Source organism: Salmo salar, chromosome 05, assembly GCF_965601325.2.
Source record: "Salmo salar chromosome 05, fSalSal1, whole genome shotgun sequence".
NCBI classification, from domain to species: domain Eukaryota; kingdom Metazoa; phylum Chordata; class Actinopteri; order Salmoniformes; family Salmonidae; genus Salmo; species Salmo salar.
In genome coordinates, this window is record NC_138295.1 from 43,627,047 (window position 1) to 43,699,135 (window position 72,089).

Here is a 72,089-nt window from a genome sequence, read left to right on the forward strand (position 1 = left end):
TATTTCACCATTACCTTATGGGATACAATTATTTCAAGAGTTGTAATTCTAATTTGATTTATTCTAATTTGTTAATTTTTTTATTTAACAGGCAGTGTTGTTGTTTTCTTGGATGCATGAATCACGATGTGAGTAATGTGTCCAAAGGGGGAATTACCAGTCCCCTGGGGCTCTGGCCCTTTGGTAAATATGCAAAGTGTGTTGTTATTCTCTTTGACATTTTGTTTTATAAATATTTATTAAGAATATTGGTAGTAGTAATCATTTGTCACAGTAAATAATTTGTCTGGATTTCCTGAATCAGATACTAGTAATAATTTACCATACAGTAAATAATTTGTCTGGATTTCTTGAATCAGATAGTAGTAATAATTTGTCAAACAGTAAATCATTTGTCTGGATTTCCTGAATTAGAAATGCCCTAAACTAAACTGTTGTTCTGGTTATGGCAAAGGTGACCACAGATGGTGTCTAGATGGGTGGAAAGGATAATTCGACCAAGAACAGTGTGAACCTCACACAACGGGTGTTGAGCGTTCATGAATTAATCAGTTATTCTGTGCTGTGGCACACTCAGACGGGTGCTCTGAAATCGGAGTAGATAGCCAGAGCGAATTTACCAGCTACATCTATCGACAGTTGTCGAAGTGACATCATGATTATTCTATTGAAATGGTTACTTGCATAGTGGATATTTTGTTTAGACATGTAGCTAGCTAGCTATCTAAACAATGAACCATAATCCTAACTCATAACGTTACTACCAACTAGGTTCAATGTTAGCTAGCTAGCTAACATTAGGCTATAACTAGCAATGCAAATGATTCTGAGATACGAATAATATTACTACACAGATCATACACGTAACGTTAGCTAGCGAGTCAGCCAGTGCACTTTAAATTGAAATTAAAACAACTTTCTGACAAAATTAGAAAGTATAATATCTGAAAATATATCTAGCTAGACTATCTTACCCGTATACATGGATGGACACAATTCTCTCTCTGTCACGGATGCCATGGTTGCCTTAGTTTCCAAATGTAATCCGGAGACAGCTGTTTTATACAACAGCCTTCTGTGTTTTCTCCTTTCGACTCCGTCTGCATATTAGCAATCAAACGCCAGAATTTCTCCATTTCCGAAGCTATCATTCTCTAATTCCAATGTGCATTCCACTGATTTCAAAACTCGGTCCTTCAGAAAGTGGAGAGCAACATCTTTGCAGTTCTCCTATGTAATATCTTTCAAAAAAGCCATGTTAGAAAGGATTACCTACACATACTGACCAGCTCATGTTATAGACAGAAGCGTGATACATGACAGACCAATGCGAACTCATCTCTCGACATGTCCAGCCCACTCATTTTCTCAGCCAATCATGGCTAGCGGGAAGGTTTGTGTCTTTTTCTGTGGCTAAAGCAACTAGGCTTGTAATTTAACCATTTTATTTGTATTTACAGATGGAATACAAGTTTGTTATTAAGGCACATGAAAGGTCACATGTTTCAGAACGCATTTCTGGAAAACAAACGCCCAGTTCCCTGAAATGAGTCACATTTTAGAATAAAGCTGTAATATAACAAAACGTGGAAAAAGTCAAGGGGTCTGAATACTTTCCGAATGCACAGTGCATTTTATGAGCCCTACATTAAAGACATTTAATGAACCTAAGCCCAAAAAAGACGAAATGATTGTGCCATTATCCAATACATGATAGCCTATAGGCTACTGGACATTAATCATGACAGAAAAACATAAAAGCCCATAGATATGCTCTCATGGGTAAATAATTGAAACTAGCTCCAGTAGGCTAATCTTTTTTTAGTGTAAAGGCTGGCTGACACATACAGTTGAAGTTGGAAGTTTACATACACCTTAGCCAAATACATTTAAACTCAGTTTTTCACAATTCATGACATTTATTCTAGTAAACATTCCCTGTCTTAGGTCAGTTAGGATCACCACTTTATTTTAAGAATGTGAGATGTCAGAATAATAGTAGAGAGAATGATTTATTTCAGATTTTATTTCTTTCATCACATTCCCAGTGATGAAGAAGTTTACATACACTCAATTAGTATTGGTAGCATTGCCTTTAAATTCTATAACTTGGGTCAAACATTTCGGGTAGCCTTTCACAAGCTTCCCTACCATAAGTTGGGTGAATTTTGGCCCATTCCTCCTGACATAGCTGGTGTAACTGAGTCAGGTTTGTGGGCCTCCTTGCTTGCAAATGCTTTTTCAGTTCTGCTCACACATTTTCTATAGTATTGAGGTCAGGGCTTTGTGATGGCCACTCCAATACCTTGACTTGTTGTCCTAAAGCCATTTTGCCACAACTTTGGAAGTATGCTTGGGGTCATTGTCCATTTGGAAGACCCACTTGCGACCAAGCTTTAACTTCCTGACTGATGTCTTGAGATGTTGCTTCAATATATCCACATAATTTTCCTCCTCATGATGCCATCTATTTTGTGAAGTGCACCAGGCCCTCCTGCAGCAAAGCACCCCCACAACATGATGTTGCAACCCCCGTGCTTCATGGTTGGGATGGTGTTCTTCGGCTTGCAAGCCTCCTCCTTTTTCCTCCAAACATAACGATGGTCATTATGGCCAACAGTTCTATTTTTGTGTCATCAGACCAGAGGACATTTCTCCAAAAAGTACGATCTTTGTCCCCATGTGCAGTTGCAAACCGTAGTCTGGCTTTTTTATGGTGGTTTTAAAGCAGTGGCTTCTTCCTTGCTGAGCGGCCTTTCAGGTTATGTCGATATCGGACTTGTTTTACTGTGGATATAGAGCACGTCTCCTTCCTGAGTGGTATGACGGCTGCGTGGTCCCATGGTGTTTATATTTCAGTACTATTATTTGTACAGATAAACGTGGTACCTTCAGCCGTTTTGAAATTGCTCCCAATGATGAACCAGACTTGTGGAGGTCTACAATTGTTTTTCTGAGATCTTGGCTTATTTCTTTTGATTTTCCCATGATGTCAAGCAAAGAGGCACTGAGTTTGAAGGTAGGCCTTGAAATACATCCACAGGTACACCTCCAATTGACTCAAATTATGTCAATTTGCCTATCAGATGCTTCTAAAGCCATGACATCATTTTCTGGAATTTGCCAAGCTGTTTTAAGGCACAGTCAATTTAGTGTATGTAAACTTCTGACCCACTGGAATTGTGATACAGTGAATTCTAAGTGAAATATTTTGTCTGTAAACAATTGTTGGAAAAATGTACTTGTGTCATGCACAAAGTAGATGTCCTAATCGACTTGCCAAAACTATAGTTTGTTAACAAGAAATTTGTGGAGTGGTTGAAAAACGAGTTTTAATGACTCCAACTTAAGCGTATATAAACTTCCGACTTCAACGGTTTTTAACTTTCATAATATTTCCCTTAATGTTATTAGCCTACCTCCTCTTTCTCTCTCTATTGTTGCTTCATTCCTTCCTCACGTTCAATAGTTAAATGAAATAAGTTTCGTTGTCCTTATCTTCATCATTCTAATGACATCCTTGAATAATATTGGACTAGAATAAGTTGCAGAAGGCTTTCACTTTTCTTCACAAAGATTGAATGGTTATGGGTCTGAATAAATAACTGCTATAGCCTAACGTCATCACGTGTTCCCTCTTCTATCAAGCTGTCCTTGACTTCTTTTGGCTGCTGTATTAAGATTCAGCAAACAAGATCTTGCGTCCCTCTTCAAATAGTCAGTCTATTGGCATCATTAATTAGCAAATTATAAGGCTAATAATGAATTTCATTTATTTGCTGAAAGCGGTAGGCTAGGCCATAAACCAACCTTGAACAGGATGATCTATTTTGGATGCAATTTGAATGGAGTTGGAGACGATATTCGTGTGAAAGGCTGTTTTAAAACTCTGCAGCTCCAATTAAAAAATATATATCTTTATAATAAAAAAATAAGGTGACCCCGAAAGCCAGATGGAGATGGATAAATTAGACGCGCACTCGGTCTTTATATGACTGTAGCACACACTATGCTGCAGCAAATGCAGCCCTGCCTAGAGTACCTGTCACAAGAAAAAAGTTACCATGATGAGATAGGTCTAAATGCATTGTGAACTGCGTTCCATACTGAGATGGGCTGTCTGTCCCCAGCCTGACCATTGATGATTCATCATCCAGAGGCCATAGAGAAGTCAGATATAGACATCTCATATAATTTAACAGTTCCCTTTCCACCATGCTGTTCATATAAATAATAAGCTCAGTAACTGGGTTCGCGCCTTTCAACCCTAGTACAAAACGTTATGTTTGGGGCAAATTCATCACATCACTGAGTACCACTCTTCATATTTTGAAGTATGGTGGTGGCTGCATCATGTTATGGGTATGTTTGTCATCGGCAAGGAATAGAACTAAGCACAAGAAAAATCCTAGAGGAAAACCTGGTTCAGTCTGCTTTCCAACAGACACTGGGAGACAAATTCACCTTTTAGCAGGACAATAACCTAAAAAACATGGCCAAATATACACTGAAGTTGCTTACCAAGACAACATTGAATGTTCCTGAGGGGCCTAGTTACAATTTTTACTTAAATTGGCTTGAAAATCTATAGCAAGACTTGGAAATGGCTGACTAGCAATGTTCAACAACCAACTTCAAAGAGCTTGAAGAATTAAAAAAAATAATAATTGCCAAATATTGAACAATCCAGGTGTAGGAGCCATTTTGGCGTGTTTATGAGTTGTGTATATGTTGTCTGTCAAGGGTTATTTTTTACATTAGAGGACACGATATGTTGGGGTCATGGGTCACTGGTCTTGTGTGCATATAGGTAGCACAGGTGACCAGGAAGGGTTAGCACAGGTGAGAGGAGAGCACATACAGTTCTTACCGTATCACATATATAGCTCATAGAATACATCTCTCTGCACCTTTTGTATAGGAATATGTGTTTTGGAGCTATTGATATACGCAATAAAATAGAACTTCACCCCAAAAGAGTAATGTTTGGAAAGATGATTTTTGTGGACGCGTAATGGACAGCTCTCTCCTGTTCCAGTGGCAGTTCATAGGGAATCGCCACTACAAAAGTAAAAACTAACTCTCGTTGGAAATTGGAGTAATGGATCATTGCATGCAGATGTCGGATTATTGGAAACATTCATGCTATGACTATGACAACGAACAAGGATTGTGGCAAACATTTCCCAGAGAAATGTAGCCACTACATTTAGTCAAAATACTCTGTTGGAAAAGACTTTGTTGGAATTGGAATACTGGATTGTCTGGAAAGACGCATAAGCAAGGAACAAAGGACTCGCACGGCCTCAAGACAACGGCGTAGAAAAGACGCACTTGGGTATGTAAAGTAGCCTAACAAGCGCACACACTTTGGATTGATTAATGGGTGCATTTGAGTGTATGGCTATACTTATTTGCACAAAGGGATAGAATCCGATTTCCAATCTCCGCTGCCTAATTCATTGAAGTGTGACGATTAATGATATAGTGACACTGTTAATGGAGCACAGTTTATCGGAGCAATTATTGATCTATGTTCATGGTTGCATATCGAAATATATATTATTGTGATAGCCTATTGAAGGAATATGGCCGAAAATGATTTTACCACTGCAGATAGCTTTGTGTATTGGTGCAACATGGCGCAAGTGGAGGATCTTTTATCAGAAAAGGCCTTGAAGGAGAAAGTATCCCAAAAGCGCAAATCCAGAAGGGGTAAACTGGGGAAGCTGACTTGCAAAATGAACATTGTTACTGATCTAATTACTAACAATAACAATATTGAAGTTGTAAAAAAAAAACGTGCTCCAGTTCAATGAAATGTTGAATGGATTCAAAGAATTGATTGATTCCTATCGTCACATGATACCCGAGGATGAAAGAAAAAATGATATGTTAAATTGGTATGAACCCAAATGGCAGCATATTAAGGCATTTCTTCTTACTGTGTCCCAATGGATCTCAGGTGCAGCCCCAGCACCAGAGAAAGATAATGTTAAACCTAACGACAGAGTGTCCCAAACCTCCAGCCGCAGGTCTAACAGGAGTTCTCACTCAGGTGTATCCTCCACATCCTCAGCCTACATTCATTCGAGCAAAGGCTGAAAGAGCAGCATTAATAACAAAGGCTGCTGCTCTCAAATTCAAACACCGGGATGAGGAGGAGGAATTAAACCAACAAAAGATGGAACTGAGGAAAAGAATGGAGACGCTAGAGCTGCAAACTGAAATAGCAGCTGCCTCAGTAAAACTCACGGTTTTGACATCTGCAGGGGAAGAAATAAAGGCGAACTCAACAACAATGGATGGTATGAATGACTATTTTGAGCAAATGGCAGAGAGATACAGGATCTCAGACCTTGAATTCCACACAGGGCAGGGGACACTTCAGCCAGACATCCGCCAAGTGTGCATCCTAAAGAAGGACCCCAATTCATTGAGCACATTGACATTCAATCAGGCCAGGCTCACAGTGTTTCAGCTCAATCACAACAGTTAGGATACAGTGTGATTCAGACAGCAGATCACGGAGATCATACTGCTGCACAAGACTCTAACCCAAGTCTGCAGGCCTATACAGGACAGGGCCCATTTGTGTTGACCAACTCACGTAGAGGGCCACGGGGAGAACAGGCAAGACTTTAAAATTCACAAGACGGTGCTCAGGACATTTCACAGGAAAACCCTCTCATCACCATTCTTCAAAGACAGAATGAAGTTACTGCTATGTTAGTCAAACAGCAACATCATTCCTTTCTGCCACCCAGAGACATTACTGTTTTTGACGGTGACATTTTACAGTACAGGTCCTTCCTTCAGTCATTTGAACAAGGTGTAGAGAATAGAGCCCAAACTAGCCAAGACAAACTGCACTTCCTCAAACAATACACCAGAGGGCAGGCTGGAGAGCTAGTTAGGAGCTGCCAACATATGGCTCTAGATAGAGGCTATCAGAAAGCCAAGAGCTTATTAAAGGAGAACTACAGTAACGAATACAAGATTGCCAATGCATACATGGAGAAGGCTTTTAGCTGGCCTAGCATCAAATCCGAAGACCCCAAGGCATTACAGGCTTATGCATTATACCTCAGAGGTTGTTGTAATGCAATGGAAGACATGGACGAGATGGATCTGGCCTCCAGCTTAAAGGACATCATCCTGAAACTACCCTACAAACTCAAGTAGAGGCGGAGGTCGGTTGCGTGAGAGTTACAGGAGCAGTGCCATGGCATACGTGCTAGACTCCTTGATCTCAAGTGAGAATAGCCACACATCCAGTGTTCGGTGACATTCAAGATCCTACAGAATCCAGAAGCAAGACTCAAAGGCCACAGTTAAGGCTCATTCACACGTCTATTTACAAATCCACAGGGGGTAGCTTTGCTATTAGCATGTCATCACCACAGCAAACCCCCCAAACCCAATATATCAGATGTCTGCTCTGTAATGGCGGTCACAAATAGGAGCTTTGTCCACAATTTAGGAATATGAGTCACAAGAAGAAGATTGGTTTCCTAAATGAAAGGGGAATTTGGTTTGGTTGCTTGTCAAGTGGGCACATCAAGAGATTGCAACAGAGCTCTCAAATGCAGTGTATGTAACCAAACTCACCCAAGTGTGCTTCATATTGATCAGAGAGACAGAGGAACAGCAGAGCAGTCATCAGAAGCGCCAGTGAGCAGTGCATACTGGGTGACCAAGAATGTGTACTTGCTATTGTACCAGTAAAGGACAAGCACAGTAAAGGCAACAGGGTTATCCAGACATATGCCTTCTTAGACCAAGGAAGCACAGCCACATTCTGCACAGAGAGACTGATGACACAGCTTGGCATCACAGGAAGAGAAGCTAACAAGGTGTTGAAGACCATGAATCAAGTAAAAGGAAAGTTGATGCACACTCATGTTATAAGAGGATTGGACATTTCTAAATTGAAGAAAAACAACTTAATCGAATTACCTGAAGTATAAACTCAGAACAACATGCAAGTGAGTACAGAAAACATCGCCACAGAGAAAGACCTGTCCAAGTGGCCTTACCTGAGTAATGTAAAGAGTTTTGAAATGAATGCAGAAGTAGAGACGTTGATAGGAACCAATGCTCCCAAGCTCATGGAACCATGGGAGGTGGTTAACACCATGGGAGTTAGTTTCTGGAGTGCAAAAGGTGGATCCATGGCCCAATGTTTTTATGGAAACCAGAAGTGTAGTGGCCCCTGGAACACATTAATTCAGTTTCCCTCACATTTGATGACCCTGAGATTAAAAATAGTGTTGTGTGCAGTGCTATTGTCATTGAGACTGAAAATCCCACCAACAAGCTGTTATCTTATTTCTCAACTTGGATGAAGTTGAAGACTGCAGTGGCTTGGTTCCTGAAAGTGAAAAAAGTATTACAGTCACTTGTACAGGAAATAAAATAAATCCAGTTAAATCTCAATCTCACCAGCAAACACACGCTCACAGAACCAGATGGTGAAAGACAAGTTTCAAGCCTACAAGACAACATGCGGTGGTCAAGCTGTAAGTCTGGAAGAACTGTGAATGCAGAGAAGGCGATCATTCGCTTCACCCAAAGACAAAGATTTCCAGAGGAGATCTTGACTTTGACAATGACGTCATCTACAGTCAAGAAAGGAAGTAGCATTTATAAGTTGGATCCACTGTTGGTGGATGGAGTTCTTAGAGTCGGAGGATGGCTATGTAAGGTTGCTATGCCTGAAGTCAAGCACCCTGTCATTCTCTCCAAAGACCTTCACATATCTCCACTTATCCTCCGCCACATACATCAACAAACAGGACATGGTGGAAGGAATCACATGCTCTCACTTCTTCGTCAAAGGTATTGGTTCACCAATGCAAACTCCGCAGCAAGGAAGATCACCTCCGAGCGTGTTGTGTGCAGAAGGCAAAGAGGCAAGACTGGTGAGTAGAAGATGGCAGATTTGACACTTAAAAGGATCATACCAGACATCCCATTATTTACCAATGTAGGTGTGGATTACTTTGGTCCTATAGAAATAAAAAAAGGAAGAGGAAATGTTTAAAGATATGGAGTGATCTATACATGTATGTCCAGTAGAGCAATACACATTGAAATTGCTTACTTTCTTGACACGGATTCATGTATCAACGCCATAAGAAGATTTATGTGCTGAAGAGGACAAGTACAACATGTAAGATCTGGTAATGGGACTAACTTCGTTGGTTCTGAGAGAGAACTCAGAGAAGCTCTATTTGCTTTAAACCAAGGCAAGATCAAAGATGCTCTACTTCAGGAAGGAATACAGTGGAGTTTCAATCTCCCTGGGGCGTCCCACCATGGAGGAGTCTGGGAAAGGCTCGTTCGGATGATTCGCCAGGTGCTCCATTCTGTCCTGTTACAACAGACCCTAGATGAGGAGGGATTGCACACCGTGCTGTGTGAAGTAGAGGCTATTCTAAACAGCTGCCCAATCACCACGTTAACCAGCGACCCCCAGGATCTAGAAGCTCTCACCCCAAATCACATTTTACTGTTAAAGTCAAAGCCTGTCCTACCCCCTGGAATCTTTAAAAACAAATGACTTGTATATCAGATGGCGTTGGAAGCAAGTCCAGTACATGGCCGACTTATTTTTTGTAAGAGATAGACACAGGAGTACCTGCCACTCTTACAGAAAAGACAGAAAGGTTCAGTACTTTTGTGAAGCATCACAGCACAGTTGAAAAATAAATGGCAAATAGAAATCAAAAATGAATAGTGTTAAGAGATAGATGGGAGGGGTTGAATGGAGCGGAAGGGTGGGACTAATAACAAGATAACCAATGTAAAACATACGGGGTCTGTCAAATGTATATAGGTTCAGAAATCTTGTGAAAAAACACAGTTACAAATAAAAATCAAACTGGATGGAAATCAGAAATAGAGGAAGGACTAAAAACAAACAAAATGTAACTATTGAAAAATAGATTGTGCCTGTAAAATGTGTATAAGATGTATAAAGTGAAGGTGGAAGCCTAAGTGTTATTGTTTATTAGTTTACTCCAATTGGTGGAAGGGTGGTAGGGTTTGCGGGGAATAATAAAGGTATATTCTAAAAAATGTATGTATATATATATATATATATATATATATATATATGTGTATGTATGTATATATATATATATATATATATATATATATATATATATATATATATATATATATATATATATATATATATGTATGCATATATGTATGTATGGATATGGATATATATATATACATTTTAAAAAAAGACATAAGTGGTGTAAAATGAAATGCAGCTTTAGTGAAGGAGACCCCACGGCACCACGTAGTGCAAGGATACTTGGAAAGGTTCTTGAGACCAAGCCTGATTCCAAGGAGTTAGTACGTGTAGTACACCTGAAGACAAGAACCAACATTCTAGAAAGACCAATTTCCAAGATCTGCCTACTCCAAGAAGGTGCAGTATAAGAAGGGTCCTTCAAGTTAAGCTTTCACACCAAGTCATATTGGGGCCGGCGTGGAGTTGCTAATTGGCAGCGATGCTCCACAGGCCATCAACCCTGCTGATGACTACAGTGTTGATGATGGACCCCACACCGCTGTAACCCAATTGGTGTGGGTCTCTGACAGTCTCATAGGAGAAGGTGGTGACAACCCAGGACAGATTGGCTGCCCTGCTGTTACTACCCACTCAGGGGTGTGAATACTTTTTCATTTTCAATACGTTTCTCAAAATAAAACAAAAACATGTTTTCACTTTGTCATTATGGGATATTGTGTGTACATGGGTGAGAGGAAAATCAATTGAATCTGTTTTGAATTCAGGCTGTAACGCAACATGTGGAAAAAGTCAAAGGGTATGAATACTTTCAAAAGGCACTGTATTTACTGTTAAGCAGGCAGACAGACATTGAGGCATTCAGTTACTGTTCTATTGAAAGTTATAATGGGGAAAACGAGTGACCTAAGCAACTTTGAGTGTGGTATGATCGTCGGTGCCAGGCGTGCTGGATCCAGTTTCTCAGAAACGGCAACCCTCACTGGGTTTAATGAGAATGATGTGACAAAGACAAAACATCCAGTCAGCAGCAGTCCTGTGGCCGAAAACAACTCGTTGATGAGAGAGGTCGAAGGAGAACGGCAAGAATCATGCAAGCTAACAGGCGGGCCACAAACAGACAAATAACGGTGCAGTACAACAGTGGTGTGCAGAACGGCATCTCGGATCACACAACTCGCCAATTCTTCTCACGGATGGGCTATTGCAGCAGACGACAATACCGGATTCCACTCCTTTCAGCTAAAAACAAGAAGTGGCTCCAGTGGGCACACAATCACCAACACTGGCCAATGAGAAGTGGATAAACATTGCCTGGTCCTACGAATCACAGTTCCTGTTGCGTCACGCTGATGGCAGAGTCAGGATTTGGCATAAGCAGCATGAGATCATGGACCCAGCAAGCAGGTGGTAGTGGTGTGGGGAATGTTTTCCTGACATGTTATGTCCCTTGATACCAATTGAGCCATGAACATTTCCGACACCTTGTAGAATCCATTCCCCAAAGAATTCAGGCTGTTCTGGTGGCAAAAGGGTGTCCAGCCCGGTACTAGATGGGTGTACCTAATAAACTAGCCACTGTGTATAATCTGTAGGAACTCTACTTTCCAGGCGTGAAGTGAAATGTGTCCCTCAGTGTGGGGTATTGTTTGTAGATTGATAAGGGAATAAAAACAATTAAATACATTTTAGAATAAGGCTGTAACGTAACAAAATGTGGAAAAAGTCAAGAGGTCTGAATACTTAACGAACGCACTCTGTATATATATATATATATATATATATATATATATATATATATATATATATAAATAATATACACACACACACCACTATCCCCAACACACCCCACCACCCCTTCCCGCTACTTAGGTCCCAACAGAACTTACTCCAGGCAGTCGGCCTGGGAGGCAGGAACCCCTTTTCTCAAAACCCCCTGTAGTTGTTCTACACTAAAATCTGACACCCAAAAACATCTCTGCTGCAAAAAATAAAATAATAATCTCCACAATTTATGAACTAGGCCTTTATTACTCTGAAAAAAAAACTCCTTGGTAAGGGTTCGACTGCTGCATGAATCTTTGCATGGGGGTTTCCTGCCATCTCGCACTGGAAATCCACAGGGCTGGCCCTGGCCAAAAAGCAACAAGCCTTCACTGCTCGGTGCCCCCCCCAAAAAACTACTAGAAAACTATTAGCAACCTGCAGATAATTGGTTCAGAAGTTGTTTCACGCATGCAAGACTATTGTATGCTAACGTTACCATTATTCAGCTGGTTTTCAGAGAACCCCAGATTATCTAAAGAGTAAGGTTAGCTAATGTTTAACAGTTGTCCCCACTAGGGCAATACACATTTAATTAACTGTTCAATTAAAACAGATTAATTTTTTTGAAAAGTGAGCAAATAAAAAAATATATATTTGAACCCCTTGTTAAAATACTAAGTGTACAGTTCGCATTCCACAAATGCTTATTTAGATTGCCATGATTCGATTCACTGGGATTGAACAGAATCCTATCTACTAAAATAAAAGTGAATCGTTCAATTCGTCCAACATTTTTTTTTTAAATGAATCTTTCACATGAATCAGATACAAAATCTTTTTGGGGGGTATAAATGTGAAGCGGGGCATCTGTTTAACAGTAAAAATATACACTGCTCAAAAAAATAAAGGGAACACTTAATAAACAACACATCCTAGATCTGAATGAAAGAAATAATCTTATTAAATACTTTTTTCTTTACATAGTTGAATGTGCTGACAAAATCACACAAAAATAATCAATGGAAATCCAATTTATCAACCCATGGAGGTCTGGATTTGGAGTCACACTCAAAATTAAAGTGGAAAACCACACTACAGGCTGATCCAACTTTGATGTAATGTCCTTAAAACAAGTCAAAATGAGGCTCAGTAGTGTGTGTGGCCTCCACGTGCCTGTATGACCTCCCTACAAACGCCTGGGCATGCTCCTGATGAGGTGGCGGATGGTCTCCTGAGGGATCTCCTCCCAGAGCTGGACTAAAGCATCCGCCAACTCCTGGACAGTCTGTGGTGCAACGTGGCGTTGGTGGATGGAGCGAGACATGATGTCCCAGATGTGCTCAATTGGATTCAGGTCTGGGGAACGGGCAGGCTAGTCCATAGCATCAATGCCTTCCTCTTGCAGGAACTGCTGACACACTCCAGCCACATGAGGTCTAGCATTGTCTTGCATTAGGAGGAACCCAGGGCCAACCGCACCAGCATATGGTCTCACAACGGGCCTGAGGATCTCATTTCGGTACCTAATGGCAGTCAGGCTACCTCTGGCGAGCACATGGAGGGCTGTGCGGCCCCCCAAAGAAATGCCACCCCACACCATGACTTACCCACCGCCAAACCGGTCATGCTGGAGGATGTTGCAAGCAGCAGAACGTTCTCCACGGCGTCTCCAGACTCTCGTGCTCAGTGTGAACCTGCTTTCATCTGTGAAGAGCACAGGGCGCCAGTGGCGAATTTGCCAATCTTGGTGTTCTCTGGCAAATGCCAAATGTCCTGCACGGTGTTGGGCTGTAAGCACAACCCCCACCTGTGGACGTCGGGCCCTCATACCACCCTCATGGAGTCTGTTTCTGACCGTTTGAGCAGACACATGCACATTTGTGGCCTGCTGGAGGTCATTTTGCAGGGCTCTGGCAGTGCTCCTCCTGCTCCTCCTTGTACAAAGGCGGAGGTAGCGGTCCTGCTGCTGGGTTGTTGCCCTCCTACAGCCTCCTCCACGTCTCCTGATGTACTGGCCTGTCTCCTGGTAGCGCCTCCATGCTCTGGACACTACGCTGACAGACACAGCAAACCTTCTTGCCACAGCTCGCATTGATGTGCCATCCTGGATGAGCTGCACTACCTGAGCCACTTGTGTGGGTTGTAGACTCCGTCTCATGCTACCACTAGAGTGAAAGCACCGCCAGCATTCAAAAGTGACCAAAACATCAGCCAGGAAGCATAGGAATGGAGAAGTGGTCTGTGGTCACCACCTGCAGAACCACTCCTTTATTGGGGGTGTCTTGCTAATTGCCTATAATTTCCACCTGTTGTCTATTCCATTTGCACAACAGCATGTGAAATGTATTGTCAATCAGTGTTGCTTCCTAAGTGGACAGTTTGATTTCACAGAAGTGTGATTGACTTGGAGTTACATTGTGTTGTTTAAGTGTTCCCTTTATTTTTTTGAGCAGTATATTATACGGCCTAAGTATGCCTATACCTTTCTGATTAAACTGATGGCTATATATTTGATGCACTATTGGCAGTAGGTACAAAGAAGAGTAACAGTTTTTATCTTAATGTTCTTAAGGCGAGATGACAAAGAAAAAGCGATTCCATTTGTTATTTACTGCACATTTAATGTACACATGTTCAAAAGGCAATACAAAAATAAAACAGAAATACATCAAACACATGAAAGAGATTTAATAAATACAAAGAACCCTTCAGTTCTTTCTCTCCATCCATGCTTATTCATCCTCCAAATCAAAGCTCAAGGCTAGGTTTAAAGTTGACACACTGGACCCTCACTCATACAAGGAATACTGACAATAACAGTTAAAAAATTAAAACAAATAACTATCATTGGTTGGTTTTACATAGGTATATCATGTCAACTGAATTCAATCTTATGCCATTTTCACTAATTTGGCCTAATTCCCAACTGACTTTCACCGCAGCACGTGATTGGAGGGTTTCAGCATCTGTCCAATAAGAAACCCGAAGGTATTAGAAGTCAAAAGATATACTCTGGTTGTGCAAATGCATTCTGATCCATCAGTGGACGGATGATTCGGTTTGAGACGGCCCGTCTTTACTGAACTATCTGGGGCATCTCGCTCCAGGCTTTGGCCTTCTTTTTGGCCAGGGCCATCCATGGGGGCTCATCCTGGACCAGGGCTGTAGGTGCAGGGTGAGCCGGGGCTCTCTTCCCCTCCTTCTCAACCACGGCAGGCTTAGAGATCTCAAGAGAACACAACACTATGGACAACGAGCAGAGAACAACATCTTTAGTGACACAATCACTCTGCATTATCCTAAAGACACTGTAGGTGTGATAAAAATAAGTCCTAAAACCAACAAAATGTTATCAAAATGTACTTAAATATTTTTCAAGTCTTATTTCAGGCATGTCATTGAAGATTAGGCATTCTCAGATACAGAACATTTTCAACAGGAACATTTTATTCGCACGTTTCATCCACATGTGGGCAGCAGTGTATCAATCACACCCAGTCTTTTGTGAGAACAATGAAAACACTTCATAAGAAAGTGTGTGGTAGCAGTGTGTGGTAGCAGAGTGGGATACTGATCAGTCAAACCTTTTACAGGAGGTCCCGGAGGCTTGGCTTGGTCTTTGTTGACAGGACTCGTCAATGTAGGAATGAAACCTTTTCTGTTAGGGTCCCCCTGGAAAGAGGTGGAATGAACTGCTTATTCATTCCAACATGTATAACAAAGTAAATGGCACTTACACAACTTCAGAGTCATATAAACTCTGGATATTGCATCAAAAGGTGGACCCTGTCGTAATAGCAGAAGAAATGCTAACAAGAGCTAAGGACTGGATGGGTTGATTGACAAGTTAACTGTTTTCCTCTCTGAAACAGTGGGCTTCTCGTTAAACAAAAGAACACAAAACAATGTGCACCATCCCTACCTTCTCTGCAGGGACCTTCTTCTCTGTGGTTTCCTCCAATGAGTTCTCTTTGAAGATCCTTTGCTTTTGTCTGGCCACTGAGATCCAGCTTGGTGATTCAGATCCCCCACTAGGCACGCGACCCACAGACAGATCTGAAACAGAAGAACGTCTTCAAATGGTGCGAAATATGGTATGAGTGGCCTGGTAATTTCATTTCGCATAATGTTTTTGTTTAGAGTGGAAACGTAAGATAGAGGTACGAACCAATGAAAGACAAATGCCATAAACCAATAGCATTCGAATACAGCCAATTTGTTGATAGAAATAGTCATAGTGAAGAGGGCACGGCAAAACCTTTTCCCCCTCAGGAGACTGAAAAGATTTGGCATGGGTCCTCAAAAGGTTCTACAGCTGCACCATCGAGAGCATCCTGACTGGTTGCATCACTGCCTGGTATGGCAACTTCTCAGCCTCTGACCGCAAGGCACTACAAAGGGTAGTGTGTACAGCCCAGTACATCAATGGGGCCAAGCTTCCTGCCATCCAGGACCTCTATACCAAGCGGTGTCAGAGGAAGGCCTTAAAAACTAGCAAAGACTCCAGCCACCCTAGTCATAGGCTGTTCTCTCTGCTACCGCACGGCAAGCGGTACTGGAGTGCCAAGTCTAGGTCCAAGAGGCTTCTCAACAGCTTCTACCCCCAAGCCGTAAGACTCCTGAACACCTAATCAAATGGCTACCCAGACTATTTGCGCACCCCCCTCTCTTTTACACCGCTGCTACTCTGTTATCATCTATGCATAGTCACTTTAATAACTCGACCTACATGTACATATTACCTAAACTAACCGGTGCCCCCGTACATTGACTCTGGACCGGTACCCCCCTGTATATAGTCTTGCTATTGTTATTTTACTGCTGCTCTTTAATTACTTGCTACTTTTATTTCTTATCCAGATTTTTTTTAACTGCATTGTTGGTCAGGGGCTCGTAAGTAAGCATTTCACTGTATTCAGCGTATGTGACTAATAACATTTGATTTAGAGGAATCTCTCCTTGGTGTTTATAGGTCTCTTTTTAGATATCTCTCAATAAGTCTGCTCTCAACAGTACTCATGGACCTGTTTCAGTATGAATTGTTAGTCCAGCAGGAGTCCAAATTCCTAAAACATGTATACACAGACTAAATGTTTTGTCATTTGAAGTCTATTGAGCTAAACATTGTAAAATATATATAAACAAAAAGGTGGCATTGTGAGTGAAGGATATGCCATATATCACACATCTGTAAATACTGACTGGTGGGATGGTGACTAAGATGGGTTTTAGTACCTGGTGTTCTCTTGGGCTTGACGATACCGTCCAGCTCTGAGGGTTTTCTGAGCAGGGCTGGTTTGCTTTGTGGCTGTGGTTCAGTGAACGAGGCCCTCTGTGGTTCTATGGGAAGTGAGTGTGCAGGGGATGAGGGGGGAGTTTCACTCTCTGATCCTAAGCGCAACATACCCACAGAGGTCTTCCTCAGCCTAACACCAAACGGATTCTCAGGGGTCCCTTCCTCCTGGGCTGCAGGAACGGCAGGTGGAGTGTCTTTTGAGGAATTTGTGGGTGCTGTGGTGCTCTGTGTTCTGCTGGGACAAGCAGGGACTTCAGCCACCACAGGGCTAAGTGGCTCCACTCTACTTGGGGGATCTGTATTTGCTGTAACCCCCGCTTCCACAGCCCCAGGCACAGTGACAGAGGGAGATGTAGAAGGGGAGGTTGGCTCTTTGGTGGCCAACCTTTGCCAGGTGGGGGAAATTGTGAACCTGGGTCTACTCTGCTCAGAGCCACAAGATGGCTTCCCATGATCCTCTGTGGCAGTTGGTCCACTACAGGGCTCCTGGGGGCTCTGCTCTGGGCCAGAAGCTGCACTGGGACCGGTTATACTGTACTGGTCAGTCGTTACACTGGGCTCTTCCTGGTCCTGTGTGGTGTGTATAGCGGACTCAGGCTGGTCTGGGGAATCTGGAGGAGGTGTACTGCTATTTGGCAGCTGGGAGACACAGGCTTGTTCCCTAACTGTTTGGTCAGGCAGCTCAGTGAGGCACTCAGGGCTCTCACAAGCCCTCTCAGTGTCTGTGTCATTGTGTGGAACCTGCTGTGCATCATCCTCCACAGAGGTTGGCGTTACATCCTCTTCTTCCTCCAATAAGGCTGTTTGCACTGGCACATCTGAGATTGGCTCTGTATTTTCCTCCTCCCTCCACACATCTTTCTTTTTTTCCTCTGCCTCGTCTCGGACAACCTCTGCTTCCTCTACTACTTCCTTTACCTCTAACCCTGCTGCTTCCTCCCCATCTTCTTTTTCTTCCTTTTTCATATAATCTGAAGGAATGTCCTGATCTTTTAAGTAATCAGGGTTGATTTCCTCTTGATCCTCCTCTTCCTCCTTTGGTTTGAAATATTCTACCACATACTCCTCCTCAGACTCATAAGGCTCACCCTCCTCCTCCTCCTCTTGGGACTCTACTGGGCAGTCAGGTCCATCACTGGGGAGACAGGCTTCTTCCTGTTGGGTTGGATCTGAAGGAAGGGACGGAGGCTCAGGCTCATCAGCCAGCTCATCCATCCAGCTCTCAGGGTCGAAACCCTTCACATTCACCTCCTCCAGGGGCACAGCCTCCAGCCCCAGGACAGATGTCAGGGGACACTTGAGGGAGCTCAGCACCTCCTGGAGTAGAGAGCCACCCTCCTCAGCTGCCTCACACCCAGTAGGGGCCAGGAGGAAGTCATCGTAGTCTCTAGTAGGGGGCTCCAGAGAGTCCAGGGAGCCAGGCAGGGGTGCAGTCTGGGTCAGAGCCTTAGCCTGGCCTGAGAGACATTCCTCAGAGTCAGACTCATTCTGTATGGAAGGGGATGAGGAAGAGACATCCTGAGACACTTCCGGTTTGTCCCTCTGCTCATCCTCCTTATCTGGGGCTGATCGCTCGGCCTGCTGGGATACCACGGCCCCATCGGTCCACTCCTTCTCGGCAGCACCAGTCTGCTCACATTTCACATCTAGAACACACAACTACATCTGAGCAGAGCCACTATAAGCAAGTCACTAAAGCATTATGACAACCATTCTTACTCAATACCATGAACGATAATCTTTCCGATATTGCATCAATATTTTGTGTAATGTTACTGTAATAAGGATCATTTATATTACCTTCCTCCTTGTCCTCCTCCACAGATTCTGGAATGACAACACTCAGTCTTTCCTCTTGGAATGATTCTCCCTCAGCCCTGCCATCAACCCTCTGAGCAAAAGAAATATGGCAGAGATGAGTCATAATGTAATCTTAATGATACAGTTCATTTAAAGATAAATTATCTGTCCAGCTTCAGTCATATCTGACACGTTTTACAAAGATCTGGTAGACTCATGAGCCATGCAAGTTGACGGCAGGCTGGCGCGTTGTGGTTGGGCTAGATGGGCTGGACACTTGGCTTATGGGATGGATTTTTATGGGGTTCTGCGCTGATGATCAAAGGGGACTTGGGCTGGGTATGGAATAGAAGGGGGTGGGTTTGGTGAATGTTGGCCAGGGGAGTCAGGGAGAGGGGTTGGTTGTGCTAGAAGGGGATGGGTATGTACAGTTGTAGTCAGAAGTTTACATATACTTAGGTTGGAGTCATTAAAACTCATTTTCCAACTACTCCACAAATCTCGTTAACAAACTATAGTTTTGGCAAGTAGGTTAAGGTATCTACTTTGTGCATGCCAAGACTTCAGGGGAAGAAAAAATAAATTTAAAAAAATTTAAAAAAGAATTGTAGACCTCCATAAGTCTGGTTCATCCTTGGGAGCAATTTCCAAAACGCCTGAAGGTACCACATTCATCTGTACAAACAATAGTACGCAAGTATAAACACCATGGGACCACGCAGCCGTCATACCGCTCAGGCAGGAGACACATTCTGTCTCCTAGAGATGAACGTACTTTGATGTGAAAAGTGCAAATCAATCCCAGAACAACAGCAAAGGACCTTGTGAAGATGCTGGAGGAAACAGGTACAAAAGTATCTATGACCACAGTAAAACAAGTCCTATATCGACAACCTGAACGGCCACTCAGCAAGGAAGAAGCCACTGCTTCAAAACCGCCATAAAAAAGCCAGACTACGGTTTGCAACTGCACATGGGGACAAAGATCATACTTTTTGGAGAAATGTCCTCTGGTCTGATGAAATAAATATAGAACTGTTTGGCCATAATGACTATCGTTATGTTTGGAGGAAAAATGGGGAGGCTTGCAAGCCGAAGAACACCATCCCAACCATGAAGCACAGGGGTGGCAGCATCATGTTGTGGGGGTGCTTTGCTGCAGGAGGGCCTGGTGCACTTCACAAAATAGATGGCATCATGAGGAGCAACATCTCAAGACATCAGTCAGGAAGTTACAGCTTGGTCGCAAATGGGTCTTCCAAATGGACAATGACCCCAAGCATACTTCCAAAGTTGTGGCAAAATGGCTTAACTTCATTGGGATAGGGGGCAGTATTTTCACGGACGGATAAAAAAAACATACCCATAAAAATTAATTTTAAACAGCTTTTGACATGCTTCTAAGTACGGTAATGGAATTTTTTGAAAGTTTTTGTCACGAAATGCGCTCGCACGTCACCCTTCGGATAGTGACCTGAACGCACGAACAACACGGAGCTATTTGAATACAACTATGGATTATTTGGAACCAAAACAACATTTGTTGTTGAAGTAGAAGTCCTGGGAGTGCATTCTGACGAAGAACAGCAAAGGTAATCCAAATTTTCTAATAGTAATTCTGAGTTTAGGTTGTCCCAAACTTGGTGGGTGTCAAATTAGCTAGCCGTGATGGCCGAGCTATGTACTCAGAATATCGCAAAATGTGCTTTCGCCAAAAAGCCATTTTAAAATCGGACATAGCTATTGCATAAAGGAGTTCTGTATCTATAATTCTTAAAATAGTTATGCATTTTGTCAACGTTTATCGTGAGTAATTTAGTAAATTCACCGGACATTCTGTGGGTATGCTAGTTCTGAACATCACATGCTAATGTAAAAAGCTGGTTTTTGATATAAATATGAACTTGATTGAACAAAGCATGCATGTATTGTATAACATAATGTCCTAGGAGTGTCATCTGATGAAGATCAAAGGTTAGTGCTGCATTTAGCTGTGTTTTGGGTATTTGTGATGCATGTTAGTTGCTTGGAAATGGCTGTGGTTTTTTGTGTCCATGTACTCGCCAAACATAATCTAATGTTTTGCTTTCGCTGTAAAGCCGTTTGGAAAATCGGACAACGTGGTTCGATTCAGGAGAAGTGTATCTATAAAATGGTGTAAAATAGTCCTGTTTGAGAACTTTGAATTATGACATTTTGTGGTTTTAAATTTGGCGCTCTGATTTGTCACTGGCTGTTGAATAGTGGGAGACGATTTCATCCCACCTCCCCTAGAGAGGTTAAGGACAACAAAGTCAAGGTATTGGAGTGGCCATCACAAAGCCCTGACCTCAATATTATAGAACATTTGTTGGCAGAACTAAAAAAGTGTGTGTGAGCAAGGAGGCCCACAAACCTGACTCAGTTACACCAGCTCTGCCAGGAGGAATGGGCCAAAATTCACCCAACTTATTGTGAGAAGCTTGTGGAAGGGTACCCGAAACGTTTGGCCAAGTTTAAATTGTTTAAGGCAATGTTACCAAATACTAATTGAGTATATGTAAACTTCTGACCCACTGGAAATGTGATGAAAGAAATAAAAGCTCAAATAAATCTCTAGTATTATTCTGACATTTCACATTCTTAAAATAAAGTGGTGATCCTAACTGACCTAAAACAGGGAATTTCTAATAGGATTAAATGTCATGAATTGTGAAAAACTGAATTTAAATGTATTTGGCTAAGGTGTATGTAAACTTCCGCCTTCAACTGTACATCTTACAGTGGTGGGTTTCCTCATCTTGGAGCAGGCCTTGTGTCGGACTGCCAGGCGGTGGCGAGCGGCAGTGTTGTCCAGGCAGCCCATGGGACTGGCAGGCTGGCTGAAGTCTACAGGCAGGGGGACCAGGGGACTGGCCGATCTTGAGCCCGCCTCACAGGACATCTACACATGAGGGGAGAGAGAGAGGCCATTTTAACACAGTAAATAATATAATTATTACAACCTCTTACTATCTCAATGTCTACAGACATCTGTCCACACGTCACATTACTCTCTGCTGATGCCAGGTGCCAGCTAAACAGATTCAAGAATGCTGAATTGTGGATCAAATATAGTTTCTCCTGACACAGATTAACCATATCCTAAAATATGGGTGAGTTTCCTACTCAAGACAAAGAAAAAGCTATAAGAAATGGAGAAGAGGGAAGACTGACTGTCTGTACAGCTGGATAAACAATGTCAGGGACGCCATTATAAAGATCTCCTAGCAGCGTCGAGCGTCACTAAAAATGTCCCAGGCAGACCTATGTCCTGGCATTTTTCTGCCTGGCTCCCACTGACATTAGCTGAACAAATACAAGCCTCCGCTCTCAGTGCTCTGGAATGTAGGTAGGTTTACTCTACTGTTTCTGACAGCAATTCACTGACAGGAGAGCGAATGACCTTCAGTGACACCCTGACTTACTTTAAGTCACCTGCAATGACAACTTGTCTAACCTGAAGTGAGGAAGCTCAAAAGAAGAATGCAAATGGTCCACCTCTGACTTAACATCTTGCTTTCATACTAGAAATGGATTCTTATGCTAAATAGCCATTTGTCATATACACAATACAGATTTTACACAAACATGGACATTTTAGCAAATAGGATTGCTGCTATTATGGGCATCAAAATGCATTTGCCCTGTGTAACCAGAGACAGGTTGTCATAAGTGAAACTACCTCCGTGTTTGTATTGTATCCAGCAGAGTGGATTGATTTTATATATATAGTAAATTAATGTATTGCGTTTGTTCTATAGCCAGAGCTCGGCTTGGCAGGGCCTCCTGACTCCGAGTGGTGTAATATCCCCATTTGCAGCAGACAGCCTGACTGCCAGAGAAAACCAATGGAATGCATTCAGACCACACAGGAGACCCCCCCCCCTCCGAGTCAAACAATACATCCTGCAGAAACAGGCCAGCAGAATGACATGCAGCATTATTACTGTCAGGTCATCATCTTCAGCTGAAGATTTGTGGTGGGATTCTCAGTGGTGCTTGCAGCAGGGAGACAAAGCGAGTGTACTGCCACCCCTTCCCATTTCAAAAGAGGTCAAACCAAAAGCACGCTGCCATTTATGGCTCGAAAAACAGTCTTCTAGCTTGTTACAGCTCCGGGTCCAGCTGAAGGCATGACAAGCAAGGCAAAACACAAGCGCATGACAACTATTTGGAATTCCGAGAACAAACAAGTGCATCTATGCGTGTGCCTGCGTTATGTTTGTCATTCAGGACGAACAGTCAGCAAACTACTGAAAATCACATATGGTAAGATGGTACACCAGTTCCTATGGGAAACCCCCCAAATCTTCCTGTCATCCCACGAGGCAGCAGTTGGAATGTTGAGTGGAGTGATTTACTCTCTGCAGGTTTTTCATTTTATTTTGACCCTTTTTTAAACTCCTGGCTAAGTGGAAAAGATAGCCCAAGAGAAAAAAAAAAAATGGTATACTATCGTATATACAAAAACAATAGAAGCTACTATTGAACGTGCTATCGGAGGGCTGTGTAAGCCTTTTTAAGTCAATCAAATGCCAATTGTGGTTTTCCTTTTTTAGGACATTCCTTTCACAACTTCAGACGATTATTTGGAGTCCCTTGGCAGATTCCTTTCAATCAAATTCAATTGAGAAAAGCTTAAAAGATTCAATCAGCATTCATAGAAACTAGCCAAGTGTCTATTCATTCCAATGGTCCCATTATGTCGAGTGTGAGCGTGCCAGCTGCGATAATAACACCAACATACGCGATGAGGCAGATACACTTCACACAGCATTATTCCACTGACTGTCTTGTTTACGTTAATTCATGAATAAGTTGCAGTAATTACATTTGATCATAAGACTTTTGCCAAATCATTCACAGACATGGAGAGGCAGAAAAGAGCAGTATCTAAGGATCCTAAATTCTGATGTGTATAACAAACCACTGTGTACATGTATGGTGTAAATATGGCCAACAACGCAATGTAGCTGCTCTGAGCCTCAGTCGCATATGGTATACAGTGAGGGAAAAAAAGTATTTGATCCCCTGCTGATTTTGTACGTTTGCCCACTGACAAAGAAATGATCAGTCTATAATTTTAATGGTAGGTTTATTTGAACAGTGAGAGACAGAATAACAACAAAAAAAATCCCGAAAAACGCATGTCAAAAATGTTATAAATTGATTTGCATTTTAATGAGGGAAATAATCAAAGATTTCTGGCTCCCAGGTGTCTTTTATACAGGTAACGAGCTGAGATGAGGAGCACACTCTTAAAGGGAGTGCTCCTAATCTCTGATACCTGTATAAAAAGACACCTGTCCACAGAAGCAATCAATCAGATTCCAAACTCTCCACCATGGCCAAGACCAAAGAGCTCTCCAAGGATGTCAGGGACAAGATTGTAGATCTACACAAGGCTGGAATGGGCTACAAGACCATCGCCAAGCAGCTTGGTGAGAAGGTGACAACATTTGGTGCAATAATTCGCAAATGGAAGAAACACAAAATAACTGTCAATCTCCCTTGGCCTGGGGCTCCATGCAAGATCTCACCTCGTGGAGTTGCAATGATCATGAGAACAGTGAGGAATCAGCCCAGAACTACACGGGAGGATCTTGTCAATGATCAAGGCAGCTGGGACCATAGTCACCAAGAAAACAATTGGTAACACACTATGCCGTGAAGGACTGAAATCCTGCAGCGCCCACAAGGTCCCCCTGCTCAAGAAAGCACATACACATGCCAGTCTGAAATTTGCCAATGAATATCTGAATGATTCAGAGGACAACTGGGTGAAAGTGTTGTGTTCAGATGAGACCAAAATGGAGCTCTTTGGCATCAACTCACTGTGTTTGGAGGAGGAGGAATGCTGCCTGTGACCCCAAGAACACCATCCCTACCATCAAACATGGAGGTGGAAACATTATGCTTTGGGGATGTTTTTCTGCTAAGAGGACAGGACAACTTCACCGCATCAAAGGGATGATGGACGTGGCCATGTACCGTCAAATCTTGGGTGAGAACCTTCCCTCAGCCAGGGCATTGAAAATGGGTCGTGGATGGGTATTCCAGCATGACAAATGACCCAAAACACACAGCCAAGGCAACAAAGGAGTGGCTCAAGAAGAAGCACATTAAGGTCCTGGAGTGGCCTAGCCAGTCTCCAGACCTTAATCCCATAGAAAATCTGTGGAGGGAGCTGAAGGTTCGAGTTGCCAAACATCAGCCTCGAAACCTTAATGACTTGGAGACGATCTGCAAAGACGAGTGGGACAAAATCCCTCCTGAGATGTGTGCAAACCTGGTGGCCAACTACAAGAAACGTCTGACCTCTGATTGCCAACAAGGGTTTTGCCACCAAGTACTAAGTCATGTTTTACAGAGGAGTCAAATACTTATTTCCCCTCATTAAAATGCAAATCAATATAACATTTGACATGCGTTTTTCTGGATTTTTTTGTTGTTATTCTGTTTCTCACTGTTCAAATAAACCTACCATTAAAATTAGACTGATCATTTCTTTGTCAGTGGGCAAACGTGCAAAATCAGCAGGGGATCATATACATTTTTCCCCTCACTGTACATATCATTGACGTATGAAGCTCAACAATGCCTCCATCCTGACTCACTCCTATTGCTTAACACTGCATCTGACACAGAAGCTTTCATTTCTTGAAGAGTACAAGCTTCAGAAGACACACAGCTTTATACTTCATCAAGACAGACGTACTCGAAGACATCAACTCGTGTAATACATCTGGGGAACATTTATTCTTCTTTAAATCAAATGACAATAGAACCCACTCATCTTGATCCATTTCTTCCACATCATACGATAGAGGAGCCTCCTCTCTGCCTCTTTGGGCTAATGATGCATTCTGATTGGTCATGATGGTCAAATGACAAAGAAGATCATTCACTGTGTCCACTGAATAGGAAGCACATGACTATATTAACAAAATAGCATGGGAAACGGGTTATTACCTGGTCTTCGTCGCTGTCTGTTCCCTCCAGACTCAGGGAGCTGTTCCTCTGTACCAGTTTGGAAGGAGAGAGACAGGATGAGTGACAATGCAGTTATAAAAGGGTAATAGACAGTAATAGATCTGTAGACGTAAGCATGAGTGCATAGAGTCATCCTCACGGTAGCTTTCATGAAACATGAATGTGTGGTATTGTATGTGACAGGTATCATGTGACAGGTATCATGTGACTGCAGTCACGTAGTACATGCCACACAATTATAATAGGTACTGAAGACCAGAACTAGCCATGTAGGTAATCTGGTCCAATGATTGCAAACATGAAGTTGACCCCATGAACACTATGCCAGTCCTCACTGCATAATGATGCGTACCCTATGGGACACCCCAGCCAGGACGGCGTGCAGGGTGGAGTACTCTGGTGGGCTGCAGGGAAGGCCGTCATCCTCAGACAGAGTCCCTGCGTCATCCCCCTTCTTCACACATGGAGACGGAGGAGAGCCTAGCCTGATGGCCTGTTTCAGCTGGAGCTGCAGGACAACATACCTATCAACCTTGGATTTTGCAATGCATTAATGTAAAACTCTTTTACAATTATGACTTGTGTGCAGCAATAGTGTACTAAGATTGTTTTTTCGCTTTCAGATCACGTGTTCTGAGAGCATGCTACCCTACCTAGTGGTTGAGAACTCGTCAAAGTAGAATGATAAGTGAAAGTGACTTAAGCAACAATAGGTCCATTCTAGCTGAAAAACAGACTTTGTGTGGTGAAAGAAAGCGTGTGTATCTGTGATACTGCTATCTGAATGAGCTCAGCTGCTCTCAAGGACACAGTCTCGAGTCTGTCGCCTTCCAACAAAAGGTTTTAGAATCCCCATCCTTCTCCAAATGGACTTATTATAGACTGAACATCACCAGCCAAGTCTGTTATCTCCTCCATTTTAATATGTTGTTGTGCCTAGTCAACACTGTTGTGCATCAGACCGCTGTATATATTAGCCTGCGCGTACACGCCGGCCCTTTGTGGGAGTCTGCCCAGAACACTCCAGGTAGTAAGACCTAAGGATGAGCCTTAACTAGCTAGCGCCCAGTCTACCCGGCTTATGACCAGACTGGCTAATTTTATACCCAGGTTCTACGGACAGAGTGCCAAAGCTAATACCAATTTAAGAGAGCTAAATATCGGATACTAACACGAGCCACGAAGATACATTGTTGTTTTCACTTGTTGTGGGTGTATGATATAGGACTATAGGTACAACAGCCAGAATTACAGCCAGTCCAAGTATGGAACACAGGCTTAACTACCCACCTGTAGAGACTTGACTTTTCCATGGATGCTGTCCTGAAAGGCTCCCAGATCCTCGTTTACCTCTGACAGGGGCAAATCGGAGACAAAGACACTGTCATGTGACAGAGCCTTATTTCCCATGTAGATTTTTGACCTTGCAAAAAAAGAAATATAAGAATTGAGTATGAGATTTCATGTTAAATGACAAATCAGACCATTAGGGGCCTCATTTACAAACACGACCACAAAATGTGCGGCACCTGTTCACTTAAAAGTTGGCATATATAAAATAAATGTACTTGATGTGAGAACATGCTTAACTTCCCACACACACCTTAGACCATGTGCACACAATTTCTGATAGTTGAAGCATTGCCTTGCAAGCAGTATTTTGTGCAAATGGGGGAAATGTCATGCTTATTCATAAAATCCAAAAGACATGATGCAGTTATTTGCCGTTAGTGAGAAGAGCGAAAATCGATTTATTTTATCTTTGCAATAAAAAAAATTAACTTTATTTCCTGATTATTTTATTTCCATGATCAATGCAGAAGAAGTTCCTCACCTTTTCTGACTGAAATGGTTTCATACTCCCGAAGTAGCTAATACAACAAATGAAGATCAATTTAATGAGAGATGGGATGAATTGTAACTACTTCACAGTAGTAAATAGATAACCAAAATAGCTTATGTTGGCTACAATAGAACGTTAAAAAAAAGTTGCCAACGGTAGAACAGACAGTTCACCATGTAATTTCAAATGCCTCGAGTAGGCCTAGACAATCTTTCAGAATTCACAGGCAGTGCCGCATAGTTAGGTTGGGGGAAATAGTCAATGCAAAACATTGTTCAATACAATGTTCAGCAAACAAATTTGTCATAAAAAAAATTTATTTCAGAAATGGTCACAGAGCTTTGCTGAATACTACAGCGATAGTCAGAGTCACTGCAAAATATTCTGGCAACACACCTTAAAATGCTGTGGCCTATTTCCAAAAGTTTCAACTCAAACTGCAAATAAGGCCGTTATTGTCACCATAAAAAAGGTCACGTGAGCATTTTCCAGGCGGAACTATAATGCTTGTTCACAATGCACACAGTTTACGACAGATCTGATTTATAACAGGAAACACGTGGATGTATGGTGTGATCTCAATATTTTTTGACGTATGCAGTCTTTTCAGAAATGGCACACAGACATTTAGTGTGAAACTTAGAGATTATATAGCTCTCCCCTAAGTAGCAGTCAGGTCATGGCTGGGTCATCCATCCAATCATGTAGGAATAAATCTCATAACATTTGTAGAAAAACCTAAAGGAGCAGACAAGTCACTAGCTCTGGCAATGTCCCAAATGGAACCCTACTAGCTATATGGTGCACTACTTTTGAAACGGAACACTATGGATCCTGATCAAAAGTAGTGCACTGAATAGGGAATAGGGTGCCATTTAGGACTCTATCCATGTCTCTGGGGAAGATATCTGCAGCAGGTAGCCTATGAAAAATTCACTAAACTCTAAAATTAGCGGACAAGACTTGATTTATTATTCAGGTGACTAAGTGGTAGGCAGAACGTTAATTCCCAGCGGTCCACTCTATATTAGGACAAATATGTGCCTTTAAAGTTGTAAACATACAGAGGAGAAATTCTGTGACACATTTGTTCTTTGTTAAGGATGAAATGAAAATCGCTTGCATTTCCTCATTTAACTGTAAGATGTAAATATTGTGTTTATGGTTCCTGAAGGCTGTTGCCATAGTGATGACCAAAAGATACCTGTGAGAAGAATATAATCTTACCCGGAGCCCTCGTCTTTCTCAGACCGGATGAGGAATGCTGGTTCAGGGGCATTGACATTGTCACTGGACTGGCTAGACTTCAACCCATTGTCCCCAGCAGGAGTGGCAGCCTCTTTTCTCTTCTTCTTAGCAAAAAAGTTCTTGAAGGTCTGGAACTTGGACTTCTTCTTGCCTACAATGGAGATAGATAACATCATGGTTAAAGCATTAGAGGTTAAACATCTCCAGTTTACAATGGGAGCTATTCCCTAACCATTTGTCTTTCACTACCAAACAAAGAAGAATACCTAATGAAAGCTTTTAAACTCCCTCATGTGAGCTCAAGTAAAGTGAGAATAATTTACCGTGTTGGTCAAAAACCCATGTACTGTTGCATTACCAAGTGAGAGGGGTAGTAAAACACTTCAACAGTTCCATTTAAATTTAGCACCAATTTAAAATCTCAACACCTCTTTTTAAACTAAAAACTCTGTCCCCTACCCCAATTCTTGAGAATAATACAAGGCAGAGATCTTAACTGTTTGCTGAGGTGCAAAATCATAATACAACACAGACACTATTTTAGAAACAATGACTTTACGCCAAAATAGCAGCAGAAGGTGAAACAGTGCAGCAGAAAGGCCAATTATCAAAAAGAAGGTCAAGTTAGTTGGATCCATACAAATGTTGCCAATATTTGAGAGGGGATGACTACAACATGAACAATTCTAGGATGGAGACCTTTAGCAGCCCGGAATGCAATTGTCTGATTAAAAAGCAAGCACTGCCTTGGAGAAGTGAAGGTTGGTAGAAGTGACTATATTTCTATATAAAGCCACACAATCCTGTGTCTCACATGCTCTGGAAAACACTTGAGATCCAATTACAGACAAGGCCTTGAGCTGGCATTATCACACACTTTGAATTGGGCCATTCAGTATGGCTGAAGTCAACAATCAAGGGAAAACTCAATTCCAGTAGGAGAGGGACTACTACAGATTTATGAATGTATATAGTAGCTGAACATGTAAGCTGAGACCAAGATATTTTTGTGCAGAGAGGTTTTTTTTGACCAACAGGCCAAATTTGGGCTTAGATGGGACACACAAATAAACAGTCAGACACAAGAAACTCTCCCACTAAATATCCTCATTGATCTTGTGAGCACTGCCGTACCTAACAAATTACTCTCCTTGATTTGATGTTAATTATATTACAAGCTGTAACCCTGGGAAGAGCCATGGCCAAGACCCCTCTAATTCGACGGACATATTACACACAGGGCTTCTATCGTGACTGCAGCTTAACCCCCTCCCCCTGACTATCAGGGTACGCCACATTATCCCCTGGCACGCCGCCTGGCCGGCACACCTCCAGCCATTGACAAATGATTTACTTTAATGGACTTCGCCCTCCGCTTTAGAAGTTCAAACCAATAGAGGAGATTGTCAGTGTGACCTATTCCTGAAGGAAAGGGCTAATCCACATCCCGGCTAGCCCTCCAGAGACTGGGCCGAGTCTGACCTTGCAGTCCCCGACTTCCTCGTTCCCAGAGCATATCACAGTAGAGTTGGCGGATGGACATCGTAAAAACATGTTCTTTAGGGGTGGTGAGATGTATTATATTTTACTTAATTTCCTGCCAATAAAACTGTAATAATATCGCTTTCTTAAGCTTGGCCTGATCCTCCCTGAAGGCCAATGCTTTCTGAGAGAGCTAACAAACAGCACACGGGTCTGGAAGAAACACTAATACCTTTGCATGGATCATGTGGCGGGATTCTCACAATGATAATTTTATCACTTCAACTTACAATGAACCCCAAGGCTTCTCAGACATGGATCTAGGCCTCTGAGGATATATGTAAACTGTGTGGACAAGGAGTAGTTTTGCCATTCCCTCCCTACAGACTAGATACTGTAAATCTGATCAGATCGGATCTGCCGTAATGCAGTCATAGGAAACTCTGTCTGTGGTAGTGCTATTTACCAATGACAAGATAATAGTGAAGAGTCCCTTTAAAGGGCTGTCAAAGCCAGTTAAAGTGTGGGTTTACCTGTGCACTCTTCTGTGGGGACTGCAGGATCCTGGTTGGTCATCACATCTGATGGTCCAGAGGCCATGATGCTGCAGTCACTGCTGTGAGGGAGAGACAGGCATTTAGTATGGAGACAGAGGGAAAGACTAATATAGTTAAGAGGGAAACCTTCCAGGGATTTGGGAAACGAATAAACAAGACCATTGTCTATATGGACTGACTACAATACAGATTCAAGTCAGCTGAGTTACAGTAAATGAATAAAATGCAGTGCGCATTTTATTCATCCCCATTTACTGTAACTCAGCTGTGTGAATCTCCGTCGATGGTAACAACCATTTTCATAACCCTGCTCTCTATGAGGAGAGATGAGGGAGGGGCTACCAGTCACTCTCTACCACAACGCCCTACATGCCACCGCCCTGCCGTGGCACAGGAAGAGGCTGAGATAAGCAGCCTGTGCCTGTCTGGAGGCTGGAGATAGCTCTGGTCTGGAGCACCCAGCAGGATAGCCTCAGACGCACCACGCCGACCCAACAGGAAGAAGTCAGAGGGTCAGTAACAGCCAGTCCCAGCCCCCACAGAATGACTAAACAGGATGTTGAGGCAATTTGGAATTCGACCACACATGCAAAACTAGTTACTCCATTAATAAAGATGATTGAAATGCAATTACCTCCTCGGCATGTATGATTTCCTGCCAACTTTATTAAGGGCATGATGAGGGGTTAGAACTTATGAGAATGGCTATGCTTTGTGCAAATCAATATCCCTGGCTCGGGGGCAGTCTTAACAAAGGTCTTCAAATGCAATTACTTATGAGTGACTTGTTCATTTCCACATTAACTCAAGTCTGGATGCGATGATTATAAAAACAAGGAATATCAGAGAGTGAACGAAAGGGAGAGAAGTTACAATACTAACACTTTCAAATCACACTCAGCCGTATAGTACAAATACCTGAGGCAGTCAGAGAATAAAATGGGTGGTTGACATGCCACTGCTTTTTCTTTTTTTTTTCACTTCAATGTGCCTAAAAACATGAATAACTTACTTTCATTTGTGAAAACTATTGTATGGTTATGAAGACACTGCTTTGTTTGGATCTACAGACTCGTACCATTAATAATATTTTTTATTAAATGTTCTTTAACTAAATGTGAAGTGTTTTAGAAAATTCAAATAAAAAAAAGAAAAATATCGAAACCCTTCTCTCCAATAATTCTCAAGTTCATCCATACTTAATTTTCTCTGAACAAATGTAGTTGATTATAAAAATGTAAAAAAAAAAAATAGTTATATCCACCGGTGTGGCACAATATTGTGATATTAAAACAAGCTATTATCTGGAAACCATTGCGGTTGGAGGATCCTTGCTGAAACAGGAAGTGCAGAAGACATGACATGATCTGAGGGTGAGTTTGATTACGAATGTATCAATATATAGGACTTTTTTTTAATCCTCCCACATTAGTGCCCATTTTATTTTCATTTGGTGCAACACCTTTTACATGAAAATGCTTGAAATCATTAATCTGTATGACATAATGTGAACATATTTTAGTGGGTACAGTATTAGAATGCTAGCTAAACTCCGAGGCCCCAGATTGCCCAAACTGCATAAAACATCCTTTGGTGTGATACAAATGACACGGTCCAAAAATATGAACCCAGTATGAACAATTTCAAAGATTTTACTGAATTACAGTTCATAAGGAAATCAGACAGTTGAAATAAATTCATTATGCCCTAATCTTTGGATTTCACATGACTGGGAATACAGATATGCATCTGTTGGTCACAGATACCTTAAAAAAAAGGTAGGGTAATGGATCAGAAAACCAGTCAGTATCTGGCATGACCACCACTTGCCTCACGCAGTCCAATTTTTATTTTATTTTTATTTTTTAAATAATAAACTCCCTAAACCTCAACATAATCTTTTAATAAATAAATGTGGAAATTGAGATGACTAAACTGCTTGGAGTAACCCTAGATTGTAAACTGTCATGGTTAAAACACATTGATACAGTATTATTTTTAAAGGTAACCTTTATTTAACTAGTCAAGTCAGTTAAGAACAAATTCTTATTTACTATGACGGCCTACCCCGGCCAAAACCGGACGACGCTGGGCCAATTGTGTGCCACCCGATCACGGCCGGATGTGATACAGCCTGGATTCGAACCAGGGACTGTAGTGACACCTCTTGCACTGAGATGCAATGCCTTAGACTGCTGTGCCACTCGGGAGCCCAGTAGCTAAGATGGGGAGCAGTATGTCCATAATAAAGCACTGCTTTGCCTTCTTAACAACACTATCAACAAGGCAGGTCCTACAGCCCCTAGTTTTGTCACACCTTGACTACTGTTCAGTCGTGTGCCACAAAAAAGGACTTAGGAAAATTGCAGTTGGCTCAGAACAGGGCAGCACAGCTGGCCCTTTGATGTAAACAGAGAGCTAATATTACTAATATGCATGTCAATCCATCCTGGCTCAAAGTGGAGGAGAGACTTCATCACTACTTGCATTTATGAGAGGCATTGACATGAATGCACCAAGCTGTCTGTTTGAACTACTGGCACACAGATTGGACACACATGCATACCCTACAAGACATGTCACAAGAGGTCTCTACACAGTCCAAGTCCAGAACAGACTATGGAAGGCACACAGTACTACATACAGCCATAACTACATGGAACTCTATGTCACACCAAGTAACTGATGCAAGCAGTAAACTTAGATAAAAAAAACAGAAAAATAAAAAACACCTTATGGAACAGTAGGGACTGTGAAGCAACATAGGCACATGCACACACAGATTTAGTACTGTAGATGTGTGGTAGTGGTGGAGTAGGGGCCCAAGGGCACACAGTGTCTTGTGACATCTGTGAATGTATTGTAAATGTTTGTTTTTTTAATTGTATAAACTGCCTTAATTTTGCTGGACCCGAGGAAGAGAAATGGGGATCCATAATAGAGCAGGCCGCTGATTGTGGCCTGTGGAATGTTGTCCCACTTCAATGGCAGTGCAAAGTTGCTGGATATTGGCGGGAACTGGAACACGCTGCTGTACCCGTAGATCCAGAGCATCCCAAACATGCTCAATGGGTGACATGTCTGGTGAGTATGCAGGCCATGGAAGAACTGGGACATTTTCAGCTTCCAAGAATTGTGTACAGATCCTTGCGCGAATTATCATGCTGAAACTTGAGGTGATGGCGGGAGATGAATGGCAAAACAATGGGCCTTAGGATCTTGTCAGGGTATCTCTGTGCATTCAAAGTGCCATCGTTAGGTTCCCCAGTTTCTGTGTTGTGGGTTTGGATGTATATGCGTTTCAGGAAATGGCTTCCTGGATTCCAAAGCAGCTGATTGGTTGGCCCATCACAAATTGGAGCTCTGACCCCACCCTCTCATCAAAGGATACAGCTGTCTGCAATTACCGACTCCTTCTGCAGCTTGAAAAGCCAGTGTTCCTTTGTTAAGAGAGCTTCTTTGTATGTGCTGTGTTTAGAAAGTGTTTGTAGTGGCTCCTGTAGAGGTATGTGTATACCATAATACCTAGTTTTTGGTTTATTCAAAATTGTTCACCAAGTTTGGTGAATTATTCAGTTTCATTTGTTCCCAGGGGAGGGAAGGGAAGGGGAAGGCACCTTGGGAGTGTTTAGGCAAGAGGCTTGTGAACATATACCTGTAGTATTTACTATGTCTATGCACACTAGGTAAGACCTGGGCAGACCACCCCCTGTATTTTGGTTAGCGCGCCAGGTGGTGCTAAGAAAAAGTAACCAGTGGGTAAGCAGGTAAGGTAGTAGAGGGGGAACTTTTACTTTCTTTGCTACTGTCCAGCTCCTTTTCCCCACCTTACCATGTGAAGGATGAATAAATTCCCTGTAAACGGTAATATTCTGCCCCTGTCATCCTTACCCACACCTGCAATCGCATACCTTTTCACTCCACGGAGAGTTGAGTTGTAGCAGGGTGTTGCGTTCCCGCCAAGAGGCAGCCATCAAAAAAAATGCATGCGTTTGTTGTCCATAGCCTATGCCTGCCCATACCATAACCCTGCCACCATGGGGCACTTCGTTCACAACATTGACTAACCGCTCACCCACACGATGCCATATGTTGTCGTGAGGCCGGTGGGAGGTACTGCCAAATTCTCTAAAACTATGTTGAAGGTGACTTATTTTTCTGGCAACAGCTCTGGTGGACATTCCTGCAGTCAGCATGCCAATTGCACACTCAAAACTTGACATCTGTGGCAAAAAATATATTTTAGGGTGGCCTTTTTGCCCCCAGCACAAGGTGCCCCTGTGTAATGATCATGCTGTTTAAATCAACTTTTTAATATGCCACACCTGTCAGGTGGGCAGAGTATCTTTGCAAAGGAGAAATGCTCACTAACAGGGATGCAAACAAATTTGTGCACAAAATTGCAGCAGCTTTTTGTGCATATGGAAAGTTTCTGGGATCTATTCATTTCAGTTCATGCAACATGGGACCAACACTTTAAATGTTGCGTTAATATTTTTGTTCAGTACAAATCAAGATCCTGGGTACATTGTTAGCTAACAGGCAAAAAGAAAAGTATGTCTGCTTAAGACGAGATGTGGAGTGCAGAGAAAACAGAGATACAGGGAGAGAAATGCTGAGAAAAGAGATGTCCTGAGAGAGACGCAGAAAGTAAACAGAAAACATAAAAGCTTGATAGTTTAACATATTGTCCTAATCAGCGGTGTTAGTAAGTCGGAACGGTCCGGTAGGGAGTACTGTACGATGTCAGTCGCATGAAAAATGAGCAAAGAGACGCTAAAATGTGGTGTGGTTCAATGATAAAACAAATTTTGCCATTGCCGAGACGCGCACGGACAGCAGTATACGCATCAATTCAGGTTACAAGACTTGGGTAGGCCTAATGAATGACGACAAAACAAAATGTAATTCATAACACTTTTTGGTGTTTTGTAAGTAATGTCTTTCTGCATTTATCAAAATACACTGTATGATGCCGTAATTATTTTAGAATGGAGTAGCCTAATAGTTGGAATAGTAACTGAAGTCTGGACACAATGTCGGCCTTACATGTAGCCTATTATGCTATTAACCGCTGCAGAATTAAGTGTTCCTTGCAGTAAAATTAGACCAAATGTTAAATTGTCTCGTTAACAGGTGTGGAGAAATATTAATTATTTCAGCATCTTGAGAGAATGCGAATGTGCGCGTAAGGACCTTTTGTGTAGAATAAACATGCAATTTCATTCAGCTACAAAAGCTGACAGCATTTCATTGTCAGCCACACACACAAAAAAAATGCATCCTAGACTAACTGAAATACTATCAGAAACGCGTTGGATCCATTTCCACAGCTTTTCATTTCCTTAAACCCGGTCAAACTCATTTGGAAATCTACCTGGTCACCAAATGTCCTTGCTCTGTGAAAGAAGCCGAAATATTAAAAAGAGAACTTCACCGATGTCAACTAGATTGATCCATGCGTCATCAACAATCGATTTATGGCATTCTGGTGAGCAAGGCTTTATTTAGTATTCTAGACAACCATCAAGTAATGACAAGAGAACCTATAATTATAGCCAAGTTGATTAATAAATAGCCTACTAAATGTCAGTAATTATGAGCAGAAAAATATCTACAGTGCATTCAGACTCCGTCACCTTTTCCACATTGTTACGTTAGCCATAATCTAAAATGGATTAAACAGTTTTTCCTACACACAATACCCCATAATGACAAAGAGTTAGGGTTATCACATTTACATAAGTATTCAGATCCTTTACTCAGTACTTTGTTGAAGCGCCATTGGCAGCGATTACAGCCTCGAGTCTTCTTGGGTATTACACTACAAGCTTGGCACACCTGTATTTGGGGAGTTTGTCCCATTCTTCTCAGCAGATCCTCTCAAGCTCTGTCAGGTGGAATGGGGAGCTTCGCTGCACAGCTATTTTCAGGTCTCTCCAGAGATATTCGATCAGGGTCAAGTCCAGGCTCTGGCTGGGCCACTCAAGAACATTCAGACTTGTCCCGAAGCACCTCCTGCAATGTCTTGACTGTGTGCTTAAGGTCGTTGTCCTGTTGGAAGGTGAACCTTCACCCCAGTCTGAGGTCCTAACTTGCTCCAGAATGCTTTGTCAAGGATTTCCCTGTACTTTGCTCCATTCATCTTTCGCTCGATCCTGACCAGTCTCAGTCCCTGCCGCTGAAAAACATTCCCACAGCATGACGCTGCCCCCACCATGCTTCACCGTAGGGATGGTATTGGCCAGTTGATGAGCAGTGCCTGGTTTCCTCCAGACGTGACGCTTGGCATTCAGGCCAAAGAGTTCAGTCTTGGTTTCATCAGACCAGAGAATTTTGTTTCTGGTTGTCTAAGAGTCCTTTAGGTACCTTTTGGCAATCCACAATCCTGTCTGAGCTCTACGGACAATTCCTTCAACCTCATGACTTGGTTTTTGCTCTGACATGCACTGTCAACTGGACCTTATATAGACAGGTGTGCGCACACCTTTCCAAATCATGTCCAATCAATTGAATTTACCACAGGTTGACTCCAAGTTGTAGGATAAGCAATGGAAACAGGATGCACCAGAGCTCAATTTTGTGGTCTCATAGCTAAGGGTCTGAATAGTTATGTAAATTAGGTTTGTTTCTATATTTTTAAAACATTTGAAAAATCTAAACCCGTTTTCCCTTCATTATGGGATATTGTGTGTAGATTGAGGGATTTTTATTGAATCCATTTTAGAATAAAGCTGTAACGTAACACTTTCCGAATGCACTGTAAATTGGGGTTAAAACTAGTTTATTTCCGCAACGGCCAACTTTGCGCCATCCCTGAGTAATGGCACAGGTAGCCTACAGTACAGCCTTTTGAAGTAATTGTTTGACAATCAGATAACATCATGACTGGTTGTGTTAATGCAACAAAAAAATATGCTAGTACATTAAAAGTTAAGACAAATCTTACTATTAGGCCCATAGACATCCTATTAAGTCATTAGGGATTTGTTGTGTAATTCTATGATTAGGGCCATAAAAAAAATATAATAATAAGTGTGCGCACACATAGGAGGTCCCCATAATGGGAAGAAATGAAATCTTTCACCCCTGATCCTAATTGAGTATTAGGCCTACTTTTGAGGTTGTAATTTTATTTATTTTTTCTTACAGATATCAAAAGCAGAAAAAAGATTTAGAATTAAGTCTTTGCGACCATCACAAAGAGAAAAGTTTTGGGAGAAATGGAGAAGAGGTATAGAGAAAAGAGAAGTTTAGAACTGTAACTCGCTTCAGTAAAATGTTATTTTAAGCTGAATAAATTCAAGAATAAAATAAAGAACATTAGAATGACTTACTTGTTAACAGGTGATTGTATGAACACCAGAATTTTCTTCACTTCATACCTATTTTTATTTAACTAGGCAAGTCAGTTAAGAACATTCTTATTTACAATAACGGGCTACCCTGGCTGACGCTGTGTGCTGCCCTATGGGGCTCTCAATCACGGCTGGATGTGATGCAGCCTGGATTTGAACCAGGGACTGCAGTGACGCCTCTTAGCACAGATGCAGTGCCGTAGACCGCTGGCCACTCGGGAGCCCAAGTGAGCTTTAACAATTTTACAGCACAATGTTGCTTAATGTTCTTTTTATTTTTAAAGTATTTAATGTTCTATAACAGTGTATTTGACAAAATATACTATTTAAAAAAATAATAATTCAGACTGCTTCTTTCTCCTATGTTAAGACATGTCCTTTGGTGTGACATTAGAAATTGTATTAAATATTTTCCCTGCATGGAAAAACATAACATGTGGCAAGTGATCTCAGCATGAGCAGATTTGTAAAGTTTGTCCAAATTAAAATGTAAACCCCCCCCCCCCAATTTGACTGCCTTATTTTACTGAATTTCCACAAGGTAATACAGCGTGAGATAATGATGACAAGCAATTGCTCATACAAATTACATAACATTTTATGCTTCAAATATAAACTAAGACAAATTTAAGGCTCAAATGTATGAAACGGTTCATAAATCAACCACATACATTTCAAATATTCAGACATAATATCACCACTATATTATTTTTAAACACTTATGCTTAAACATCAACCACCCAAATATAAATCATGCTGAGAAAATCCAGAGGCAGTACTGTCGCATGGGAATAAGCAGCTGCAGTGTGTACTGTACTCCACTTCCTGGTGTGACAGGATGCTCGCAGCAGCTTACAGTATGTGTGTCTGCTTTTATGTCACATCTACAATTAGATCCCTGCTGAATTCCAAGGACTTTTGAATCTGATATTTTCAATAAACATTCTGAAAACAGACATGGCAACGTCATTACGCAAGTTATTTTGTAAGAATATCATATGCAGAACTCCAGACAGAGCTTGAGGTCACAACAAGCATTTGGTTACAATAGTTTGATTTGTTTATTTCAACAACTTTAAAAACCCTTTACATTTATAAACATGCATTAAGGCTTCCTCGTTCCTTTGGGAATGCTAATAGCAAAACAGCACAACAGAAAAGGCTCACTCCAAACTAGCTAAAGTTACTACTAGACAACACATTGTCTGTCTGTCTGAGAAACTGAACTTAAGTCCTTTCTGTTTCTCAACTGAAGCTACAATATTATTAGTTAGCGATTCCACACCAGAAGGGAACAGAAAATATTTTACAGGCAATTCTCACAGAGGAACGTTATTGGGAGGAAGGATGTTTAACAATCTTTTTATCATGAAAGTGGCCATTATGGACCCTTTTTAAACCAATTCAAGCCTCCTGTAAGACCATATAATCCATGAACTGTACATGATACAGGCAACATCTTGGTGTCATTATACTGCGCTAAAATATACAGTATGTCTTGACTGAAATACATTTATTCAACATTAAAGATATCGATATCTCATACTACCCGTTTTGAACATTAAGAAATATTGTTTGGAACAATATACTCTACAAGTAAAACACTTCCAGAGTAGGCTCTCCGCCAATTCTAAATTTGACACATTTTATGAGCACCACCAACACAGTGAATGGGAAAGTGATTCAAAGGGAACTCCCTTTGCTGAATGTGTAATCCTAAAGTAAAACTGTGGTTGGTTAATTACCAATGTCAATTTCTCTGTATAAAATGGGTCATATCTAGAAGTCGACCGATTATGATTTTTCAACACCGATAGCGATTGGAGGACCAAAAAAAGCCAACACCCATTATATTTATTTTTTGTAATAATGACAATTACAACAATACTGAATGAACACTTATTTTAACACCAATAAAATCAATTTAGCCTCAAATAATGAAACATGTTCAATTTGGTTTAAATAATGCAAAAACAAAGTGTTGGAGAATAAAGTAAAAGCACAATATGTGCCACGTAAAAAAGCTAACGTTTAAGTTCCTTGCTCAGAACATATGAAAGCTGGTGGTTCCTTTTAACATGAGTCTTCAATATTCCCAGGTAAGAAGCTATTATAGGACTTTCTCTTTATACCATCTGTATTTCATATACCTTTGACTATTGGATGTTCTTATAGGCACTTTAGTATTGCCAGTGTAAGCATAGCTTCCGTTCCTCTCCCCTACCTGGGCTCGAACCAGGAACACAGACAGCCACCCTCAAAGCGTTGTTACCCATTGCTCCACAAAAGCCGCGGCCCTTGCAGAGCAAGGGGAACAACTACTCCAATCTCAGAGCGAGTGACGTTTGAAACGCTATTAGCGCGCACCCCGCTAACTAGCCAGCCATTTCACATTGGTTACACCAGCCTAATCTCAGGAGTTGATAGGCTTGAAGTCATAAACAGCTCAATGCTTGAAGCATAGCGAAGAGCTGCTGGCAAACGCACGAAAGTGCTGTTTGAATGAATGCCTACGAGCCTGCTGCTGCTTACCGTCGCTCAGACTGCTCGATCAAATCATAACATAACACACAGAAATACGAGCCTTTGGTCATTAATATGGTCGAATCCGGAAACTATCATTTTGAGAAAAAAAACGTTTATCGTTTCAGTGAAATACGGAACCGATCCGTATTTTATCTAACGGATGGCATCCATAAGTCTAAATATTGCTGTTACATTGTACAACCGTCAATGTTATGTACAATTCTGGCAAATGAATTACGGTCTTTGTTAGGAATAAATGGACGTCAGTTTGCAACGAGCCAGGCGGCCCAAACTGCTGCATATACCCTGACTGCTTGCACAGAACGCAAGAGAAGTGACACAATTTCCCTAGTTAAGAAATTCATGTTAGCAGGCAATATTAACTAAATACAGGTTTAAAAATATATGTACTTGTTTATTGATTTTAAAGAAAGGCATGGATGTTTATGGTTAGGTACATTGGTGCAACGACAGTGCTTTTTTCGCAAATGCACTTGTTAAATCGTCACCCGTTTGGCGAAGTATGCTGTGATTCGATGAGAAATTAACAGGCACTGCATCAATTATATGCAACGCAGTAGAGGTCGACCGATTAATCGGAATGGCCGATTAAGTTTCATAACAAATCGGTAAATCGGTATTTTTGGCCACCGATTTGCAGATATATATTTTTTTACCCCTTTATTTAACTAGGCAAGTCAGATTAAGAACACATTCTTATTTTCAATGACGGCCTAGGAACGGGGGTTAACTGCCTTGTTCGGGGGGGGGGGGGGAATTCGTTTTTGCAACCTTCCGGTTACTAATCCAATCCAACGCACGAGGATGGCAGGCTGACTACCTGTTACGCAAGGGCAGCAAGAAGCCAAGGTAAGTTGCTAGCGAGCATTAAACTTACCTTATAAAAAAAACTAGCAATCACTAATCATAATCACTAGTTAACTACACATGGTTGATGATATTACTAGTTTATCTAACGTGTCCTGCGTTGCATATAATCGATGCGGTGCCTGTTAAGTTATCATTGAATCATAGCCTATTTCGCCAAACGGGTGTTGATTTAACAAGCGCATTTGCAAAAAAAAGCACTGTCGTTGCACCAATGTACCTAACCATAAACATCAATGTCTTTCTTTAAAATCAATAAACAAGTACATGTATGTTTAAACCTGCATATTTAGTTAATATTGCCTGCTAACATGAAATTGTGTCACATCTCTAGCTTTCATTGCACGCAGAGTCGGGGTATATGCAACAGTTTGGGCCGCCTGGCTCGTTGCGAACTAATTTGCCAGAATTTTACGGAATTATGACATAACTCGTAAGCATTCATTCAGACAGCACTTTCGTGCGTTTTGCCAGCAGCTCTTCGCTGCGTTTCAAGCCGTTTATGACTTCAAACCGGGTGGGTATAATTTGTGGAACGTTCCAACAGGAATCTATTCCAAAAACTTCGTAAATAACAAGGTTGCCAAAAAAAAAAACAACGCATACAAAGTTGTATAGCTGCAGAATAAGATACCGGATAGGGAGTGGTCTATTTCATTGCGTTTTTCACTCATCACGTTTATTCCAAAAAATGTCTGTCCTCACTCTGGTTGCCTATGGACAAACATTAAGAATAAGCTACGTGGTGAGTTGATGCCTATTCGGCAGCTAGGTTTGTATGCGTTGCTACTTTATATGCGTTGTTGGTTGGCAACCTTTTACTTTACATTTTTTGGAACATATTCCTGTTGGAACGTTCCACAAATTATACCCACCCCTTCAAGCCTGTCAACTCCCAAGATTAGGCTGGTGTAACCGATGTGAAATGGCTAGCTAGTTAGCGGGGTGCGCTAATAGCATTTCAAACGTCACTCGCTCTGAGACTTGGAGTAGTTGTTTCCCCTCCTCTGCATGGGTAACGCTGCTTCGAGTGTGGCTGTTGTCGATGTGTTCCTGGTTCAAGCCCAGGTAGGAGCGAGGAGAGGGATGGAAGCTATACTGTTACACTGGCAATACTAAACTGCCTATAAGAACATCCAATAGTCAAAGGTATAGAAAATACAAATCGTAGAGAGAAATAGTCCTATAATAACTACAACCTAAAACTTACCTGGGAATATTGAAGACTCATGTTAAAAGGAACCAGCTTTCATATATTCCCATGTTCTGAGCAAGGAAATTAAACCTTAGCTTTTTTACATGGCACATATTGCACTTTTACTTTTCTCCAACACTTTGTTTTTGCATTATTTAAACCAAATTTAACATGTTTCATTATTTATTTGAGGCTAAATTGTTTTTATTGATGTATTATATTAAGTTAAAATAAGTGTTCATTCAGTATTGTTGTAATTATCATATATAAATAAATTATTTAAATGCTTTTTTGGTCCTCCAATAAATCGGTATCGGCATTGAAAAATCATAGTCGGTCGACCTCTACAACGCAGGACACGCTAGATAAACTAGTAATATCAACCATGTGTAGTTAACTAGTGATTATGTTAAGATTGATTGTTTTTTTATAAGGTAAGTTTAATGCTAACTAACAACTTACCTTGGCTTGTTGCTGCCCTTGCGTAACAGGTAGTCAGCCTGCCACGCAGGCTCCTCATGGAGTGCAATGTAAGGCAGGTGGTTAGAGCGTTGGACTAATAAACGGAAGGTTGCAAAAACGAATCCCCGAGCTGACAAGGTAAAAATCTGTCATTCTGCCCCTGAACAAGGCAGTTAACCTACCATTCCTAGGCCGTCATTGAAAATAAGAATGTGTTCTTAACTGACTTGCCTAGTTAAAGGTGTAAAAAAAAATTAAGTCGTCCACAATCGGTGTCCAAAAATACCGATTGTTATGAAAACTTGGGGGGAAAAAAAATAAAAGGCCATTCCGATTAGTTGGTTGACCTCTAGTCATATCATTAAAAAGTACCAGAGAGGCCACTCTGGAAGTTAAGCAAATTTGTTTTTAAAAACCAGGTTAGTTGAGATATACTTTTAAATTTGATTTCATAGGATCCCCATTAGCAACAGCTAGTCTTACTGGGGTTCGACACATAACGAAAGACATTACAGACAAAAGGCTTTACAATTTACATACATTTTAAAACATGTAGCGTGCATGTGCACGCTACATCATTCTTAAATGGAAGAAGTTTGGAACCACCAAGACTCTTCCTAGAGCTGGCCAAACTGAGCAATCGAGGGAGAAGGGCCTTGGTCAATGAGGTGACCAAGAACCTGATGGTCTGACAAAGCGCCAGAGTTTCTCTGAAGATGGGAGAACCTTCCAGAAGGACATCCATCTCTGCAGCACTCCACCAATCAGGCCTTTATGGTAGAGCGGCCAGACAGAAGCCACGCCTCAGTAAAAGGCACATGACAGCCCGCATGGAGTTCATCAAAAGGCACCTAAAGTCTCTCAGAGCATGAAAAACAAGATTCTCTGGTCTGATGAAACCAAGATTGAACTAGCCTGAATGCAAAGCGTCACACCTGGAGGAAACCTGGCACCATTCCGTCGGTGAAGCACGGTGGTGGCAGCATCACGCTGTGGGGATGTTTCAGCGGCAGGGACTGGGAGGCTAGTCAGGATCGAGGGAAAGATGAACAGAGCAAAGTACAAGAGCTCCTTGATGAAAACCTGCTCCAGAGCACTCAGGACCTCAGACTAGGGGCTTAGGTTCATTCTTCCAACAGGAAAACAACCAAGCACACAGCCAATACAACGCAGGATTGGCTTTGGGACAAGTCTCTGAATGTCCTTGAGTGGCCCAGCCAGAATATCTCTGGAGAGACCTGAAAATAGTTGTGCAGCAACACTCCCCAGCCAACCTGAGAGCTTGAGAGGATCTGCAGAGAAGAATGGGAGAAACTCCCCAAATACAGGTGTGCCAAGCTTGTGTCATACCCAAGAAGACTTGAGGCTGTAATTGCTGTCAAAGGTGCTTCAAAGTACTGAGTAAAGGGTTTCAATACTTGTATTAATATCACATTTACAAAAACATCTAAACCTGTTTTTGCTTCTTCATTATGGGGTATTGTGTACAGTAGATTGATTAAATTGTTTTTTTCCCCCTCAATTTTAGAACAAGGCTGTAACATAACATGTGGAAAAAGTAAAGTGGTCTGAATAGTTTCCGAATGCACTGTACATGTCAGTACATACACACAAAAAGTAGGTCACATTATTGTGCTACATGAGATGGGAGTTCCATTCAATCATGGCTCTGTATAATACTGTACGTTTATATGGATTTGTTCTGAACCTGGGACTGTGAAAAGACCCTTGGTGGCATGTCTGGTGGGGTAAGTGTGTCAGTGCTGTGTGTAAATTGACTACGTAAACCATTTGGAATTTCCAACATTTCTTATAAGAAACAAGTGACAGTCAGTCGTTCCACAACTCTTAGCCAAGAGAGACTGACATGCATATTTTGATATTAGCCCTCTTATTACAATAAGAAATATATAAAACGTGCCGCTCGGTTCTAGGCCAGCTGCAGCTTAACTAGGTTCATCTTTGCAGCACTTGACCATATGACTGGATAATAATTAAGATAAAACTAGTCTGCAGGACTTGCTTTGTGGAGTGTGGTGTTAAAAAAAGCATAACATCTTTATCATGGACAGACCTCGCCCCATCGAATCAATACGTTTTGACCATGACAGTTTCCAATCTAAGGTAACGTTAAGTAATTTAGTCTCCTCAACAGTCACACCTTTTATTACCAGAGTCAGCTGGGGTCTAGAACTTAAGGAATGATTTGTACCAAATCCAATGCTCTTAGTTTTAGTGATGTTCAGAACCAGTTTATAACTGGCCACCCATTCTAAAACTGACTGCAACTTTTTGTTTAGGGTTGCAGTGAGTTCACTAGCTGTGGTTGATGACGCATATAGTGTTGAATAATCAGCTGTTAGAACCAGTAAAGGCCACTTTACCATTCTTGGGTAGTAGAATGACTTTGGCTTCCCTCCAGGCCTGAGGACAAACACTTTCCCCGAGGCACAAAAAAATATGACATATAGGAGTGGCTATAAAGTCCGCTACCATCCTTAGTAGCTTTCCATCTAAGCTGTCAATGCTAGGAGGTTTGTCATGAATAACTACTCAAGTTTTCCCCATCATTCTTCCTATCATTGATCTTGGCTTCATACAGTTTTTTGTTGAGTTTGCTCACAATTTCTCAATTTGACCAACAAATATTTTTAACATTCACATAAGTCAAAACAAAATATTTTGTATGATCTCCTATACACTATTTTAGGCCCAGCTTTTGAAAACCTGGCTTTCCTGGATATTAATGTTGAATTAAAAAAAGAAAATCCGAATCTACACATACTGCATATTTGAGAGAACACTGTAAGGAGTATATTGACACCAAGATGTCTGTATCATGTACGGTTGACAGATCATAGGGTCTTACAGGAGACATGTATAGGTCTAAAAAGGGCCTAAAATGGCTTCACTCGTCATGATTGTCACCAAAAAACAAAAGTGATAGAAATGTAAAAATCATGTCAAACATCCTTCCGCCCAATGAAGTTTATATGTAAGAACAAATTGGAGATGCCAAAAATATTTTCCGCTCCCGCTGGTGTGAAATCGGCCAGTTGAAAAATTCCACAGCGTTCGTCAGGCGACAAAAGCAGCACAGTCGTTGACTTCAACACATGAGAGCAGAGCAAGGCAGAGAGGAATCTGATCTAATGAGTCTGATTTCTCTGGACAACAGCCGTTTTTACTATTACTCTCCCATCTGATACTGCCTATTAATTTCCTCTGTCATACTCTGAGGAAATGTTCCAAATCGCTGCTTCACAGATGAATAAAGCTTCAAAAGATAGAGGCATTATTACCTAGGTGGACAATGTGTGACTGACAAAAACCACCAACAACACAAAGAGACGTACATTTACAACAAACACCACCCACAGTTGATTTAGACTACAGGATAAAAGAGATTGACTGTGGGGATCTGTATAGACTAGACCAAAGGGAATCATACTAGTTGTAGTTATGAACAACTGCATTCTGGGGGGGAAATATGCCACCTGGGGTTGTCACAGTTAGCCTATGGACCATAACCTCCCAGGGTCTGACCACGTGACCAACCCGTCACAAACTACTCAATGGGGCAGCAGGTTTCAGCTGGGCTAACGGACTGACCTTGGGCTGCCTCCAATACTGGCCAACAGCGATGACGTCCGCCATTTCATGTTTTAACTTTTCAGGGGGAGTTGAAAGAGAGAAAGAGAAAGAAAGAGAGAGAGAGAAAGAGAGAGAGAGAAAGAGAGAGAGAGAGAGAAAGAGAGTGGAAAGGAGCAGCATTAAATGATAGATAAACAAACCATTACTTAGAAGATGGAAAAGCATTTGAAGACAGGCAGTTATAGGGAATTTAAACATGAGTCTGCCAATTCCATATAAGGACACAGCCAGGTTTGAGTATTGTTTTTGTACTGGATATCCCCCATTTCAAAGTCAGATGTGAGGAGTCACCCATGTTATGCAATCAAGAATTAGAGGATAGCAACTAGCAAGGTTTATGAGACAGACAACACCTTGATTATAACTTTCACACACACACTCTTCAGCAGAGTCAGTAGAGAGCCATCTGGTTTTCACATCCAGACTCTAAATCCACATTTGCTGTGCTGAACATATTGTGCAATTGAAGCCTTAGGTGTCCTTTGAGACTGTTTTCTTGTCAACATCTAGGATACTTCTAATATTTGTGGAATAGGAAGTAAAGGCCTCCATTTTAAAAGGTCCAATGCAGCAGTTTTATCTCAATATCAAATCCTTCCTGGGTAACAATGAAGTATCTTACTGTGATTTTTTTATTTAAAAAATTAAGTAAAAGACCTTCTTAGCAAAGAGCAATTTCTCAAGCAAGAATTTTGCTATGACTGTCTGGGAGTGGAAGGCAAAACTGAAAATTAGCCGTTATTGGCAGAGAGGTTTAGAACTTTCTTATTGGTCTATTAACTCATTTACCAGTGATGTCACCAGGCTGGCCAAAACAGGCAGAAATTTCAGGCAGTCTATTCAAACAGAAACACACATTAAAAAGGGCTTTCCCACTGTGCACACACACTGGTTGAATGAACATTGTTTCCACGTAATTTCAATGAAATTATGCTGAGCCAAAGCGGACTAGACATTGTGCCCAGGGTTATCACAATTTCACAGTACTTCTCGAAACCTCAGTGTGGAAATATATATATAAAAACACAGGAAAGTCATGTTTGACTACACTGGAACTTCAACAAATTTAACACAATGGCAAATCTTAACGCACCTCAACTAAAAGAAAATACTAGGCTCCCGTAAATTGTATTGCATCTGTGAGGCACGTTCTCAATAAGCAAGATATAGCCTAGGCCTACTGTTGATGTGGTGTTACATGACTGAATAATTTGAATATGTTAGGCGGAGCAGTCTTTGGTAACCGGACAAGAGGAGCTCTTTGGAAATGGGGATGGATACAAGATGAATGGAGTACTCACTGCAGGTAGGCCTACATGAATTGTAAATGATGCAAAAGCATGACGGCAAAACCTCATGAGTAGACCATTTAGAAACCTTTTATAGATTACTTTTCCGTTACTGTGGAATTGCCCCGACATCTCAGATTTTTCACTTAATATATGTACACTGAATATGTGAAGTTTGGTAACAGAATTTCAGTAAAATCTCACTCAGTTTGTATGCTCCAAATTAAGATTCAAAGATGTCTGGGGTGTCAGCTTTGACATGCCACAGTGAGTTTGAAAATAAATCTATTTTGGTTATTGAACTACAGGAAGGGGATTTACACATGGTAACATACTACACAGAAATGTATAATTATGGATATGAATGTCATTCTCTTCATGGTGATGCATCCCAAAATGAGGTACACTAAGGTAGAAATATGCAATATCCTTTGCATATTTAGGTATTATTCTACAAATTGGCTATTATTTTAATGCACTCCATCACCAAACTTGGATGGTCTAGACCAAATCTACACATAATGATCGTTTGTATTTGGGTCAGTCAGATATTCCTAAATGAAACAGATTTTTTGGCTAAAATCCTGGTGATTTTAGTCTTTGACCAAAAACAAAAGTCCCATTTTTATTTTGCAAAACACGTTGGGTGGGGCAAAACAATCACTCGGGGCTGGTTTGGCCCTGTAATATAGAGTTATCAGTCTATGGAACCAGTGCAAACCATCAATTGGGTTAAAGAATTGATTACATTATCTTAAGTAGGGATGGGCTACAACACATTTCCACAGTTATGTTGAACACAAGAATCCCCTGAAACTGCAAGGCCTTCATGACTATTTTTTAAAGGTAAAAATAAAACACTCCGTGTGAATATAGTTACTGAACGGCAGTGCCAAGCAATGACACTGGGCGTTTCGTTTGGTAGTTTATACTTTCAACTGGTGAGAAAGTTCTCTGGCAGTCTAAATTATACACAGCCTGTGGAGTACTGAGGACAGATATAGATTGTGTGCAAGTAAAGTTAGTGGTGTGTACTAGGCCAGTTGCTCAACATAAAATGTTCATACTGAATGCAATGCGGGCAAACGGATCCCAATAATTTTCCTAGCGTCCATTTTCAGCCCTGGGCAGGAAACCATCTATTCCACAGAACTGAACCGTGTTTGTATCAGATCAAGAGGGCCACAACAACCAAACAGGATATCCAATAAAACATAGTAAGAGAAGTACAGTAACCAGGACATTCCAAACAAGGCTACTGCAGGGCAAAGCTGCCTGGAAGGAAGAACTACTATAGTATTTCCAATGGGCGGAATTTTAGGATATCATGAAAGGAAGTGTTGTCTATTTTGAGGTTGAACCCAACTTTATTTGCTATGTTGAGTGAACACTTTTCAAATGGGTGGAGCTCCCATTTGAGGCTGTATTTCTAAACTGGTTGGTCAGCTCGTCACAGCACAGTTCTTCTTTACCAAAGTTATTTCAGCTGTTGAGTAAAACCTCACATACCTTAATGTTTGTCTAGAACCAGAGGCACAAAACCATGGAATTTTCTTTACTTCCAGTTTCTAAATTAAAAGGAGTGACTAAGTTGGACTATGAAATGGGTATCATGAATTTACAAGTTGCACCAAGGGTGCATTCACACAGACGCCTGTCAACAAAAGGGTTAGGCTAGACATCTGCCCCAAATACAAGGCGTACAGCAAGTAAGACATCCTGCGTGTGTGCACATGCATTAATCTAGTTTGTTAATCCAACAAGGAGAAAAAACATTAGGTGATAGCACAGTTCAAAACAGCCCTTCTTACTGACTTGGACTATTAGCATTAAACCAGATTCATCTGGAAATGGTAAGGCTTCAATTGTCCAGAGAACTGCGTAAAAGAGCACCATGTGAAAGAGTGCAGGTGTCCCACACATCTTAGCCGAGTTGTTTACTTTAGGATGGTATGTTGTGTACTCTACTGTGCTTGGTATCCATACTGTATATGGTCTCCATTTCTAAGTCAGTTTGTGTACAAGATGTCACATGAAAGCCAGTACTTAGCCAGACTACTGCTAAGAGGAACTTAGTTGGGACAGCTGACACAAACCATGAAATGGGTGTTTGGGATGTGGGGGTGGATGGATGTGAATAAACCGTGGCAGTCAGTTACTCACTCTGGGGGAGAATAACTGATTCCTTTCAGGCGGAATTACTGTTAAGTGAGTCATTTCACAAGGTTAACAAAAGGGCTGCTTGGCTCTCACATTTTTTCAATGAACTAAGCGAGGGGTCAATAAAGCTTTTATTGTCTTAAATGTCATGAGACTGAAGGATAGATTCTACATCCACAAAGTCAAAACTAGCTATATCGTGAAAACTTCAAACTAAAAAGCGAATTTTTGTTAAGGTTAGGCATACGGTTAGCAGTGTGGTTAAGTTTAGGGTAAAAATACAATTTTAAGAAGACACATTTTACAAATAGGCAGGGTTTATGACTGTGGATGTTGAAGCAAGTGACGACTAGGATAAAAGGGGAGATCGTTCTCTGACACTGCAAACAAACAGCCCATATACAGAGTATTCACAATCCAGTCCACGCTACAGTTTCAAATGAACTATTTATTCATATGCTAGGACTTGCAAAACCAATGCAGGCCTACTGTGTCCCAATATTAGGGTTAGTAAAATAATTTTAGCCCTTATCTAAGACATACATGTACAACCACCATGTACTTTATGCAGACTGCCAGGGACACATAACATAAATGAGTATGTTCCATTCAGATAAATGCTCTGGCGATAGATATGTTTGATATCATGCCAGGGTCTGAGGAGATATATCTAACCAGAAAAGCAGAGCACACTTACTTCTTCCCCCGCAAACAGCCGTAAAATCCAGCCATGGTTTCTAGATGGGAATGCTCAAGCAATATAAATGGCAGCGGATTCCCTCTTTAGTACATCCTTTACCAGCTTATCTGAGTGCTGGCACGTGGAAGTCCCTGTGCAAGCCCCAACTGCAATGTTGAAGGCCACCAGTCCACTACACACAAACACCCGCCTTCTTAATGCACATGAATTAAGACAGAAAGGCAGAAAGGGCAGCTGGTGGCAAGACAAAGATAAAGACACAGCGCTATCTTTGAGTGGAGGCTGCCTGCCCTCCCAGTGACTAGCCTACAGTGGGAGGACACGAGTGTGAACTAACAGCCCGCCCCAAGCTGCTCTTCCCACCCCCATCCACCCCCCACGTCACATAGCTTAATCCCGAGCGGCAGCCTGCAGCTATTGTCTCAATCAGGCAGCTTACTTCCAGCTGATCTGACCCATGTCTCTGATAATTAGCTAGGGGCGTCGTGGGGATTGTCCTGGCTGGGAACTCACTCATCCCCATCAGAAAAACAAAAACACCCCAACAAACAGTGCCACCTTGCCATTGAGCCAGAGTCAACAGATGTCTAAATCTCAACCTCTAGGTTCAACCTTGGTGTCAGTCATGTTGGGATGTCAAGTCATATGACTAAGGATGACTAAGTAGAAAATCAATATGGGCTATTAATGTACAGGTTTGATAATAGGCTTAATTCTCAGATAAGTATGTTATTGCAGAATGCCAACATGCAAAACAATACAAATGTGAATTGAACAACTATACAAAGTCAGAGGAGCCTGAAAGTTACCTAAATAAACATCGCCATGTGAGCTCCGGGAAAGGATTTGGTAAAGCTCGATCAGCATTCAACCATACAAAATGGCCAGATCTGCTCGGAACAAGCCAAGTGGACCATTTACCTGGGAATAAAGAATGTGTTCATGTAAACAATCATCAACTCAAACGCTATTAACTCCAGACATCTGAGGCTCCTTTTCAAAATGAAACATTTCCCTCGACCTAAAAGTGTAAACACATTAGAAGACTGGCCACAGACAGTGATCACAGCACTTCTACCCAAATAACTTTTACTCCACTAAATGGCATTTCAATGGAATAGGATTTTTTTATTTTTTTTGGGGGGGGGGGGGGGGGGGGGGGGAGAGATTAGAAACAATTGATAAAATACATCATTACAATCAAAACACTTAGCTTATCAACTCAATATTTACCGTCTGGTATGATTATCAGTCTGTTAAAGAGAATTCAATTCCGGAGAATTGAAAACTACCTCACTTTTTAAACCTCCCGTTTTGGACTCGACGTGTAAATCAAAAACTCATACATGCATAAACGATCTACAGTCCTCTCCCAGTGGAAAAATGCACCGAATCCTTACATTCTATCCTGCCATCATTTAGTGTATGAGACCTACACGCTCGTTCCTGTCGTGTTATGAACACGCTCTCAGAAGCAAGTGGGATGAGTGGCTGCATGCGCTTACCATTATAAGAGCAACAAATACATTGAATGCGTCGATCAAATCCATGCATCAGATGTTAGAAAGCATCTGAAATGAGAAGTGAGATATATTAGACCTCGGTAGTAGCTGCATTTCTCTTTCAATGAATTTCTCTACAAATTAGAAAGCGTTGTGCATCGTAGCCACACAAATACATTAGAAGATAAAATGTCTGATCATAAACACTGTGCTGACAACCTTGAGCTCTTAAATGGTGCCGCTGGTGAATTTTGGAATATACAGTACTTCACAATAGGCTAAGGGTTTTTACCAGGCGTGGATCCATCTATTTATCCCGATCGCCATTCACAACAACACACATATTGAAGCAAACTTTTACCCACTTTTTAGACAAGAACATATCGGCCTACCTTTCTGTTGTGTCAACCATCCAAATAGAATAATTTAACGTGTCCACCTTTTGTCCTTATAAACGTTCACACAGATATTCCATGATGTGGGGTAATAATCAAACACTGCAGTTGATTGTCTGCGATCATCATTCATCACGTAGGCAACCGCTATATATTACCAATGCATGACTTTCAAGGAGTATGACATTTGACGCTAATATATATGTGTGTAACTGCCAAAATAAAGGAAACACTTGAGAAAATGAGGGATACAAAGTATATTGAGAGCAGGTGCTTCGACACAGGTGTTGTTCCTGAGTTAATTAAGCAATTAACATCCCAACATGTTTAGGGTCATGTATAGAATGCCCAGTTGCCCATTATTTTGGCTACCATGGCTAGAAGAGACCGCTGTCATTTTGAAAGAGGGGTCTCAAAGGAGCGTACACATGTGTTTCTTCTTGTGAGGACCAGAAAATTTGACCAACAGTGGCCATTTTGTTAGTCCCCACAATGTCAAACGCTATTTGTAGGTGGTTTGAAGTTGTTCTGGAGGCCCAACAGCCTGACACTTTACGTTGGTGTTTCCTTTATTTTGGCAGTTACCTGTAAGTAGGCCTATAACTTTTCCGTTGTATAAAATGACATCACAATCGCTTGCTTGCCATACTAGTCACCGGAACTAGCCACAACCGAACATTAAGGAAATGTTGATTGGCAAATGGAATGATGTACAATGAGGTTGCAAAGTTAGTGGGAGGCGGAATCAGATCGTCACAGTATTGTATTGGGGAAAAAAATAAACGTTTTGTATGAAATGTATGCATTTGTAACCGATGTGAATTGGCTAGTTAGTTAGCGGTGGTGCGCGCTAATAGCATTTCAATGAGTGACGTCACTCGCTCTGAGACTTGAAGTAGGGTTTCCCCTTGCGTTGCAAGGGCCGCGGCTTTTGTGGCGCGATGGGTAACGATGCTACGTGGGGTGTCAGTTGTTGACGTGGTTGGGGCGAAGAGAGGGACGGAACCTACACTGTTTACACACTGTAAGTCGCTCTGGATAAGAGCATCTGCTAAATGACTAAAATGTACACGTCAAATGAGGTTGCGGGTGAGCAAAGGGACACGTGCGCTGCAGGGGGCTCGAGAGCAATTACGTTACAACGGTCTCTACAATTTATAGGTACTCTTTTTGTCTCTTGGGCGCTACTTTCAGAAGTACTGGCTAAAAAGTATACAACGCTTCCAGAAAATCTCTTTAAAAAAAAAGGTCCAATGTTGCCATCTTGATCTCAATATCAAATAATTTCTGGTTAACAATTAAGTACCTTACTGTGATTTGTTTTAAAATAAAATGGTAAAAAAAAAAAAACTGCTTCTTAGCAAACAGCAAATTATCAAGCAAGAATTTTGCTAGGACTGTCAGGGAGTGGTCTGAGTGGGGAGGGGAAAATATAAAACTAGCTGTTATTGGTAGAGAGGTTTGGAACTCTTTCTTATTGGTCTATTAACTAATTTACCACCTGGTGATGTCACCAGGCAGGCCAAAACTCCATCCCACAAAAACAGGCTTACACCTCTTAAATAAAAAGGGTATTATTATTTTCACAATTTCACAGTGTTGTTCCAACCTCAGTGTGGAAATACACTGCTCAAAAAAATAAAGGGAACACTTAAACAACACAATGTAACTCAAAGTCAATCACACTTCTGTGAAATCAAACTGACCACTTAGGAAGCAACACTGATTGACAATAAATTTCACATGCTGTTGTGCAAATGGAATAGACAACAGGTGGAAATTATAGGCAATTAGCAAGACACCCCCAATAAAGGAGTGGTTCTGCAGGTGGTAACCACAGACCACTTCTCAGTTCCTATGCTTCCTGGCTGATGTTTTGGTCACTTTTGAATGCTGGCGGTGCTTTCACTCTAGTGGTAGCATGAGACGGTGTCTACAACCCACACAAGTGGCTCAGGTAGTGCAGCTCATCCAGGATGGCACATCAATGCGAGCTGTGGCAAGAAGGTTTGCTGTGTCTGTCAGCGTAGTGTCCAGAGCATGGAGGCGCTACCAGGAGACAGGCCAGTACATCAGGAGATGTGGAGGAGGCCGTAGGAGGGCAACAACCCAGCAGCAGGATCGCTACCTCCGCCTTTGTGCAAGGAGGAGCAGGAGAAGCACTGCCAGAGCCCTGCAAAATGACCTCCAGCAGGCCACAAATGTGCATGTGTCTGCTCAAACGGTCAGAAACAGACTCCATGAGGGTGGTATGAGGGCCCGACGTCCACAGGTGGGGGTTGTGCTTACAGCCCAACACCGTGCAGGACGTTTGGCATTTCCCAGAGAACACCAAGATTGGCAAATTCGCCACTGGCACCCTGTGCTCTTCACAGATGAAAGCAGGTTCACACTGAGCACATGTGACAGACGTGACAGAGTCTGGAGACGCCGTGGAGAACGTTCTGCTGCCTGCAACATCCTCCAGCATGACCGGTTTTTGGGGTATTTCCTGACACATTTTTTTTCACTGCCCCCACAGAATCTCTTGCTTACTTGGCTCATAACTGAGAAAGTATAGAAAGTATGTACATTGGAGTTACTGTATGAGAACTTGCAAAACAAATGTAAGGAGTGCTCAGTGCTTGAAAACACACCGATTGTCATAAACTTTGTGGTTCACCAAAATACTGTAGGGTAAAAGAACATGCTGTTTTCAACTCTAGATAGTTAGTTATATAAACCTGAATTCTGACGAGTTAAATCTGTGCCCATGATTGAGCAAGAGGCCCCTTTTCCCCTGTTCTCTCGAATCCCTCAACAGTTTGCTCTGACTCAAGTTTCTTTAGTCAACTCCTGCAGAGTACTGTTTCTTTTCTTTACAAAGCACTTGGAATTCCTGCTCACATCTGGAACACATCTTCTGCGAGCAGTGAGCTCTCTGGCCCAAACTCTAATTAAGGCCATGTATGCAGAACTGTAAATAACAAAAAAATTATACCCCAGAGCTGAGCTAGGGAGCACCCCTAGCTGGGTGCGAGGGTGAGGCTAAATGTGTCACAGATAGACAGGGATGTGTATACAGCAAAAACAACACAGTCCTCCTCTCCTCTCTGCCTGCCTTTGGTTATCTTCTCATGGTGCTGGAAACCTTTCAGAGCTGACCCCTGAAATGACCCACTCTGTTCTCACACTCTCCACATGAAAAGGGATCCTACTGGGTTTCACTGCTTGCTAAAGGCCCTCTAGTCTGCCATTTACCTACAGTTGGGACCATTTTCACAAGGCATTTCTTACACTAGAAATCATTTGCTGCAGAGTATGTGTGGGCGGTGAGGGCATGCGAGAATACATTTATCTGAAGGATTTAATTGCATGGTGATAATCAAATAATTGTGACTTTAATTTTGTAAGTGTTTTGCTCTTCGCCGTATCCTCATTTCCCAGTTGGCCCATTTAAAACATGTAATTAGTGCTGTTACTCAGTCTGGTTGGTCCTACTGGTCAGCTGTGTGTGGTTTACAAGGCTAAGGACAACTGTGACCACTATACTAACCACTGTTAGACTTAGTGACATTATGCTCGCATATAATGCATTGTAAAAATAAAAAAAAAACACTCATGGTCAAGAACAATTCAGAATTAACTTGCTGCATTCAATTTGTACAATAAACTGCTACAATAATCCAAAGGGCACAGGGATAGTAGATTTGAGCACTTTATCCTTTGATGTCACTATATAATTCAATCATTATAAAGAGATATACTATGGGATATTTCTTCAAGATTTGCAGATATTTGTAATAACAAAACTGGATTGGACACACCATGCATCATCAGATGACTTTTTAAAGCGCTATGATGGAATTTCAATGTATTTGCCATAAGAGTGCCACCCAGTTCTGCTGACATGTGCATAGGTACAGTATTTAGGTATTATATAGGTATAGATATTTTCTTAAAAAGAAAAATTCCAGATTGGAGCTCGTGCATTTGGTGCCTGGAACATCTGCAAACAGATTTGTCCATTTCCTTTGTTTTTACTCCACACATTGGCTCAAATCAACCCCTTTCTACCCTGCACCAAACCAGGGATATAAAGTATATTGTTTATGTGCATCAAACAAGGAATTATGTAAAGTTATTGATGGACATATCATACCAGATAGCTGCTGGGAATAAGCAACTGATGTGGACAAAATATTGACTATCTTAACCACAGCCTATTGAAACAGTGTAAAAACAATCACCATTATCCTTCTGTGTTGTCAAAGAGGAGAAGACAATTATAGCCTACAGGCCATTGAAAATCGGACTAAATGTTTAAGAAAGCAATAGCTAATTGTCTTTGAAAAGTAAATATAAGTAAAATATATATGTAACCAAAATCAATTCAAGAAGAGGATGAGTCACATTATGCTAACGTTAACACATCGGATTATGTGGGAGTTCCTTCAAGTGAGAGGTATAATTCAACATCGCATCCGTAATAAAGAAGAGCAGTTTATGTTAACATCTTCCAAGAAAAGTTGGAGACCACCACCATCTGAATTCAACAGTTTCTTTGCTAACTCTAAAAGCAACATAGAAAAAGCAACTGGTGCGAACCATTTGGAATCTTATCAAACAATATGTCTATGTAAGTTCGTCATGAAAGAAAGTGATACTTACAAACTGAGTTAGGCGCTATATTTTAAAGTATGCAGACAACCATCAATGAAGTAAAAAATACGTCGGTGATTTGTGATGATTAGATCTGGCCCATTGAAGTTTCGTGTCTTTCTTCAACTAGCCTGCAGAAGCACTAGAGTACCGCGCATGCTTTCTCTGCGAGGAAGTAACATCATTCATTGTGTTCACCAGTTGAATCACTGAGACATTGCTCTCAAAGATCTATAGATAAAGATCAACTTTAAATCCAAGCTAACATTGGTGTATTTTTAATAACTCCATTTAGGTATGCTTTACTTTATATGCTCAGTGTATGGTGTAGGATAATTTGATCCCTCTGAAAAATGAACCACCTGATTGGATACAATATTGCTGTCCTTGACCAAAACCCCTAAAATAATTAAACCAATTTTCACCATTGACTTTGTGTTATAGCTCAATTCCATTGTTATCTCTGTCTTTCAAAACGATTTTCTGGTCAAATACCTTAATTTTATTTCCATAGATTAAAGTCAAATCTTTTGGTATGCACAAACTGGGGTACTCAATGACGTCTGCGGTACGCCAAATGAAAATGTGATTCACATAAAAAAATCAAAAATAGAAAAACATTTTTCTTCACATTTGCAAACAGGCCATTTATATTTTCTAACGTTGCTATACATTTGGGTGAGGTTTTTTTCTCGCCTGAGTAGCCTCGTTTCACTGCCAAAAATAAAAATGAAACCATCTAGTGTTCATCGAAATAATAACACAATGTAAAATACAGGTAGCCTAGTCAAATAATGAACATCCAATCACATTAACCATTACTCTCTCATGGGAATTCCACTAATAATCCGTATGTAGCCAAACGTAGCTGCTGCTTATTCCGTTTGCTTGAAAATTGATAAATGGTTAATAAAAAGTAAGGCCCGCGTCCATAGAGACACATACCAGCTGCTGCTACTACTAGCAGTACTACACCTGCACCTGTCGACGACACAAGTTGTTCAGCTTCCACGAGCACATTCAATGCTAGCATCAGTAATTCTACATTTGTTGTTAGCCCAGCTAGCATGGACACTGACAGTTGTGAATCTGATGCAGGCGAGGAGCTACTGCCCCCTTACCCGGGAAACCACCGAACAACAGACAGGGACGGGACGTTGGACCATCGAAGAGGCACACATATGATGAGAACTACATTGATTTGGGGTTCACTTGTATTGGGAGTAGTGCCTTTCCTCAGCCACAGTGTGTTATATGTGCAAAAGTACTATCTCACAACTCAATGAAACCTTCACTCTTGCGCAGACATTTAGAAACAAAACATGCCAATTAGAAAAATAAGCCACGAGAGTTTTTAAAGCGAGAATTAAGACGACTTTTGAGTAGTAAGACATGTATAAAAGCAACATATACCATTAATAAGAAGGGTCTAGAAGCGTCTTATATGGTGAGCTACCGAGTGACTAGGACAGGCAATCCCCATACTATTGTGGAGGACTAAATTCTTCCTGCTGCTGCGGATATGGCTACGACAATGCTGGGGGAAAAGGCCAAAAAAACAATAGAGACAATGCCTTCATCAAACAACACTTTCACGAAGCATCGGTGACATGATTTTGAAACAATTACTGCTTCGCATACAAGCCAGTTTATTCTATGCGTTACAGCTGGATGAGTCAACAGGTGTGGTGGGCCTAGCACAGCTCCTGGTATATGTCCGTTACGTTTATGGGGGGTCAATTAAGGAAGACATCCTCTTCTGCAAACCACTGGAAACAGGACAACAGGAGAGGATATTTTTAGAGTAGTGGACAGCTTTGTGACATCAAATGGACTTTGGTGGTCAGGATGTGTTGGTATCTGTACTGATGGCGCAAAAGCCATGACAGGGAGAAATAGTGGAGTGGTAACGCGCGTGCAAGCAGATGCTCCCGACACCACTTGGGTACACTGCAGCATCCACCGAGAGTCTCTTGCTGCCAAAGGAATGCCTAATAGCTTGAAATACGTTTTGGGACACTATGTAACGCTTTTACAACATACAAAAGTGCGCTGGTTATCAAGGGGCAAAGTATTGACACGTTTTTTTTAAATTGAGAGACGAGCTTACTTGTCTGACCGCTTGCATGATGACGAGTTTCTCACACGACTGGCCTATCTGGGTGATGTTTTTTCTCGCCTGAGTGATCTGAATCCAGGATTACCGGGTCTCTCCACAATTATATTCAATGTGCGGGACAAAATTGAGGTCTGCATTAACAAGGACAACACAGGTCTTTCCATCATTGTATGATTTTCTTGCGTCCAAAGGAGTTCAAGCTTATGGACAATGTCAAATGTGATATAGCGAAGCACCTGAGTGAGTTGGGTGCGCAATTACGCAGGTACTTTCCCAAAACGGATGACACAAACAACTAGATTCATTATCCCTTTCATTCCCTGCCTCCAGTCTACTTACCGATATCTGAACAAGAGAGCCTCATCGAAATTGCAACAAGCGGTTCTGTGAAAATTTTATTTAATCAGAAGCCACTGCCAGATTATCAGAGTATCCTGCCTTGGCAAATCACGCTGTTAAGACACTGATGCCCTTTGCAACCATGTACCTATGTGAGAGTGGATTCTCGGCCCTCACTAGCATGAAAACAAAATACAGGCACAGACTGTGTGTAGAAAATGATTTAAGACTGAGCCTCTCTCCAATACAACCCAACATTGCAGAGTTATATGCATCCTTTCAAGCACACCCTTCTCATTAACCTGTGGTTAGTTATTTACCATTTTCGATGAACAATTAAGGTTTTATATGTAAGATAGTTAAATAAAGAGCAAAATTATTGATTATTATATTATTATTTGTGCCCTGGTCCAATAAGAGCTCTTTGTCACTTCCCACTAGCCGGGTTGTGACAAAAACTCACACTCATTCTTATGTTTAAATGTGTCACGTCCTGACCAGTAAAGGAGTCATTTGTAATTGTAGTATGGTCAGGGCGTGGCAGGGGGTGTGTGTTTTGTGTTTTTTTGGTTCTAGGGGATTTTGTTTCTAGTTTTCTATTTCTATGTTTCTTTTTCTATGTGTGGCCAGGTATGGCTTCCAATCAGAGGCAGGTGTCTTTCGTTGTCTCTGATTGGAAGCCATACTTAGGCAGCCTGTTTTTTCCTGTGTTTTTGTGGGTGGTTATTTTCTGTATAGCTTGTGTGCCTTATGGAACTGTTGATTGTCGTTTGTTATTTTGTTTAAGTGTTCACTCTCTTTATTAATAAAAGTAAGAAGATGAGCACTATACCCGCTGTGCCTTGGTATGTCCCTTATGACGCCTGTGACAAAATGTATCATATAAGTGTGTGTGTGGCAGGCTTACAATGATGGCAAAAAACAACATTTGAGAGTGCGCTGACCCTGGTGCTAGAGGGGGTACACAGCTGGAGGTTGAATGTTTGAAGGGGTACGGGACTATAAAAAGTTTGGGAACAACTGCATTAGAGGATGTTTGCTTAAAATATAAAAAATAATGTTGACCAGTGACCACACAATGACATTTCGTTTCATGTATTTAGAAAATATAATGTATTTCACTGCTTTGATTTATTCCGAAAATAGAAGACATTTTACTGCTTTGATTTATTCAGAGAAGTAATTTTATTGCTTTGATTTATTCCAAAACAGGTACTGAATATTTTCACCATAGGTAGAATCAAAGACTGATGTATATAATGAAGAGTCTTCAATAACCCTGGCTTTTGAACCATTGAGATCTGGCAACAACATCATTGGAATAGTCACCCCCAGTGGTGCCCACGTCCATTCGTTCATAGGTGCGGACATTTTTGTCCCCAGCATTATAGGCTGAAATTCCCCCTGAAAAGATTTACAATATGTTTTTGCCATGGTATCCGTGTATTTGCATACATAACAAACATGTAACTCCTCTCTTCTATCAAACTACAGAGTAAAAAGGTGGGTGAGCAATACAGCACCTTTCAGCTGGTGCTCCTTGGGCCACGCAGGGAATTTAGCCTGGATCCTTCGGATAAACTCAATGAGAATCTCAGTGCCTTGACTGATATGCTTTTCACTGTCCCATGCCCCCACTATCTTGTGGTAGCGCTTGTCAACCTTTGAAAATAAAATATTTAGACATAAATCACACCACTTTTATTTCATTACAAAAATAGCCTATAGTACAATCTAAAAGAGGAAGATGCTATTAAACGTCTCAGATTTCAACACAAATCCCCTTGGTAAGTTCTGCTTCCTCATTCTCACACACAATCAACGATACATTCTGCTTCCTGCATGGTTCATTCTGCTTCCTCATTCTCACACACAATCAACGATACATCAACGATACAGTTGGCACAAATCTTGTGCCAACTGCCAACCAACCTGCATGAGCCCAAAGCCTTTCCCATGATCTCCCCAGCCATGGTCCAGCGCTGACCCGGCCCGGGACTCTCTGGAGATGATGCCAGCGATGATAGCTGGGTCCAGGCCATGCTTCTGCCCCACCCTGGTGATGAGCTCCTTGTACTTGTTCATCCTCACCAGGTCATGCTCAGCCAGTTTATGAGAGGCATCCACCCCTTTAGAGGATTAGGATTGACAGTAAAATAAATATAAAAGATTAATTTTGCAAGTCATTTCTTTCCTATAAAATTATATAGATTCGATGGATGTATTATTATTGATTATTGGAAGGTTCTGTATACCGGTCGCTCACATACCTTGGAGAGTTAGCTTGTCTTGTCTAGCGGTTATCTCTGAGGCCCCACTGGTGTCAACCTTTGTAATGTCTCCAAAACAAGAGGCTAAAGTCAAGAATGTAATGAATCCACCAATTCCAACTCCAACTCCTATCCAAATTAGACAAATACAGATACAATAGGTTACTTTAGCTGGTGCCCTTCTAAAGTAATGTATGTGAAATAAATATAGTTTTATGATTACAAATCATCATACAGTTGAACAGAGCTCACCCATGTTGATGTCTTTCTCTTGGTGATTTCCTGTAAATGAAAGTTCCTCTGACTGATCTATTGCACGTGACAGTTGTGGTTGAGCAATGTGGGAGCAGTAGCTGCCACGCAGCTCCCCCGGGACTGACGCGCAGAGTGCAGAAGAAATATCAGCCCACCGAGAGAAAGAAGCATGAGATTGAATTTCTCAACTTTCTAGAGTTTTCCCTGTTTCCCTTTACTGTGGCAATTGTGATTGAATCAATGCAGTATTATCCACTTTCATTGCAACATTCCCGAAACAAAACGAACTATGCAAGAGATTTTGTTGTAGGCAGAAGACATCGGAGTACAGTATGATTATATTGCGCACAACTCGTACACAGACCGGTGCAACATAACTATAACCAATCAGAATTGCAGTAGGCTTATATGGATCTGTGCCATTTACTTTGAACTGGACTGTGTTTACAGATGAGGTCGTGAGTAGATGTGCTTGTTTTGAGATCATAGCAAGAGCTGCATGTAGCCATGTGTGCACATTTTGTTCATATCCTTTGCTGGTTAGTGAGTTATTAGCCCAGTTATAGATCATTTGTAGTCAGCAAAAGAGGAGTGATTGCTTCATACAACAGCACAACATGTCTACATTTGTAGACATCTTTGAAAAGCAAGTCAGGTAAAGAGCATTTTTTTTTAAAGGGGCAGTGTTGTATTTTGACACAGGCTTGAATAAGCTAAGTAGCCAATAGGCAGAGGGTACCATAATTTGTCTGATTCTCTGATAATGGTATGGGAATAATAATGCATTTTATTTTGTAAAGGGTTTTCTTGCATCAAACAACACAATAACTTTTCAGTCACCTCCTTGTCTGAAGGACAAGTGGATAAACAGGTTCATGTCAAGGCCTGCATGTTTTTTTCAAACATGTCATGGAATTTAGGCCTACATTGAACACCACACATTGGCTGCTGCTGTAGGCTGAATGATAGAGCAGCTATTTCCATGTTAGAATGTTATGAAATGCATTTTCTACATTATTTTTTTATGGTAGGCCACACTGGCACTGTAGGACTACATTATGATCAAATAGCTACAGTAGTCTACTTGGCCACTGTTAAAACTGTATTTTAAAGCGGGTACAGAATTTTCACAACGTTCAAGTTTGCACTCAGCCGACCTGAACTTTGCTCAGTGCTGAAGAAAATTAGAGGGAACATTGGTTGTGAGGTTGCTGCCGGGAAATGGATGGAGGGGAGCCAACTGCATTTTACATAAATAGGAGAAGCAAACACAATGGATGAGTTGTAGATGTGTGTGACACTGAGTTCTTAGTGCATTTGGAAGTATTCAGACCCCTTCACTTTTTCTACATTTTGTTACGTTACAGCCTTATTCTAAAAAGGATAAATATGTTTTCCCCTCATCAATCTACACACAATAAACCATAATGAGAAAGCAACAACTATTTTTTAGCTGCTCAGCTATTTTCAGGTCTCTCCAGAGATGTTCGATCGGGTTCAAGTCCGGGCTCTCACTGGGCCACTCAAGAACATTCAGAGGCTTGTCCTGAAGCCACTCCTGCATTGTCTTGGCTGTGTGCTTACGGTCGTGGTCCTGTTGGGAGGTGAACCTTCACCCCAGTCTGAGGTCCTGAGCGCTCTGGAGCAGGTTTTTATCAAGGTTCTCTCTGTACTTTGCTCCATTCATCTTTCCCTCGATCCTGACTGGTCTCCCAGTCTGCCGCTGAAAGACATCCCCACAACATGATGCTGCCACGACCACGCTTCACCATAGGGATGGTATTGGCCAGGTGATGAGCGGTGCCTGGTTTCCTCCAGACGTGACGCTTGGCATTCAGACTAAAGGGTTCAATCTTGGTTTCATCAGACCATAGAATCTTGTTTCTTATGGTCTGACAGTCCTTTAGGTGCCTTTTGGCAATCTACAAGTGGGCTGTCATATTCCTTTTACTGAGGAGTGGCTTCCATCTGGCCACCATAAAGGCCTGATTGGTAGAGTGCTGCAGAGATTGTTGTCCTTCCGGAAGTTTCTCCTATCTCCACAGAGGAACTCTGGAGCTCTGTCAGAGTGACTATTGGGTTCTTTGTCACCTCCCTGGCCAAAGCCTTTCTCCCCCGATTGCTCAGTTTGACTGGGCGGACAGCTCTAGGAAGAGTCTTAGTGGTTTCAAACTTCTCTACTGTGTTCTCGGGTACTTTTAATGCTGCATACATTTATTGGTACCCTTCCCCAGATCTGTGCCTTGACACAATCCTGTCTCGGAGCTCTACGGACAATTCCTTCAACCTCATGACTTGGTTTTTGTTCTGACATGCACTGTCAACTGTGGGACCTTATATAGACAGGTGTGTGCCTTTCCAAATCATGTCTAATCAATTGAATTTACCGCAGGTGGACTCTGATCATGTTGTAGAAACATCTCAAGGATGATCAATGGAAACAGGATGCACCTGAGCTCAATTTTGAGTCTCATAGCAAAGGGTCTGAATACTTATGTAAATAAGGTGTTTTTATATTTGTTTTAATACATTTGCAACAATTTCAAAAAAACTGTTTTTCGCTTTGGCATTATGGGGCATTGTGTGTAGATTGATTTAAAAAAAATCCATTTTAGAATAAGGCTGTAACGTAACAAAATGTGGAAAAAGTCAAAGGATCTGAATACTTTGCGAATGGACTGTACTGGTATGAGCTACCTATCTATCATGATAATGTGATGCAATTGATCAATTAGACATCAAAGGTGAAAATATTCTGAACATGGGAGTCTGGTACATCACAATTTTGTGTCATATAATCGGACATTAATTTATTTTATTTATAAATAATATTTTTGTATTTCAGAACATGACGTAGCCTTTCAAACAACCAATGGAAACAAAGTGTGTGTGAGGGGGGGGGGGGGAATTGAAAAGCTTGCTGAGGATAGTGGTTTGAGAGAGTTGGAAGTTGGCCCTTCTGTGGTGACGGGAGATGTTACTCCCAAGGGTTACTTCAATGTAATTTGTCAGTGTATTGTGATGTTGAATCAACGTGGAAAATACGATGGATTTGAAAAAAGCCATAAACCAGTACTGTTTTCATCTAATTTCAACCAACGTTGTAAACATTGAAATTAGGGAAAAACTTAAACTTAAATACATTTTTTAAACCTGACTAACAGGTTGTTACATCAATCTAATTTCAACATAATCATCAGAACTGTGTATACGTTGAAATTGCGTTAAATTCCACATAGAAACTAAAATAATATTTTTTATCCTATATTCAATAAACACAGTTTTCCATGTGTTCACAGTTTTCCGTGTGTTCTTCATACACACAGAAAACTGTTGAGCGTGAAAAACCCAGCAGTGTTGCGGTTCTTGACACAAACCGGTGCGCCTGGTAGCTACTACCATACCACAGTCAAAGGCATTTCAATCTTTTGTTTTGCTCATTCACCCTCTGAATGGCATACAGTACATACACAATCCAAGTCTCAATTTTCTCAAGGCTTAAAAATACTTATTTAACCTGTTTCCTCCCCTTCATCTACACTGATTGAAGTGGATTTAACAAGTGACAATCAATAAGGGATCATAGCTTTTTTCCTGGATTCATCTGGTCAGTCTGTCATGGAAAGAGCAGGTGTTCCTAATGTTTTGTACCCTACTTTAATGTAGCATTAAGATTTCCCTTCACTGGAACTAAGGGGCCTAGCCCGAACCATGAAAAACAACCCAAGACCATTATTCCTCCTCCACCAAACCTTACAGTTGGCACTATGCATTCGGGCAGGTAGCGTTCTCCTGGCATCCGCCAAACACAGATTTGTCCGTTCCCACTGCTCCAGAGTCCAGTGGTGTTGAGCTTTACATCGCTCCAGCTGACGTTTAGCATTGTGCATGGTGATCTTAGGCTTGTGTGCGACTGCTCGGCCATGGAAACCCATTTCATGAAGCTCCCGACAAATAGTTATAGTGCTGATGTTGCTTCCAGAGGCAGTTTTGAACTCGGTAGTGAGTGTTGCAACCGAGGACAGACGATTTTTCCGCGCTACGTGCTTCAGCACTCGGCGGTCCTGTTCTGTGAACTTGTGTGGCCTACCACTTACAACTGAGCCGTTGTTGCTCCTAGACTTTTCCACTTCATAATAACAGCACTTACATTTGAACAGGGCAGCTCTAGCAGGGCAGAAATTTTATGAACTGACTTGTTGGAAAGGTGGCATCATATGACGGTGCCACGTTGAAAGTCACTGAGCTCTTCAGTAAGGCCATTCTACTGCTAATGTTTGCCTATGGAGATTACATGGCTGTTTGCTTAATTTATATACCTGTCAGCAACGAGTGTGGCGGAAATAGCCAAATTCACTCATTTGAAGGGGTGTCCACATACTTTTGTGTATATATAGTGTATCTTTATAATTGAGTGATGAGGACAAACGTTGACCCTGCTTTTCTGGTAGACAAAGTGCACAGTTGGTTGCCAGACTGATCCCCTGCTCATGAATGGATGCCGTGACCTACTAAAACAAACAGAGATGGGTGTCATAACATATCCAGCAATGTGATTGCAATGGTTTATCGACCTCCAAAAATAATTTCATTCACTGATCACTTGCTATTTTCACAGCTTGTCAAGCATAGAATCTAGTGTGTCAGGCGACACAAGTAACTTTGTGAGTCCTCACACTATCATGAGGCCTCTGATAGTGACCGAGTTACTGCCCTGGTGACACAGACAGCTTCATCAACAATGACAGGTAATGTGTGTTATGAAATGTGAAAAGTTGTATTAAAAAATAACCGGTTTGATAAACTAATAAGCTAATTCCCCAACCAAGCAAATACAATTTGTAGAGTAATTTCGGTTGTGAAGTGCATTAGCAAAAAACTTTGTCCTTTCTTTCGAACAAAATGCAATTTACAACTTGGCTGTCTATTATATCACCCTGTCACATGAACATGAATCATAGAGTAGACCAGCAAGGGGACCCTGATCAGCATCATGCAGACATGCCCTTGCTGTGAGTATTCCTATGAATGGAACAGTCAGCCACATGTTGGTAAGTATCTGGCCAGCAACAGGTTTCACAGGCTCATCATTTGTGCAAATACAGAAGGTAACCCACTTCATTACATTGATACATTTGATAACCCAATTTTGAGAAATTATTTATGTAAACTGACATTATTTGTTGATTATTTTCTACTTCGTAGATGCATTTAATGTCCAGGGCATAATCTAGTCTGGTGGAACCAGCCTGATTGCTGTGTTCACCATTCTATTTCATTTTATGATATCTGAAGTGAAATATAAAGGTGAATGCAACAATCAGGTTGCTTCCACCAGGCTAATCATAATCACCATTTGTAATGTAATCACTGCTCTGTGTGTGTGTGTGTGTGTGTGTGTGTGTGTGTGTGTGTGTGTGTGTGTGTGTGTGTGTGTGTGTGTGTGTGTGTGTGTGTGTGTGTGTGTGTGTGTGTGTGTGTGTGTGTGTGTGTGTTTGTGTTTGTGTGTGTGACCGACCAGTATCTTTGATGAGCGGCCAGGAGCTTATCTACGCTGCTATACCCATCAATGGGGCTCTGTCAAAGGACTCGGGTTTAGTCTGACCTGTTCAAGGTTTAGTCTAACCTGTTCAAACTTCAACATAGTATATGCTTGTGTGTCAGATATCACCTATCCCTAACTGCCATGCTTGCAAATATGGAGAGTGGTGCTCAGTAATGTATTGTATTGGATTTTCCCCAAACATACCACTTTTTATTCAAAAAGTTAATTACTTTGCAAAAAATTTTGCTAAATTACTTTAGTGCTTTGTTGCAAACAGACTTCCTTCTTTTCACTGTCAATTAGGTTTGTATTGTGGAGTAACTACAATGTTGTTGATCCATCCTCAGTTTTCTCATATCACAGCCATTAAACTCTGTTTAAAAGTCACCATTTGCCTCATGGTAAAATCCCTGAGTGGGTTTCTTCCTCTCTGGCAACTGAGTTAGGAAGGACACCTGTATCTTTGTAGTGACTGGGTGTATTGATACACCATCCAAAGTGTAATTAATAACTTCACCATTCTCAAAGGGATATTAAATATTTGGGGCAGCAGGTAGGCTAGTGGTCGTTGGGCCAGTAACCAAAAGGTTGCTGGATCAAATCCCCAAGGTAAAAATCTGTTATTCTTCTCCTGAACTTGGCAGTTAACCCATTGTTCCCCGGTAGGCTGTCATTGTAAAAAAGAATTTGTTCTTAACCTAGTTAAAAAAGTAAAAAATATCTGATTTTATTTTATTTTTACCCAAAAACCAACAGGTGACTTATTATTAAGCAAATTCTTACTGATGAACTTATTTAGGCTTGCCATAACAAAGGGGTTGAATACTTATTGTCTCATGACATTTCAGCTTTTCATTTTAAATTAATTTGTAAAAAAATAAAACATAATTCCACTTTGACATTATGGGGTTTGTTTGAATTTTTTAAATTATTTATTTAACCTTTATTTAACTAGGCCAGTCAGTTAAGAACAAATTCTTATTTACAATGATGGCCTACTCTGGCCAAACCCCAAAGATGCTGGGTCAATTGTGCGCCACCCTATGGAACTCCCAATCACAGCTGGATGTGATACAGCCTGTATTGTGTGTAAAACAGTGACAAAAAATAAAAATGTAATACATTTTTAATCCAGGCTTTAGCACAACAAAATGTAGAAAAAGTCAAGGGTTGTGAATACTTTCTGAAGGCATTGTAGAGGCATGTCATCATGGAATGCTCTGCCATCAGAGGTTACCTAGGCAAAAAGCAAGTTTAGCTTAAAAAAAAAACATATAAAAAACATATTGCATCACAGCACCTCTCCTCTTTCTAAATATTTAATTGAACTGTACTGTGTATAAGAATATGAATGCAGTGCCTTCTGAAAGTATTCACACCCTTTGACCTTTTCCACATTTTGTTGTATTACAGCAAAACTATTTTGCAAATGCGTAACATATAATAAGAATTGTAATTCGTAACATATGCGAATTGTAATTCGTAACATATCATACGAAATGGGTAACGGACAACCACAGATTAATACATACCATACGAAACGTAACATATCATACTAAATGGAGTTTCTTGGGTTTACGTACAGAATAATACAAAATGCTCTGAGAGCAGGTTGTTTTACATGGATATGACCTTAATTGATCTCTGGCGGTGGAAGCTAATGTATTTGTTTGCTCATGTGTCACTGACAGAAACATTTAGCATGCAATAATGTAGCCTAAATCAAGTGTATTATTTTGCTCTTGATTCGCTTAGTAGCCTTATTAAAATATAAGCTATCCACCATCGAGCTGAGAGCACATTCTGTTTTATCTCTTAATGTAACTTAGCCTACTTCAATATAATCAATCATTCATTCATGTCATTACGAGTCATTCATGCCTTTAAATACAATCAAGCAATTATTTTGAAATTAAATAACAAAGGGAGTCTTGAATAATTAAACAATAAATAAATAAACATATTTTCTTCCAAACAACTATTTGAATAATCGCTCAAAACCGTCGTGTTTTGAATATGTTTGATTAGGAAAATATTTGGATCAGTTAGTTTACAGTGTCCAGCAAGGCACATTAGCAGGGCAGTCATAGGGTGTATTTCGTTAGGATGTATCGGCGTTAACAGATGCTATTGGAATATGAGCTTCTCCTGATACTGAGATGTGCTGCCTGGCGTGGTCTTGTGGATCATTATTCTCCTGAGAGCACTCCACTCCAGCCTATTCATATTACAATTTGAAACATTTCAGGCAAACGAACAAGAAATCAAAGAAGCTGGATATACATTTGGGAATGCGGCAGAAAGGTTTTTGGATCTCCTGGGCCCAGTTTTTCAAAAGTTAGCTATCCGTATTTTGGCTTTTGGATAGGATTAAATGTATAGAAATAGAATATAATTTAATCCTATCCGATGGCCGAAATCTGGATAGATAACTTTGGAATACTTTCTAAAGATGTTCTTCCCTCTCAGGCCACAGAGCCTAAGTAGACATTTTAATCTGACTAAAGGTGTACATTGATATTGGTTTTATTTTTTTCCCTATGTCCCTCGTTTTTTTCTACGTTAAAGTTCAGTTTTCACCCCACACAGTAGGTGGCAGCATGCACCTCTAACGTGTGTTTATGAACTTCCATAATACCATTGAGGAAGAAGACAGGACTTATTTTTTTCATTTTGCAAAACTGCTGAGATTAGTAGGACCGACTGTCTGCCTGGGAGTTCATGGTTAATCAAGGCTGGGAGGTGGGTGTGAGGATGGCAGAAATGAGGTAGAAAGGGAGACATGGTGTTAGAGAAGTACGATGATGGTCTACAGAAGGTGTCGTATGCTGAGGCAGTGAAGAAAGTAGAGCATGATGGGTCAAGGGTGAGGATCCATGTGAGAAGTAGATATGTGCTAGTACAGAGGGATAGGCCAACAAATGATACTTCAGTAAGGTTGGCTTCTTAGCATTAATAGCAAAGGTTATCAACTGTACTGCAGAAATGGAATGTAAATCACAGAAAATACATGTTGTGGTGCCAGCTGCAGAGAAGTACTTGGGTGTATGAGATTTCACTTCAGAAGAGTTACAGGGTGTGTTGAGTGGTAGTGTCCCGTCCTCCCAGGCCTCTGCCTGGAGTAGGATCAGATAGGGTCAAAGGGGTGGTGGGTTTTTAATGAGTGTAGGTTTAGTTGGCAGGGTCATTTTATTTTTCCCCTTTTCCCCTTTTTGTATCAGTGTAATGGATTTACACTCCAGCCCAGTTGGTGGCAGTAATGCACCTTTTTGGTTTTCAACTGCCATTTAAAAATCATGAACAGTTTTTTTTTTTCAAGCAGACACGCTGCTATGTTTTGACAGAGAGATATCTTGAATACTTGTCGTGTGTTTTTATGCAGTTTATTTCCATGAATAACATTCTAGACCATGCACAAGCTACATTAGCGTATGTTGTCTTTGTCTGTCCAGAAATGTATTTGCGTCCTGAGTTGTTGTATCATTTTCTTCTGTCAAGTTGGTGCAAGAAGTAACTTTTCACAAGTTGTCCTAACCCAACATTAAACTAATATATATATTTTTTAAATACTTATTATAGTGTACAAACGTATTGCCTAATTCTTGCTCAGTAACACACTGTTGCAATGTTGTAGCTATAATGTTGCTATGTTGTAGCTATGTAACTCAATGTCTGGTGTGTGTTCAGCGGCTTACTACGTTTCTTCTTCGGTGAGGTTTAACGGTGGTTAGCATCC

At 41.2% G+C, this 72,089-nt stretch overlaps 2 protein-coding genes across 12 annotated transcripts; both read right to left on the bottom strand.

Moving 5' to 3' along the window:
• Window positions 1-14,415: 14,415 nt before the first annotated feature.
• On the bottom strand, window positions 14,416-57,970 carry cb055 (CB055 protein). 10 transcript variants are annotated; one of them, XM_082974902.1, is made up of 14 exons: window positions 53,182-54,451; window positions 52,793-52,858; window positions 52,097-52,208; window positions 31,032-31,114; window positions 28,996-29,167; window positions 27,216-27,348; window positions 26,278-26,457; window positions 25,905-25,952; window positions 21,673-21,834; window positions 18,912-19,002; window positions 17,222-18,757; window positions 15,738-15,871; window positions 15,400-15,487; window positions 14,416-15,058 (listed from the first exon to the last, which is right to left on the bottom strand). In XM_082974902.1, the coding sequence occupies exons 2-14, from the start codon at window positions 52,839-52,841 to the stop codon at window positions 14,892-14,894; spliced, it is 2,955 nt and encodes a 984-aa protein (XP_082831028.1). In that variant the 5' UTR covers window positions 52,842-52,858; window positions 53,182-54,451; the 3' UTR covers window positions 14,416-14,891. The 10 variants fall into 10 exon arrangements, with proteins under 10 accessions (XP_082831028.1, XP_082831026.1, XP_014055502.3 ...); XM_082974900.1 differs by having other exon boundaries at window positions 17,051-18,757; window positions 26,278-26,433; window positions 53,182-53,976; XM_014200027.3 differs by lacking the exons at window positions 52,097-52,208; window positions 53,182-54,451 and adding an exon at window positions 57,835-57,962 and having other exon boundaries at window positions 17,051-18,757.
• A 3,474-nt stretch (window positions 57,971-61,444) lies between these two features.
• Window positions 61,445-63,093, bottom strand: lygl1 (lysozyme g-like 1). 2 transcript variants are annotated; one of them, XM_014200130.3, is made up of 5 exons: window positions 62,806-63,093; window positions 62,554-62,682; window positions 62,216-62,412; window positions 61,807-61,945; window positions 61,445-61,687 (listed from the first exon to the last, which is right to left on the bottom strand). In XM_014200130.3, the coding sequence occupies exons 1-5, from the start codon at window positions 62,807-62,809 to the stop codon at window positions 61,554-61,556; spliced, it is 603 nt and encodes a 200-aa protein (XP_014055605.1). In that variant the 5' UTR covers window positions 62,810-63,093; the 3' UTR covers window positions 61,445-61,553. The 2 variants fall into 2 exon arrangements, with proteins under 2 accessions (XP_014055605.1, XP_014055606.1); XM_014200131.3 differs by having other exon boundaries at window positions 62,554-62,637; window positions 62,806-63,071.
• Window positions 63,094-72,089: the final 8,996 nt, after the last annotated feature.

Excerpts from the sequence above, each read along its gene's own strand:
- cb055 (XM_082974900.1), bottom strand. The coding sequence starts at position 52,841 with ATGCATGGATTTGATCGACGCATTCAATGTATTTGTTGCTCTTATAAT. Across the intron at positions 27,349-28,995 it reads GAGAAAGACGAGGGCTCCGG|GTCAAAAATCTACATGGGAA; the intron begins GTAAGATTATAT and ends TTTTTTTGCAAG. Across the intron at positions 15,872-17,050 it reads CAAGCCCAAGAGAACACCAG|ATCTGTCTGTGGGTCGCGTG; the intron begins GTACTAAAACCC and ends CTTCTGTTTCAG.
- lygl1 (XM_014200130.3), bottom strand. Across the intron at positions 62,413-62,553 it reads AGACAAGCTAACTCTCCAAG|GGGTGGATGCCTCTCATAAA; the intron begins GTATGTGAGCGA and ends AATCCTCTAAAG. Across the intron at positions 61,688-61,806 it reads CAAGGAGCACCAGCTGAAAG|GGGGAATTTCAGCCTATAAT; the intron begins GTGCTGTATTGC and ends AAATCTTTTCAG.